Source organism: Mustela nigripes, chromosome 8 (assembly GCF_022355385.1).
Source record: "Mustela nigripes isolate SB6536 chromosome 8, MUSNIG.SB6536, whole genome shotgun sequence".
NCBI lineage: Eukaryota > Metazoa > Chordata > Mammalia > Carnivora > Mustelidae > Mustela > Mustela nigripes.
Genome location: NC_081564.1, coordinates 54784817 through 54855804, shown reverse-complemented (window position 1 = coordinate 54855804; position 70988 = coordinate 54784817). Strand labels below are relative to the sequence as shown.

General features: G+C 41.8%; 3 protein-coding genes and 1 pseudogene across 14 annotated transcripts in view; 2 read left to right on the top strand and 2 right to left on the bottom strand.

Annotated features, from left to right (window-relative positions):
• ZNF24 (zinc finger protein 24) overlaps window positions 1-5360 on the top strand; it is a 10923-nt gene extending 5563 nt beyond the window's left edge. For both annotated transcript variants that reach the window (XM_059409470.1, XM_059409469.1), the window contains exon 4: window positions 1-5360. This exon is cut by the window's left edge and continues 242 nt beyond it. In XM_059409470.1, the coding sequence (XP_059265453.1) occupies window positions 1-297 (297 nt within the window). In that variant the 3' untranslated portion in view covers window positions 298-5360.
• A 7010-nt stretch (window positions 5361-12370) lies between these two features.
• Window positions 12371-14739, bottom strand: LOC132023571 (small ribosomal subunit protein uS2-like; annotated as a pseudogene).
• Window positions 14740-16211: 1472 nt separating this feature from the next.
• Window positions 16212-60980, bottom strand: ZNF397 (zinc finger protein 397). 3 transcript variants are annotated; one of them, XM_059409458.1, is made up of 5 exons: window positions 60882-60980; window positions 58994-59488; window positions 58603-58726; window positions 55343-56383; window positions 16212-19001 (listed from the first exon to the last, which is right to left on the bottom strand). In XM_059409458.1, exons 2-5 carry the CDS (start codon window positions 59408-59410, stop codon window positions 17251-17253), a joined length of 3333 nt encoding a protein of 1110 aa, XP_059265441.1. In that variant the 5' UTR covers window positions 59411-59488; window positions 60882-60980; the 3' UTR covers window positions 16212-17250. The 3 variants fall into 3 exon arrangements, with proteins under 3 accessions (XP_059265441.1, XP_059265439.1, XP_059265440.1); XM_059409457.1 differs by lacking the exon at window positions 16212-19001 and adding an exon at window positions 60248-60309 and having other exon boundaries at window positions 52771-56383; window positions 60882-60950; XM_059409456.1 differs by lacking the exons at window positions 55343-56383; window positions 58603-58726; window positions 58994-59488; window positions 60882-60980 and adding exons at window positions 28183-28401; window positions 29051-29216 and having other exon boundaries at window positions 16212-19259.
• Window positions 36979-49338, top strand: ZSCAN30 (zinc finger and SCAN domain containing 30). Of its 9 annotated transcripts, none has more exons than XM_059409459.1 (6): window positions 36979-38265; window positions 39434-39537; window positions 41352-41433; window positions 43498-44008; window positions 44503-44641; window positions 47630-49338. In XM_059409459.1, the coding sequence occupies exons 4-6, from the start codon at window positions 43601-43603 to the stop codon at window positions 48559-48561; spliced, it is 1479 nt and encodes a 492-aa protein (XP_059265442.1). In that variant the 5' UTR covers window positions 36979-38265; window positions 39434-39537; window positions 41352-41433; window positions 43498-43600; the 3' UTR covers window positions 48562-49338. The 9 variants fall into 9 exon arrangements, with proteins under 9 accessions (XP_059265442.1, XP_059265449.1, XP_059265445.1 ...); XM_059409466.1 differs by having other exon boundaries at window positions 39431-39537; XM_059409462.1 differs by having other exon boundaries at window positions 38896-39537.
• Window positions 60981-70988: the final 10008 nt, after the last annotated feature.

Genomic DNA, 70988 nt, shown 5'->3' with positions numbered 1-70988 from the left:
AGAATCCACAGTGGGGAGAAACCCTATGGATGTGTTGAATGTGGGAAAGCATTCAGCAGAAGTTCTATCCTTGTGCAGCATCAGAGAGTCCATACTGGAGAAAAACCTTACAAATGTCTTGAATGTGGAAAAGCCTTTAGCCAGAATTCTGGGCTCATTAATCATCAGAGAATCCATACTGGGGAGAAACCTTATGAATGCGTTCAGTGTGGGAAATCTTATAGTCAAAGCTCAAATCTTTTTAGACATCAGCGAAGACACAATGCAGAAAAACTTCTGAATGTTGTGAAAGTATAAGAAATTACAAAAAAAAATCAGCACTCAGGTCTTTTTCTTCAGAAATGAAGACAAAATTAAAAACATGAAATGATAAATAATAGTTTTATTTCCCTATATAGACTGTTAGAAAATCCACTGGGAAATGTAGAAAATCTTCACCCACCATTATTTTATCTTGAAAGAAATGATGTCATACCTGCCTAGAAACTGAAATTTTCAACTTAATTCAGGTGTTAATGCTTAAATCTTCCATGTGATATTTATATTATTACTTTTCCAAATAATGAACTACCTGATTCTTTGTCCCTTTAAAGTTTCCTTTTTAGACATACATTATTTCTTTGTTGATCATTAAAATGTTCTTTGCAAGGATACATTCCCTTCTACATTAAAAGGCAACATAGGAATCATAAAATCTGAAAACCGAAACCATTTTTAAAAGATTTACCCTTCTGTTTCCTTTTACCTAATTTGAATATGCATTTCAGAAAATAGAAGATAAAGGATGACCAAAAGCCTCAAAGTAAAATGAGCCTTAAAACTCAGATAAGAAGTGATGGTGATAAAAGATCAAAAAGTGAATGGGACACCTAGATTGGGCAAGACAAATACTTTGATCCAAGAATTGAAGTATATCAAGAATTTATCTCAATGTAATTATCTGCCTGCAGGGAAACTCAAACACCGCTTATCCTGTCTAATTTGATGGCATCCCACTAATGAGAATCATGGTCTCCTGTGTTACCAGTAGAAAGTGGACTGTGAACAGTAAACACTTGTAAAACTATGAGAGTAGACATTCTAACACCAGGGAAGAATTTGTAGTGAACGGCAGTGTTGAAGGGCAAATGTAAACAGGAGGGTAATGGTCTGTCTTGGCTTTTAGAAAACAAGAGACTTGAAGATCTAATTTATTATTTTTCCTTCTTTTGGTTAAGGACATAAAAATCTATGACAGGTGGGCAACAAGTATCAGGTTTGCTGTTTTATTCTTTTGGTACAAAAGGGTTGCACACCAGGCTAACAAAACAGCCATGCATTTATTATTAAACATTTTCTACCGACAAGGCACTGTGCTAGGTACTGTAACCCTACCCTAGGTAGGTAGATATTTCTACCACTGTAAATCATTGGGGATTTGGTCTAAAGCTGTTTCATGTGGGTTAGTTGCTTCCCTCTGTCTGAGCAGTCCTGGGGGAGGTCATCTCTGAGATTCACAGAGCCATAGTTCTCTTACCAGGGTGTGTATTTGGGGGAAAAGAAGACTCCGCTCATAGAGCTATTCAGCTCTCCAGCAATCTTCAGAGGTGAGTCCAAGAAACTTTTAACACAGTTTGGAGGTTTGTGGGTCTTTTTTAAAAAAAACTAATCAATCTCTAATAGCATTGAGGTTGTACTTACATGTTAAGTTGAATGGATTGTTCTATTTAAAAATAGGTTATTAACAACTAGTTTATTAACTATCAGAATTGATTGAACTATTTTTTTTTTTAATTTTAAGTCTTAACACGTTTTAAAAAATGTATAAAAAGTAATACATTGTAGTAGTAGGATTATATACTCCTTGGCTGAGAATCCCAAGTACTGTGGTTTTACTGTTTAGTGGAAAACTCTGGAAGTTAAAATAGAGAATATGAGGAAAGACTTCTTTATAGTGGGCATTAATTGTGTGGAAAATGACCCATGTGAATAAAAAGATTTCACGGTTCCAGAGATTTTGGTTACATCTGGTGCTTGGATCAAATTTGAAAATGGAAGGTGAGATTTGCATGAGCCTGTTAAAAAGCATAGTAATAAATGCAAGGCCAGCTGGTGGAAAAGTGAGGCAGAATGGAGCTTGTTTATAGATTTCCTGATAACAATTAATTATAAGAAATGTGCTTTATAGATTAAGATTTATTGAAGTATAAATATGTAGTAATGATATAATGTATTTTAAGTTATACAAGAAAATGTAGGGACTTTTGTTTGGGTCTTTTTCTCTTTGTGGCTGAGAGGAAACAAGTCAATGTCCAATAAAGCTATAAACTCCTCCGCTCTAAGATAAAACGATCTTGAGTTGATTTATTTATTTATAACTGGCTTCTTTCCAAGTAGGTTTTGAAGTGGCATATTTTTACTACTTCTGCTGAAATGACAGAGTTCTTGTATCAGAGTAGGTAAGAAGGGAGCAACCTCTCAATAGCTAGAATTTCACCCTTTTTTTAGATCTTACATCTTTCCTGTATACAAAGAAGCTTCCCTGTGGTACATTTGTCACAAATGCCAAAGATGTTTGGTATAATGTCAGAGCTTAGAAAAAGTGGTGTTAGACTTGGCAAATACGAGTTTATCTTGTCAGCTCTGATACCTGTGCGTTGTTTAGAAGGGATTCTGAAGCTAAGGCAAGGCTCTGTGGGGAAACTGGGCTGGACCCAAAAAGACTGGATTTTAGGGTATATGGGAAAAGAAATGGTAGTCTGTGTAATCACCATCTTCTATTAGGCTAAGTCCCTAGACCAATTGATTTAAAGTAACTCTTCAGTGATGTATTATTTCATCCAGACATTAATTTATACCCCCGCAGATAGTCATAGTTAGCAATCTGGGGGCTGCCCAGCTTCTGATTAAGTAGTGAGCTGTCCATTGCCAAGCAGTGCCATCTGTTTGGTTAGTAAAAGAGCAGTCATTGTTCACGGCACGCAGACCGCTGATAACTGCCCAGTAGTTACTGAGCATTTGCTCATTACTGCTAAAGTTTCTTTTGGTTTTCTTGGAGGTTAAATCCCCAAAATTTGATTTAGCAATGTGCATATCACATTTAGTAAATTGAAGGGAGGGTTGTATGCATTGAGATAATCTGCACACCAGGCCTCAGATCAGTCACTATACCTATCTCACTTAGATTGGTAGGCAAGGAAAGAAAGATTCCGAGATTGTGTGATTTGCATGTGGCCAATTAGAGCTAAAACTCAAATCTAGTTTGTAATTTACCCCTGTGAACTTAACAGGGGTATCTATCTTTTCACGGTGTAGTGAGTGATGGCTGTTCAACCTTGATTTCTAAATGTCAGTACAGAAGTGTTAAATGGAAAAAGGACATTCCTCTTCACACTCTTCCTCAGAAGTAATACTTACTTGGTTTGCTGTTCTTCCAGACTTAGGAATATACATATTTAAGCAAAATGTGTTAATAGTTGACACTGAGGTTGCTGCGCATGGGCACTGTTGGAAGCGCTTTACCATGGATTAGCTCTTAGTCCTCACAGCAACCATATGAGGTAGGTACATATCCCTGTTTTCCATGTACTGCACTGAAAATTGCCTCCCCTCCCTCTCACCTCGATGTAGACATTGTTCTTTATGGCTGCACACTGCTCTATTGCATGAATATACAGTAATTTATTTAACCCCTTATTGATGGAAAGGAAGTTCTTTCCAATTTTTTATTATAAAGGGATAGGTACCATCCTTATCCATCTATTTTGCTGCCTGTGTGGATACTATTTCTGTAGGATAAATAGCAGGAAATAGATTTATCAGGTCAGAGAATGTGCACATTTAAAGTGTTGAGAACTAGCACCAAAAAGATGGTACCAATTTGCAACTCCCATCAGTAGAGTGCCTGTTTGCCCCCACTCCCACCAACCCTGAATCCTGAATGTTTTTCCCACTCTGGTAGGTGAAATTCGTCTTTTTATTAATAAGGAGGAACATCTTTTTATGTTTATTGGCCATTTCCATTTCCTGTTGAGAGCTGTTTGCCATTTTTCTTTTTTTAATTATGAAAGTATAAATGACTACCATCTCATTTTACTAAATACACAAGTATAAGAGCAGAGAGGCCCTTCTCTCCAGCACTTCCAGTCACATTCCACCGTCCACAGTTTGACATAAATCCATCTAGCTGCCTTTCCATACATTTCCATATGAATATACATAACAATAAATGCTATTTTTACATAAAATCATAGATATGTATTGTTCACCTTCCTTTTTCTGGTTTTTCCTTTAGTCTCAAAAATCCTGAGGTCTTTACATTTCTTTAATGGTTGATTAGGATGCAATACTATGAAAATCCCATTATTCAACTATTCCCTTAACTTTTTCTCTTGCTATTTACACTGCCAAAGGAAACATTTTTTCATATATTTCTGTGCACATGTGTGAATTTCTTTAGGATGGAGTTGTATGAGGTGGATAGTTGGGTCCAAGGATATGCTTTCTGATAGACCCATCTTAGCCTTCCCAAAGGTCTTCATAACTTTCTGTTTTTACCCTTTGTATGGAAAGTGCTCATTTCCCCACATAGCCTTACCTACGCTTGGTAATTGCTATCTAATGGGCAAAAAAGAAAAAAAAATCATCTTGTATTTCCTGATTAATGGTGAGGTTGAGGTTATTTTCATGTTTATTATTGGCCACTTTTATCATGGATTGTTTGTTCATGTCCTTTACCTATAATAGCTTTTCTGTTGGGTTATGTGTGGATCTATGTTGTTGGGTGTTTTGGGGTTTTTGTTCTTGTTCAGCATCTCTTTCCCCATTGTCTGGTAACAGAATCCTTATTTATTGTGGGGAACCCATTCCCTGTGGCTTAGATGAGTAGGTGACCCGGTTTGGCCTTCCTGAGTCCTGCAGCTTCTTAGCCACAGTGATTAAAAGAATGGGCATGTAACTCAAGCCAGGCTAAAGAGAGCTCTCAACAGAACTTCTGCTGGAACTATTGGAAAGAAGGCTCTACAGAGATTCCGTGAGGACTGTGTAAGGACTGTGTAAGCCTGAATTTATACCATGTGGAGAGAGTCTGAGGAGAAACTCAGAGGCTAGCAGAAAGAAATGAGAACTCAGTTCTGATGTCATTTTTCTGGAGGCCCTAGATCCAGCTGTGCCTAAAGCCTGCCCTACCTCCGAACTTTAAAGTTTTGTGAGCCAATAAAGTCCCTTTCTTGTTTAAAATAACTGAATTGGGTTTCTGTCCTGATTAATATAGGTTCTTTGTATTTTCTTACTGAATTGTAGAAAAACTTTGTAATTCTAAACTCTAGAATTAACACTTTATGCACTGTATAGGTTAATAAAATTAGCATGGCCTTCCATGACTTGGCCTCTGTCAGCTTCTGCCACTTGTTACTCCACCCTGTCTGTACACACACATAACATTTTACATTCCAACAATAACAAAGCATTGGCATTGGAACATCTGCGGAAGAGAAGCTTTTTGCACAACTGTGTCTGACATTTCTCTTCCATCCTTCATATAGATTCATTCATTAATCTAGGACTCAGGACTGGGGATTATGCTGCCAAGTCTATGCTGTATCCACCTCCAACCATTGCTCTTTGAATATTCACCTCAAACTTCGCCTGTATGTGACCCTTGAAGCTCCTCCCCATGGCCATCATTTTACCCTCCCCTCCCCAAATACGATTCTCTGGGGCCCTAATTTTATTATCAGACCTGGGGATTTGAAGTTGCTAACATCCAAAACTTACGAGTTCACGTCTATTGCTTCTGTGTGTGGAAACTACACATAGCAGTAGAAAAAGGAAATGCATATTCATATGCCATGTGAATGAATGATGAGAAAATATTGGGGGGGAAAGGGAAATTTGAGGAAAGATGGGAATAAGTATAAGAAGGCAAGCCATGAGACTGGAGGAGAGACATTCCATGCGTGGGAACAGCAAGTGCAAAAAGCTTGATGTGGGAGCAATGCCTGATTTGTTCAGGAAACAGCAAGGGGGCAGAGTCACTGACGAAGAATAAACATGAGGTAAAATAAGGGGTTAGCCTGCAAATAAATAAGGGAAAGGGGACCAGATCGTGCAAGACCTGGTTAGTCATTGGTAGGGTTATGATAGGAGACCATTTTTGGGCAAAGAAGTAGCATAACTAAGTGCTAAGAATAGAACAAAGTGTCCAGCTCCATATATAAATTCTTAAATAATTTTTTTATTTTATTTTATTTTATTTTTGTCAGAGAGAGTGAGCCCAGGCAGACAGAGTGGCAGGCAGAGGCAGAGGGAGAAGCAGGCTTCCTGCTGAGCAAGGAGCCCGATGTGGGACTCGATCCCAGGACGCTGGGATCATGACCTGAGCCGAAGGCAGCCGCTTAACCAACTGAGCCACCCAGGCGCCCCTTTGCATATTTTCTTTATGAAGGTAATAATAGAGTTTAGAAGTGAAAATCACCCAAAAAGTGACCCATGAGTCTACAATCTTAGTAACATCCCATTAACATTTTAAGTTTCTCTATACACATATATAAATGTTCTGTCTATACCTATCCCTATCTGTACCTATTGCACTGATATTTACAACAGGGGGAAAAAGAGAGGGGTAAGGTGCCCATATCTTGGTTTGTTAATGCCTTCTTTCCTCTTAATTTTGGATCATCTGTGCTTCTGCCTGAATCCTCCACTGGCTTTAAGCTGTCCTCTCATACTTACTCAAAGACATGTTTCCAACATTCTCCATCTTGCATTATCAATTTTCCTCTCTTGGATTTTTTATGATGCAAATTTTGTTTTGTTTTTAAATCATGAACACAAAAAAATCCATTGGGCCAAGATGACCAGATCTAACTTGCCTGAACAAATGTAAAATATATACCATAAAGAATCAGAGATGGGAGCCCTGAGAGATGGGAAACAAGTGAAGCAACCTTGGGTTGTCTCAGTTTACTACCTGGAGATAGGTAAATAATTTTTTTTATTATTACTACCTGTGCTAGGCCTCAGCACAGGTAAGGAGAACTCAAGCGGAGCCTGGCACACTCCCTAAGTTCAGAAGATAGAGCAAGGGATTCTGGGAGGCCACAGTGGTGGCTTTTGCCAGGCGATGTACCAGATAGGAAAGAACTAAACAGGGAACACTAGAGAGCTGCAGAATGCACCCCCCCCCCCTCCAGCTGAGTACTGAAGAGCACATTTGTATAGGGAAACTACCTGAGGTAGGGAAAAAAACATCCATAAGGATGAGAGAGAAAAATCACTGGAGCTCACCAAGGGTACCTGTTAGAAAATCTCAATTCATAGGATATCAGAACACTGGTTCTCAAGTGCAGTTTTGCCTGCCACTACCGCCCGCCCTCCCCGACATTTGGCAACATCTGGAGATGTTTTTTGATTGTTACAACCAGACAAGATGAGTTCTACTAGCGTCTTGTGGGTAGAGGCCAGAGATGCTGCTAAATAGCCTACAATGCATAACAAATTATCCAGCCCTAAATATCAATCTTGCTGATGGTGAGAAACTCTGGATTTGAACAGTAGGAAGGGTCCTGCCTCCTTAGCAGAGAAAAACTGAACCCTAGACTCATATTCCCTAAAAGATACTTCAGAGTAAGACCTGAGAGGATAAAACTGTACCCAAATAATTTAAATACATCCCAGAACAAAACCCAAGAATATATATAAAAAGAGAAACTCCAGCGCCTGCTAAGGCACAATGCATAATGTCTGGCATCCAATCAGAAATTATAAATCAAGCAATGAACCAGGAAAATATAACCCATAATAAGAAAAATCACTCAATTACCCCAGAAATGACAAAGAATTAACAGACAAGCACATTAAGACAATTATAACTACATTCCATAAGATCAAGAAGCTAGTGGAAACACTGAACATGTTTGGTAGAGACATGAAAGGTATAAAAAAGCAACCAAACTAAACTTCTAAAGACAACTACAATGTCTGAGACTTTAAAAAATAAAAAGCAAAACCAACAAACAGATGGGATTAATTGTAGTTAAGGCATAATAGAAGAGATGAAGAAAAAAATATATATATAAGACATACCAATAGAAACTCTTCAAAATGAAAAATAGAGGAAAATATTGAGAAAGAATGCATAGAGCATCAACTTGCTGTGTGTGGTACAATATCAAGTGCCTGATATGTGTAATCATAGTCTGAGTCCTCAAAAGCAAGAGAAGTATAGAGTAATATTTGAAAAAATAATCTATGGATTGCAGTACTTATGGGGAAATTTATAGCAATAAAACAGGAAAAAAAAGTTGTGGGGCACCTGGGTGGCTCAGTTGGTTAAGTGCCCAACTTGATTTCAGCTTAGGTCATGATCTCAGGGTCCTGAATCCAGTCCTGCATCAGCCTCTGCGCTTTGTGTGGCGCCTGCTTGGGATTCTCTCTCCCTCTGCCCCCTGCCCCCACTACTGTGCACTTGCTCACTCTATCCAAAAAAAAGAAAAAGTCTTAAGGTGAGCTACCTCACCTTCCATCCTAAGAAACCAAAATAAGAACAAATTAAACCCAAAGTACAGAGAAGAAAGGAAATAGCAAAGATCAGATTGGAAATAAAAAAATAACACAAAAGCTAGAAAAAATTTCTATATTCTTTTCAAACCAGGAGTTAACTTATAAAAAAGATTAATAAAATTAATAAACTTCTAACCAGATTGTTGGGGAGTGGGAGGGGGAATGTGGGAAAAGAAAGAGAAAATAAATATTATGTCAGGAATGAGAGATGTGACATTATGTTAAACAAAATCTTATCCCCATAAAGAGTTGTAGTATAGTTTGCTCACCTCCATATTGCTGATTCCAATACTCATTTACTAGATATCTATTGATTACACCATCAGCAGTATTTTGCATAATTGACATATTTACATTTGGCTTCAAGAACAACATGTTTGGTTTTTCTCTAACCTCATGGGGCATTTCTCCTCAGTCTCAATGCAGCTCTCTCTTCATCTCTCTGGACTTCTATATGCTGTGGCGCCTGAGGGCTCAGGGTTCAAGTCTCTTTCCTTTTCTATCTATATTCTCTTCCTGGGTGATCTCATCTGGTCTGGTCTTCTTAAATTTTACCTATGACTGCAAAGTCTGTGTCTCAGCCTAGACCTCTTCTCTGAACCACAGGCTCATATACCCCAGCAATAGCCACTCCACCTGCTTTAGCTCGAGTTCCTAAGGAAATAGGACCGAAGATAAAAACAAAACCAAAAATGACAAAAACAAAACCTTATTGGTAAGACTTTTTTGGGGTGATGCAATCCCAGAAAAGGTTGAGGAGGGTAAATGGGAGGTGAAGGAAGGAAGGAAAGCACATACAAGCGGGTGTTGCTGGGGCATCTCATAGCTTCCCAACAGCTGTTTGCCTAGTCTCACTGTGTGTTCTGAGCACCAGCGGGGTGGGGGAGCTCACCATGGCAGCAGAGGAGGGAAAAGATGTTTCTGCAGACTCTCCTGCCCTCAGGTCTGTTTCTACCACTGAATGAGAATTCCTCCACACTACCAGGTGGTACCATTCAGTTTCACACAAGAGGAGCTGCAGGCCAGAGGTCAAGTACAAGTCAGTAGCTCCTTGGACCTGCAGTTCTGTGGCCCTGCAACTGCAGGGGTGGATGGTGCAGGCAGTAGTCTTAGAGGGTTATGGGTATCCGAGCACAACACCCACTCTGCAAATAGGAAGCATCTTGTAAAGTGTTTGGAGCAATGACTAATTCAGCATCTTAAACCTAACGTACCCCAATGTCAAACCTTTAGTTTCTCCCACACCTGTTCTTCTCATAGTCTCCTTTATCTTAGAGAGTGGCAGTTTTGTCCTTCCAGTTGCTCTGGCCAATAGTCTCCCTGCTTTCCTGCTTGCCCTACTTCACTCAGTTCACAGCACAGCAGTCAGCTCATACAGAAGCTCATAGAGAATGCAGACCATGTCACTTTGGCTTAAAATCCTCTTCTTTTTTCTCCATTTAATGTCAAAGAGGCACTGCATCTGCCACTTACTCTTAAACTATTTGGAAAAAAACTCTACAGATGATAGATAAATAGGTAGATAGATAGGTATCTGGTTAGACAAAACAGGTAGAGAATTACAAAGAAATTATAACAAAATGCCAACACCTGGGGAATCTGGGTGAAGGATGTATAGGAATTCTTTGTACTATTCTTGCAATTTTCTATAAGTTTGAAATTATGCCAAAAGTCAAAGTTAAGGAAAACATAATGGCCCAGTAAGGGTGAATTACTAAAGGAAAATCAGGGTGGGTGCTATTATTGAGAAAGCTTGGGGTGGGGCCGGGGTGGGGGGAATACTGAGAAAGCAACTATAAATATCCACCATAGCCATAATTTAACGTGATGTTGTAAAGCTGTGCTTACAGACATATAAAATGTTATTAACAATGGAGAAAATTCAGTTTACCATTACCAGTATTATTTTTGGAAAAATAATACATACATACACACACACACACACACACACACACACTATATATAGAATGGCACATATCAAATTTCCAGGTTCACAAAATAGACTTCTTGATATAGTGACTTTTATCTTTATTCTTTTACATATTTTACATATTTTTTGCTATTTACAGTAAGTTAGCAGTATATTTATAATCAGCAAAAAAATCAAAATCAATAAAATTAAGAAGGAAAGTTCTCATTTAGGTCAGGAGTCAGCAAACGTGGCCCTTCTGTAAAGGGCCAGATAACAGATATTTTCAGCTTTGTAGGCCCCACAGTTTCAGTTGCAACTCTGCAACTCCGCCATTGTAGCAGGAAGCAGCCATAGATAACACATGAACAAATGGGCATGGCTGGGTTTCATTAAAACATATTTACAAAAACAGGTGGCAGTACCTAGTACTTTGCTGACCTGTTATTTAGATGGGTAGGTACCCTTTTCCCTAAAGAATGGCTTACAGCAGGGTGCCTGGGTGGCTCAGTTGGTTAGAAGTCTGCTTTGCCTCAGATTATGATCCCAGGGTCCTTGGATTGAGCTCTGCAGAGACCCTGCTTCTCTCTCTCCCCTGCTTGTTCCCTCTAGCTCTATCACTCAAGTGGATAAATAAAATCTGAAAAAAAAAAAAAAAAAGATGGCTTACAGGCAAGAAATATTCCCCTTCCTATGGAACTTCGTATGGGGCCTCCTGGACCAACTGATGGTCTGAGAATTCCACTGGCTCCATGCTCTATCACTGAATAAGTAGGTTAAATGAAATTCAGTGAAAATATCTAACTCAAACCACATTTATAAACAAGTAACAAACCCTTTGCCTAGAGAAGCGGAATGTGGTAAGTATGCATTGTATGATATTGTAGATGGATTTGGTCTGTCAGAGAACTGGATCCCAACTGTCTGAAAAAAAATACTCCTTTTAATATGCCCTGGGGGCTCAGCAGCACCTCCCTGACTGCTCGAGTGATCAAAGGCATGAAGGGAGTGCGAAAATCTAGAAAAAGCCGGGGTCCTCCTGTTCTCATTCCAGGAATGAAATCTTGCTCTGTAAAGAGCATAATCTACAGCTTCCATAAAATTAGCTGGGTAATGTACCATCTTTTGCTATTGTAAGGGCCTATTTAGGCAGAGCAATTCCATCTGGTTAAACAGTGATTTTGTTGTTTACGCAGTAAAAAACTTAAACTGACCCTGCCACCACCACCACCCTGCCCCCTCCCCCCAGGGGAACTTACTTAAAAGCAAGTCCGGGAAACTAGTAAAATATGGTTGACAGTCCCAGGTAACAGAGCCCAAGCACGAGAGCGGGTCATGCCAGGTGGAGACATCCAATCGTGGAGTGCGCATACTGTCTCCCTAGCTACCAAGGAGTGTGGGCCCTGCCTTTTGGGCGCCTTTTGGGTGCCAATTCTGACCACGGTGATAGGCTAGTTCAAATATCTACTATAGAGTAAATTGTAATTCAATTGGCCACCCGTGTGTGACTTAGCATGACTATGCAACTTTCTCTGTGTGTTATAATCTTATTGGCCACCTGTGTGTGGCCAGGCTCAACCACATAGCCTTTGCCTTTTAAAAGGTAGTCTGTAAGGCAGGGAGGGGTCGCCCTCTCTGTAAGAGGTGGCCCCGAACAGTTTGATTCTCGATGCTTGGTGCGAAATAAAGTTTTTTTTTTTTTAACATTTTTTTTTAAAGATTTTATTTATTTATTTGACAGACAGAGATCACTAGTAGGCAGAGAGGCAGGCAGAGAGAGAGAGAGAGAGAGAGAGAAGCAGGCTTCCTGCGGAGCAGAGAGCCCGATGCGGGGCTTGATCCCAGGACCCTGAGATCATGACCCGAGCGGAAGGCAGCAGCCCAAACCACTGAGCCACCCAGGCGCCCCCGAAATAAAGTTTTACTTGACCTTCGCTTTGTATCAATCTCGCTCCTTTGATTACGGACCCATCTCTATTACCTTAAAGACTGTGGAAGATTGGTTTACTTCTTCCTTTAACATCTGGAAGTATTCCTCACTGTGGTATCTGGCCTGGAATATTCTTTATAAGAAAAATTTAAATTACAATTTCCTTAGTAGACCCCAAATTGTTTAAATTTTATATTTCTTCTTGAACTAATATGGGATAACATTTCAAAATTTTTGGTGAAATTATTAGTCGTATCCTTTATATTCTCTCTGTAACAGCTGTAGATGTGCATTGATGGCCACGTTTGTGCTCCTTACACTGACAGACGGTACTTCTCTCTCTCTTTCTCTCTCTCTCTTTTTTTTTTCTTGATCAGTTTTGCTGGGGCATTCTCAATTTTATATCTTTCAAAAGCTGAACCAAAATATTTGTTTTCCGTTTCATTAATTCACGCTCTACAATTTCTTTCATTTTTTCCTTTTCTTTTCTTTTCTTTTTTTTTAAGAAACCGTGTATTGTCTGTCGACCACATTTCCATTTTCTGTTTAATGGTCTGTGGAAGAACAGCTTAAAGCCACTCAAGAGTTAGTCATTCCTCTCCATTCAGGGACCTGAGCAGGGATCTGCTGACAAGGCACGGAGGTCACCCGCATGCCTTCAGAGCGGTCTGTGACCTCAGGCTGAGGAGTGGTAAATCCAGGAGCCGGAGCCGTCCGTTCACTCTGAAATTCCTCTGTGGTCACAGCCTTTTCAGCAGCGGTCGGCTCTGCCCTACAATCTCTTCAGAATCTCTGTGGAAGGAGAGGTCTGGGAGGACCTCCTCTAGCTGTACCCAGGACCTGGTGCCACGCATGCGCAGACCTCCCTGGGTGGCACCCTCCACATCAGACCCACTGAGTGAGCTCCCTTGCCTATGGGATGGCGATGTCCACGTACAGCAGATGGGTTGCTCTACCATGGCTGTGGTGGGCAGGTCAACACCAGACACGTCTGTGAGAGGCCAGTGGTCAGCCCTGGCAGCAGTAACCACCAGAAGTCTTTGTTCCTGGAACACTCCCTGGATCTGGTTAATGAAGGCTCTCGAAGTGAAGCGGCCAGCCATAGTGGGGGGTCCAAGGATGGCAGCAAACTTCCGCACAACTCGTTGGCCAGTATTCCTGAAGGTCATGACCCTGACATCAGTTGGGTTTCTATGGCAACAATGGCCTGAGCTGCCAACAGAGGCTACTCCTAGGTTCTCCAAATTTATGCTAAAGATGCCATCACTTTTCCTTTTGTAGATGTACTATTCCGCTTAGAAGTCAAGTTGGTACCACCTGAGTGGGTTCCCGCTGCGAGGAATTTGAGAACACCGTCTTCCTTCATTTGGAGAACATCAAATATTCTGGACATTGTGAAAATTTCCCTTTAAGCTACGATGGGAACCCCGAACAGCACTGTATGAACCTCTCTCTACATTCTTTCTTTAGATCTACTTACTATTCTTTTTCTAACTTCTCGCAATGGATATTTAAATCAGTGAATTGTAGCCCTGTCTTTCCTAATATAGGCACTGAATGCCATAAATGCCATAAATTTCTCTTTAATCAGGGCTTTATTTCCCACAATTTTTACTGTTATCCAGACAAAGATACCTTCCAAATTTCCACTATGCTTACTTCTTTTACCTATAGGTGATTTAAATTGTCTTGATTTCTAAACATTTGGGAATTTATTTTTTAGTGTGTGTGTGTTACTGATTTCTAGCTAATTTTATTGTTGTCTGAAAACATATGCTAAGTCTTCCTGTCCAATGTGGTAGCCACTAACCAGATGTGACTATTTAAATTAATTAGAATTAAATAAAATGTTGTTCATCAGTCACATTAGCCACATTTTAAGGGCTCAGTAGCCACATGTGGCTAGTGACTATTAACTATGTGATTACTGAACGCTACTGACAAGAACCTATTAAGTTCTATTAGACAGCACTATACTAAATTATTTCAGTCTAATGAATTTGCTGAGGTTTGCTTTACAAACCAGCACATGGTCAGCTATGGTAAATGTTCTTTGTACACCCAAAAGGAGTTTTCTGCCAGTGTTGGTTGCACTGTTTTCTGTATGTTAAGTAGGTCATTTTATTAACATATCCTGTATGTCCACATGTACTATATTCTTAAACATTTTTTTTTCTGCTTGTTTACTGAGAGAGCTGTGGGGAAGTCTTCCACTAGGATTGTAGATTCATCTTTCTCATTTTAGTTTTGCTGTCAATTATAGCTTTATATACTTCGAAGCAAAATTATTAGATGTATCTACTTTGGAATATTTATATTTTCTTGGTAAACTGACTCTTTTATCAATAAAAATGTCCACTTTTATCTATAGTAAGCCTTCGGTTTTAAGGTCTACTTCTTGTCTAATATTGGTACAGTGATTAACAGCTTTCTTTTGGTTAGTGTTTTAACGGAGTATCTTTTTCCATACTTTAATTTTGAATTCCCTGGATCCTTGCTCTTACAGTGGGTCTTGCTTGAGCAAGTACCCTATAAACTATAAGAAATGCAAGAATTTTTCTCAAAGTTCATTTATATGTAACGTAATTACTGATGTAATACAACTACTGATCTACCATGTTCCTTCTCAACACTTGTTATTGTCAGACTTTTAAAAATCATATTTATATATATGTAGTGTTACTTTTGTAACTTGTTTCTAAAACCTAGTGAGCAAGTGGATTTAGAAAACTTGGGAAAGTGGAGGGTGCAGGATGGCTGTACAGCAAGGTGCTTAGTCAGGATAGGGAATTCAGGAAGATGTCATGGGGGTGTATAGGAAGCAGTTGGTAGAAATGTGCAGTAAGCAGTTGGCTCTTAAAATTTATCCTCAGGAGAGAGGGTAAACTTGATACAAATTTCATCATCCTATTTCTTCACTTTTTAAATCCCCCAAAGAATAAAGATAATTAATTATACCTTTTCCTATTCTCTTCTCAACTTACTGTCATGTTAATGCCTCTTAGCTCTTCTGCTTATGACCCTCATGCTTTTATTTGCAGACTTCAAAAGTTTTTCTTTCTGCTCCTTCCCCATTTGATTTTACTCTTCCCAAGGCAGTAAGATGATCATACCATTCCTTGGTTCAAAATTCTCAATGGCTTTCCACTATCTTGAGAACAAATACAGAAATATGAAACTCAATCCTGTTATAACTAGTACTCTTCCATTTTACGTGATACTAAATGCCAGAAAGTTGAAGTGCCTGCTCATTTAGCATCATACTCCTTAGCAGTCTTTTCTCGTACTTCATTTTGACTTCCACCTTATTCTTACCCTCTTAAGTACATGTTTTAGTCATTATTTGCAAAAACACTTGAGTGTAAGGGCAGGAACCCTTCCTATCCCCTTGAGTAGTACTCAGTAGTGCCTGACACTGAATGTGTATTGAATGAATTAATGACTAAGCACATACTCCACATCATTTCTTACACCCTCTTGCTTCTGTGACTTTGTTGACTACTCCCTTCCTGACTCTATGCCTCTAATCCCATCCTTCAAAACTCAAATCTCTGGAGCTCCCCAAACTTTCTTTCCAATTAGAATTGAACCCTACTTCCTCTTATAAGCATCTTATCTACCTCTACGATTGTATTGAGCCATGTGTTTTCTTTATACATCAGACTTTATCACATATGCTTTGTATATTCTCTGTGTATACCACAAAACCTTAAAAAAATGCCTTGCACAATGTAGATAACAATAACTATTAAAGTGATATAGTAACTGGATGATTATAGGGAATATTCAGCGTATAGCAGTGGAATCTTAACAAATGGTTAATACTAGAAAAACAATTTTAAATTTTTATTCTTAAATAAGTTTCTATTTTTCAGTTAAAAACTTTGCATATAGTAGCCTATTACCATATGTATATCAGAAATCAAAACCAGTCTGATAAATGTTGCCACTTGAAAAAAATCAACATCTTTATTTTTAGACAGAATATGGTATACAAATTAGTCGTGTGGGCACTACTTCAGCTCTCATTTTTGTTTATCTATATATGACATAGTGCTAGACTCTGACATATGGAATTTTAAAAAATTGTCTCATATTTAAGAAACTGTGATTAAATGGTAATATGGAAGAAATGATTTCAAACCACTGGTCTATGGGCTGCATTACTGAAAGCAAAATAAGTCCATATTTTCTGTCCCTATTGCAGGAACCTCAAAATTCCTACTCTTTAGGAAAACCGAAACTAGGGCAAAGAAAAAAATTTTTCTGAGAAAATAGGGCTCTGGAATTATGTAGTTAACAAGTTTAATACCAGAATATCATTGCATGTTCACACACGGGGAATTTAAGACAGATTAAGTAATGTGAGCATAAGGTAGGACTCTCTGTTGTCAGGTGGTAAGTGGCATGCCGATTATGAGTGAATGCTAATTAAGATGTAGAAGGGGTTTAAGTTTTCCCCACATTCTCTAATGTAACTTCTCTGATATGTAATAATTAGGGCTCACTCAAGGTTTGAGATAATGACACTAATACATTTCCTTCTGAGCTGACTGCACACCCCATCACAATGATCTTTACAGTATCTGATAAGGTTCTGCATTAATATTGTTATTCATTTCTTATAATGATAAAACTCTCCCCTTGTAGATTATATTTGAATAAAAGACCAGAGGCTTGTTTTGTTTTTTCATTATAACAGACAGAAAATTTCTTTCCATTGTTGCTGACATTCAGTAATATTTATTCATATTGAAGGTTTTCTCAATTACTCATGGAACTCAGAATCTTTCTTAAGTTTAGTAATGTCTGAGCTCTCAGTTAAACTTTCATTGTAGAACTTAGTGTTTTCTGTCCAGTGTGTTTCCTTTTAATGTAGCACAAGAGTTGAGCACTGATTAAAACCATTTTCATAATCAATAGCATTCCTAACATTTTTTTCTGGTATAGTGTCTCTGGTATGAAATAAAATCTGTGAATACTCTGAAGGTTTTCCCACATTTATCACACTTAGCCTGTCTTCCTCAGAATGGACTGTCTCATGATTAATAAGCTCAGAGAGCTGGCTAAAATTTCTGTTGCACTGGACACACATGTGGGGTCTCTCCCCAGTGTGGATTCCCTGGTGTTCAGTAAGCTCAGAGCATGTGCCGAAGGCTTTCCCACATGCATCACATTTACATGGCTTTTCACCAGCGTGGATTCTTTGATGGTTAATGAGATCAGAGCGCCGACTAAAGTTTTTACCACACTGATCACATGAATATGGTTTTTCTCCAGTGTGGATCCTCTGATGTAGGATAAGAGCTGAGCACTGACTAAAAGCCTTTCCACACTCAGGACATTGATAGGGTTTTTCCCCAGTGTGGATTCTCTGGTGTTTGATAAGGTCTGAGTTCTGGCTGAAACTTTTGCTGCACTGTGTGCATGGGTATGGTTTTTCTCCAGTGTGAATTCTCTGATGAAGAATAAGGTCAGAACTCTGGCTGAAGGCTTTCTCACAATGATCACAATGATAGGGCTTTTCCCCAGAGTGCACTCTCTGATGTTTGGTGAGGTCTGAGCTTTGACTGAAACTTTTATTGCACTGGTTACATGCATACGGCTTCTCTCCAGTGTGTATTCTTTGATGTTTAACGAGGTCTGAACGACGACTAAAACTTTTAGTACAATCACTGCATGGATAGGGTTTCTCTCCAGTGTGGATTCTCTGATGGAGAATAAGATTTGAGCTCTGACTAAAGGTTTTCCCACACTCATCGCATTCATAGGGCTTCTCCCCTGTATGAATTCTATGATGTTTAACAAGGTCTGATCTTCGACTAAACATTTTGCTGCACTGGCTACATGGGTAAGGTTTCTCTCCAGTGTGAATTCTCTGATGATTCATGAGATCTGAAAGTCTACTGAAGGTTTTGCTACACTGATTACATGGATAGGGTTTCTCTCCAGTGTGAATTCTCTGATGCAGAATAAGTACTGAGCTCTGATTAAAAGCTTTACCACATTCATTACATTTATAGGGTTTCTCTCCAGTGTGGATCCTTCGATGTTTAATAAGATCTGAGTTTTGACTGAAACTTTTGTTACACTGATTACATGGATATGGTTTCTCCCCAGTGTGAATTCTCTGATGCAGAATAAGATCTGAGCTCTGACTGAAGGCTTTTCCACACACATCACATTTATATGGTTTCTCCCCAGTGTGGATTCTTTGATGTTTTATAACATCAGAACTCTGACTAAAATGTTTGTTACACTGGTTACATGTATAAGGCTTCTCTCCAGTATGGATTCTCTGATGCTTAACCAGATCTGAGCGCTGGCTAAAACTTTTACTACAGTGACTGCACTGATAGGGTTTTTCTCCTGTATGGATTCTCTGATGGATGATGAGATCAGAACTCTGACTGAAGGCTTTCCCACATTCATCACATTTATAAGGTTTTTCACCAGTGTGGACTCTTTGATGTTTAATAAGGTCTGAGCTCCGACTGAAACTTTTAATGCACCAAGTACAAGGATAGGGTTTCTCTCCAGTATGAATTCTCTGATGCAGAACCAGAGCTGAGCTCACACTAAAAGCCTTTCCACACTTATCACATTCATAGGGTTTCTCCCAATGGGTTCTTCGATGCCTAATAAGGCCTGTACTCCACGCAAAGCTTTGCCCACATTCATCACAGTTATGCTGTCTTCTTTTAAAGAAATTTTGATCCTTCTCATTTAATTTATCCCCCAATTCACAAAATCCTCTGCATTCAGAATCCTGGAGGACATCATCTCTGGGGCTGCCAGACTCCTCAGGCAATGGTTCAATTTTTGTTGTAATTTCCTCCTCTGAAGTCACCTCTCCAATCTTGGTCTTAGTCTCACCACCTAGAACAATAAAAAATCCAAATGGAATGTATTCTTCATACTGTATATCACAATATGAGAGTGCTCTAAAACACTGAAAATTATCCTCTGAAAGAGCAATTAGGAAGAATCAATAAGTAATGGATCATAAGAACCATGTATTGAAATGGTTTACCAGATATGTCCTGCATATGTTTGTCACAGGAGATCTGGGAATACTGAAACCCAGTCAGAGTAATTATTAAAGTTTTGATTAAATTAAAACTAATACACAAGCAACTTATTAACATAAGTAAGGTAAGCAATATGAAAGAGTTCTTGAGGGATAGCGGAGAAGGAGAGAGAGAAGGCAGCAGTGGCAGCCTGGCTGTCACTGGGAAGAACACCAACCAGCCTGATCAGAGGCTACTATTGGGGGTTAAGGCAAGCTCTGTTTAGTATTACTAGCCAATGCAACAAGACATGAAAAATAGGGGTGCCTGGGTGGCTCAGTGGGTTAAGCCGCTGCCTTCGGCTCAGGTCATGATCTCAGGGTCCTGGGATCGAGCCCCGCTTCGGGCTCTCTGCTCAGCGGGGAGCCTGCTTCCCCCTCTCTCTCTGCCTGCCTCTTTGCCTACTTGTGATCTCTATCTGTCAAATAAATAAATAAAATCTTAAAAAAAAAAGACATGAAAAATAAATGAGAGATACAAACAAGAAAAAAGTCAAACTGTCTTCACTTGTAGACTATACAATCATGTATGTAGAAAATTCTAGGGGCGCCTGGGTGGCTCAGTGGGTTAGGCCGCTGCCTTCGGCTCAGGTCCTGATTCAGGGTCCTGGGATCAAGTCCCGCATCCTCTCTCTGCTCAGCAGGGAGCCTGCTTCCTCCTCCCTTTCTGCCTGCCTCTCTGCCTACTTGTGATCTCTCTCTGTCAAATAAATAAAATATTAAAAAAAAAAAAAAAGAAAATTCTAAAGTATCTCAAAAAAGTTATTAGAGGGGCACCTGGGTGGCTCAGTGGGTTAAAGCCTCTGCCTTCAGCTCAGGTCATGATCCTGGGGCCCTGGGATTGAGCCCCACATAGGGCTCTCTGCTCAGTGGGGGGCCTGCTTTCCCCACTCTCTCTGCCTGCCTCTGCCTACTTGTGATCGTGGTCTGTCAAATAAATAAATAAATAAATAAATAAAATCTTAAAAAAAAAAAAAAGTTATTAGAATTCATACATGAGTTTATTAGAATAACATACAAAACCCAACTGTATTTTAGTATACTACCCATGAAAAATTAGAGCCTAAAATTAAAAACATTTTTAATTACACCAAAAATAAAATATTTAAAAACAATTCAACAAAATACGTGTATATGTTTATAATGAACACTACAAAACACTGCTAAGAGAAGTTAAAGAAGACATAATAAACAGAAATATATGTCATCACTTATGGAGAGGAAGATTTAATATTGTTAAGATGGTGGATTTCTTTCCAAACTTTGCTATAGGTTCAATGCAACTCCAATCAAAGCTCAGCAGTATTTTTTCATAGAAATTGACAAACTGATTCTAAACTTTATGTAGAAAGGCATAGAAGAGTCTAAACAATTTTGGAAAAGAAGAACAAAATTAAAGAAGTTACACTACCAGATTTCAAGCTTTATTATAAGGCTATAGTAATCAAAGCAGTATGGGACTGCATAAGGACAAGCATATCCCCTAATGGAAAAAGACTGAGTCCATAAATAGATCCAAACATTTATGTAAAACTGATTGTCAACAAAGTTGCTAAGAAAATCAATGGTGAAAGGATAGTCTTTTTCAAACAAAAGACATTGTTATATCTTTTCAGCTGTAACAGTAACATAAATTAACCATCTTTTCTTATGCTATATACAAAAATTAATTAGAAATTTAATATAAACATAAACATAAAAACTAAAACTATAACACTTCTAGAAGAAAGCAAAGCACAGATGACAAAAGTTAAGGCACAGAACTGTGAGAAAATAAATTGCAGTTTAAGCCACACAGTTTGTGATACTTTGCTATGGGAGCCCTAGCAGACAAATAAAGCATGTTTTTGAACTATACACATTTATGGAATTATATCACATATATTCTATGATTTGTTTTTTTGTTTTTTTTTTTTTGCTCAACATTATGTTTGGAAAATTCATCCATATTCAATCGTGTAACTGCAGTCTACTTATGTTCACTACCATAGTGTGACATATACCTCAATTTATTTAGCCATTCTCCTTCAATGGACAGTAATATTTTTTATTTCAAACAATGCTCATATGAATCTGCTGGTACATTTATCTTTATGCATATATTCAAGTGTTTCTCCAGGTTACATAAACTTAGGACCAGAATTGCTAGGTCTTATTTTTGAGTTTGAGTTCACACTGCTCTATACGCTAACCAATATTAAGTCTATCCTTTTTTTAACTCACTGCAATCAGGCTTTTTATCTCCTTAACTCCATCAAAACTGCACTTATCAGAATCCCTAATAAGCTCTATCTTAACAAATCTGATGGTCAATTCTCAATCTTCTTCTGTATTTATCTGACATAATTGATTACTCTCTTCTTAAAACATTTTTCTTCTAACTTACCTTTCCCCTACTCTCCATAACACAGTATACTTTAATTTTTTTTTAATTTATTCATTTGTCAGAGAGAGAGAAAGATAGCAAGAAGGCACACAAGCAGGGGGAGTGGCAGGGAGAGGGAGAAGCAGGCTCCTGGCTGAGCAAGGAGCCTGATGCAGGACTCCATCCCAGGAACATGGAATCATGACACGAGCCAAAAGGCAGATGTTTAACTGACTGAGCTACCCAGGCATCTCCAGAGTAATCTTTTTTTTTTTTTTTTTAAAGATTTTATTTATTTATTTGACAGACAGAGAGAGATCACAAGTAGGCAGAGAGGCAGGCAGAGAGAGAGGAGGAAGCAGGCTCCCTGCTGAGCAGAGAGCCCGATGTGGGGCTCGATCCCAGGACCCTGGGATCATGACCTGAGCTGAAGGCAGCGGCTTAACCCACTGAGCTACCGAGGTGCCCCCAGAGTAATCTTTATATGTTATTATCATGCACAAAATGTTCCAGTGGTTTCCTATTACACTGGGAATAAATTCTGTGTCCTTACTATGGCTCAGAAGGTTCCATCCCGTCCTTTCTCTCTCTGCTCTCATTTCATTCCCGTTTCCTGTCTACCCCAAACTGACACTGTTCCTGCTACATTAAAGGGCCTCTGGCATTTGCTGGTCCCTGTGCCTAAAACACTCTTCTCTCAGATAGCCATGTGGCTTGTTTTCTCACTTCCCTTATATCTCTAACCAACTGTTACTACCTCAGAAAGACACAATACTTGGAGAGCTCTGCATTTTTGAAACAACAGATATCACAGTCGAATGTGCTGAAACGACCAATATTAGTACCCTGACTCAAAATTTTAAAAAAGGCTTTGCATGGGTCCCGGTTGCAATGTAAGCTGTCCTATCACATGACTTTATTAACCCAGATAACCAATAGTAAGAAATGTCTGCAGTAGTCAGGGATGCTGTATTAAGGCTTCTGCAAGCCTCCAGAAGAGAACTACACCGGAGTAAGGCCATATTCTCTTCTGCCATCAATTTTCTAAGTGAAAAACAGATGCTGGCCTGCTCTTGGGCACTAATAAGACTTAATGCTTCACCACAGAACACTAAATGACTATTACAAGCTGATCAATGTGAGCTACCCAGTTGACCCACCAAATCCTAAAACTAGACATACAGACCAGCGTTCCATTATAAAAGCAAGGATGGAAGACAAATTCCATGAGCTAGTGATGTGGGTGTCCTTATTGCTCCACGAATCCCCTCCTTATTAGCCAATATTCATGGCCTAATGGGAGTTCCCTCTTATCAGTTAACAGAGGAGGAAAATGTACAGAACTGAGTTATAGATGGGTCTGCTCAGTGTGTGGACACTAGCAGAAAACGAATCTTTCACTTACACCTTGACTCTGAAGTGACCTGAAACATACTGGTAAAGGCAAATCCTCCCATTAGACAGAATTTCAGGTATATACCTGGCTGTCCACTTTCATGGAAGGCAACAGAGCCTAAGATACACATCTGTATTGATTCATGGATAATGACTAATGGGTTATTGGTTAGTTAGGTAGCTAAAAGAACAAGCCTGGAAGATCAGATATAAGGATTATAGAAGAAAATTATAACAGACCTCCTACGATGGGCAAAGAATGAATGTATTTGTGTTCTGTGTGAATACTCACCAAAGGGCATCCACTTGAAAGAAGCCTCTCAATCAGATGGACATGGTGATCCACGTTGTGAATATCAGTCAGCTTTTTTACTAATGTTTGCCCAATGGATTCATGTACAAAGTAGTCATGGAAGCTATGTGTGGGCTCAACAATATGGGTGTCTACTTACAAGGCTGATATGCCTATTATCACAGCTATATAGCCAGGCAGCCAACTGCTGGGACCAACCCTGAGCCCCTAACATGGTACAATTCTCCGGAGAGGAACGAGCCCACAACTAGGGGGCCGATTCATCAGTCGTGGCTCCTTCTATCATGAAGAGGGCAAAAATTTGTTTTCAAAGGACTAAATATATAGTCCAAATACAAATGTGCACTGACCTAAGAGAATGCTTTATTTATTACCATGGGATTCTATACAATAATACCTCCAGAGGAGTAGTTTTACAGGGAAAAAGGTACAGCAATAAGCTCACACACATGTAATTCATGGGTCTTACCACACGGCCCATCATCCAGAAGTAAGTGGATTCCAATAATAGTGGAATGATTTACTGAAGGCTCAGTTACGGTACCAGGCTAGGCAACAACACCCTAATCTTGGGGTGCTGTCCTACAGGATGCAATATGTGCCTTAAACCAGAGGAGAATAAACAGTGTTGTCTTATCTATGGCCAGAGTACCTGCGCATAGGAGCCAAGGGTAGAGGAGTAGTAAAATGTCTCCTTTCACTATATAACTAATAATCCATTCATATCATGGATTGTATTATATTTATATTCTTAAAGATTTATTTGAGAGAGCACATGAGTGTGCATGCACATGTGGGTGGGGGCAGACAGAGAGGGAAATAAGCAGACTCCCCACTGAGCAGGGAACCTGATGTGAGGCTTAACCCCATGACCCTAAGATTACAACCTGAAATGAAATTAAGAGTCGGACAATCAACTAAATGAGCCACCCAGGTGCCCCCATATAATTTTTAATTCCTATCCCCATTATCTTGGGCTTGGTGAGTTTGGGGTTCTGGTTCTCAAAGAAGAAATATGTCTACCATGGAACAAAGTCATGATTTTGTTAAATCTGAAGCTGAGACTGTCTCCTGGCCATTTGGGTTCCTCATGCTGCTGAACCAACTGGCAAGAGAAAGGGTTGCTCTGCTGGCTGGGATGACTGATACCAATTGATACTGGGGGTTGGCTGCTGCTACATAACAAGGGCAAGGAAAAAGAGGCGTGGAAATCAGGTAATTCAATGCGGGTGCTTCTTAGTTCTCTCCTGTCTAAAGGCCCAATCAATGGTACACTGAAATAACATGGAAGAGACAAGATCATCAAAGACTCAGATCATCCAGGAAGAAAGGTTTATGTTATTAAACTAGGTAAAGAAGTCTGCCACTGAGATCCTGACAGAGGGTAGAGACAACGTAGAATGAGTGATGAAAAAAAAGTTATGATTATCAGTTTTAGCTTTATGAATAGTAAAACCTGCAGCAGTGATTTTAAGTTAATTATGTCTTCACCCCCTTTACCTCACTACCTAATATGAGGAGCATCAATGGCAGTGAAGTTTCACGTTTTGGTGGGGGGGGGTATAATTTAATTACAAGTCAACCTGTGAAGCAGAAGCTTAAGAGACTGTTTTTCTCTGTGTTAGGAACATGATAAACCAAAAAAAGGACAAAAGTAAACATTATAGGTTAAAAGGGATGGACTGTAATGGGATATTCTCCTTTTGCCCCTCTAGGTCTACTGTTCATGTTTCTCTGTGCTCCAAGAGGCTGATACTAATTTATGGACTGCAGCACTTGGGATTCTGTGTCCTCTGGCTTGCAATTAGATTTGGCCCAAAGTAGGAGGAGAACTGTAGAATGACCAACTATCCTGGTTTGTCCAAAACAGATGGGGATCTTGGGATATAGGACTTTCAGTGCTAAACCCCAGGGGAAACCAGGATGAGTTCTTCACTCTACATCCTGACTCCCTTCTTGCTGGGCCAGGAGTTGCAAGTGACTGTGCTTCTTTTAGCAAAGGCTATTGCTCCTACTGGGGAGTTCTACCCTACAGCTATACTCTCCAGGATTTGGTAATCAGTCTCTCCCTTTGTAACACTAGGCCTAAGGGTAGTAACTGCTTATTTTTTTGGTCCCAAAGCTGTACTCTAACCCTTATTAATTTCTGTAATCCTGCCCATCTTCTTCATGAAATGTTGAATTACCAATTTGAATGAACCATCTGTTTCCTGCTAGAATCCTGACTGATATATCCTGGTTTATTTTCTTTGTAACCATTACCACTATCTGATGTTCTACCATATATTTATTTATTTCCTATTTCCCCCACCAGACTGTAAGCTCCTTGAGGGCAAAGGCTTTTCTGTTCAGTTCACTGCTATATGCCCAGCACTTAGAACAGTATAAGAGTAGCCCCTCAATAACTAACCATATTATATGGTCAGCAATAATTAATAAGCTATATTCTGATTAACTAATAAACATTTATCAACAATAAATATTTGTTGAATAGGTGATTACTTATTAGAAGGACACATTGTTAGTAGTGACTATCTTTTTTATTTTTAAAGATTATTTATTTATTTAACAGGCAGAGATTACAAGTAAGCAGAGAGGCAGGCAGAGAGAGAGAGAAGAGGAAGCAGGCTCCCCGCTGAGCAGAGAGTCCGATGCGGGGCTTGATCCCAGGACCCTGGGACCATGACCTGAGCCGAAGGCAGAGGCTTTAACCCACTGAGCCACCCAGGCACCCCTATTTTTTTGAAGATTTTATTTATTTATTTGTCAGAGACAGAGAGAGAGCAAGCACAAGCAGGCAGAGGCAGAGAGAGAAGCAAGCTCCCCGCTGAGCACAAGGAGCCCAATGTGGGACTTGATCCCGGGACTCTAGGGTCATGACCTGAGCCAAACGTAGTTGCTTAGCCAACTGAGCCCCCCAGGCATTCCAGTGACTATCTTTAGATGGTGGAGCTGTATGTTATTTAAATTCCCTGTTTTGTGTCTTTCTGTATTTTATAAATGTACTTTAGTATAATTATATTATTCTATAGTAAAAAAATGTTCTTTCACACACACTCTAAGAGACACAAACACATGCAATATGTAAATTTATATAAAACTGCAAGAAGGAGACCCAATTCTGTAGTAATTCTCATGAAAAATGAGAGCTAGATGCCTTACAATAGATTCTTAAGGAAAGACAAGTTCTAAATATAGAAGAGAGAAACAAAACAAAATAAAAATACTCAAAACTATAAAGAGGCAGAAGATCTGGAATATAAAAAAAAAAAAAGACAGTAAAATTTCACAAGCAAAATGAGAGGACCAAAATCAGAAAATAGCAAAATATGATGTGAAAATGAGACCCTGCAGAACACCTGAATAAGAATGGGATTAAAGAGGGGCCTGGGTGGCTCAGTGGGTTAAAGCCTCTGCCTTCAGCTCAGGTCATGATCTCAGGGTCCTGGGATCGAGCCCCAAATTGGGCTCTCTGCTCAGCAGGGAGCCTGCTTCCCTTCCTCTCTCTCTGCCTGCCTGTCTCCTTACTTGTGATCTCTGTCTGTCAAACTGATAAATAAAATCTTAAAAAAAAAAAAAGAATGGGATTAAAATTATCTAACTAAAAATAACAGTGCCTACCACTTATAAAGAATTTACTAACAGTCTGGTCTGTGTGCAGAACTTTATATAATGTAATATTATTAGTGCTTGTGGTGTTTGTTATAGTAGTAAGGGATCCCAACAAACCCTATCTCCAAATAACTACATCCTTGTGTAGTTCTTTTCCACAATGACTCTGGAACGTCAATATAACACAAACATAAGTTAGAAAAGTGCTTATGCATCCCAAGGCTTTCCCTCTCTCCGTATGGAAAACTGGCTGCCCCATGAGAAAGAGTGGGCTGGACAGCTGCAGGTGGGTGACTCCAGCCATGACCAGCACCAACAGCCAGACATATATGGCTGATACTCAGACCCTGGCCCTAGTTGAGCCACTAGATGACTGCACAAGTGATCCCAGACGAAACCAGGAGAAAAAACTGCCGGCTGAAACCAGCCCAAGTTGAGGACCTACAGAACCATAAGAAAATAGCATGGTTTAAAAATGTCTGATGTTTAAGGTCACTAAATTTTGGAGTCCTTTATTATGGAGCAATAGACACAACCCTCAAAATAACCTCCAAGGTATGAGTTACTAAATACTTATAAAATGAGGAAGCAGAAAGCAGAATCGTTTCAAAAAAAAAAAGAAAAAAAAGAAAGAAAACACAAGTAATTTACTGAAGCTAGTACATGACAAAGCTAGTATTTGAATCCAGGGTGTCAGACTCCAACCAAACTTTTAATTAGCCCAATCCGTACTTGAAAAAGATGACTTGAAAAGATTTTAAAGGGAAAATATCAAACACTGACAGACCGGTGAGAAAGTGATTATAAGGGGGAAAATGGGCAACTGGGAACTTAAGGAGAGGAGGGAACTCCATGAGAATCTGACTGCCAGAATTCACAATAAAGCTATGTGACTGGGCTTGTAGCACTCAAGACATGATACCGCCTAATATAGTGAGGGATAGGGAACGAAGAATACCGATAGCCTGGAAGACACTAACACAGCACCATTAACAACCCTCCCCACCACCTGAACCGCCTAAGAAAGGTAGAATGCACTGCTTCTCACCTGACAGAAGGTGGTGTTCTTGAGACTCATAATTGAAGTGGATCTCCATGGGCTGTAACTGGACGCTTGGCACCTCGGGGAGCAACTGGAGAATTACCATTTCCTCAGTAAGCTTTTCTTGTCCGCATAGGAGTCTGAAACCTGGAGGCAACAGGGTACCACTGGGCTTGGAAGGCAATCATCGTGGAGACCGGAGATATAATTTCGGAGAAACATCCTCTAGATATAAGAGAAGTGAAGGAGAAAACAAAATCTCATTTAATTTCCAAGTGGTTTTCTCCGAGAATGTATTAGGCTTCCTCCCTCGTGATGAGGCTCGGACATAAACCATTTTGGACGTGCAGTCTCCATTCCAAGACTAGGGACCTTCAAACATAACTGGCGATTAAGGCTCCTGAAATAAGAATGTAACTGGGAAGAGAAGGCAGGGGAGGATATTGTAAAATTCTGTTTCGGCGGTTAACGCTCTATTCGCTGCCTCTCCTATACCGCCCCGGCACTACTGGTCACCATCGTTATCCCTTTCCCTCCTTCCCTTTTCCCAGCGCTCGCACATTCAGGCTGCTTTTCCCCCGCACGCTCTGCGGGTCTGCGAGGATGCACCCCCCTTCCTGATTCCACATGTCCCCAGAGTTTCCGGTGTTCATTCGGTTGAACCCAAGGCCGCGGAGGCGCTGCCCCGGTACCCAAAGCACATTAGGCCGAGGACCCACCGCCCCAGGAGCAGCGCCTGGGGGCGACCCGCGCGGCCGGGGACTCTCTACGGACTCGAGAAACCCCACAGGGTTTACTGGCGGTGCCGCAAGGCAGCCCAGGAGGTGAGATCACCCGAGGTCCCCTGGCTCCCATGACCTTACATCACCCATACCTCGACGTGTCCTTCAGGTCCCTGTCAAGCCCCACGCGCTGCGAAACCGCCATCGCCGCGTCCACTCTAGGAAACTGGGAGGATTGTTCAGCTCTATGGCGCGGGGGGCGCCCGCCCGGGCGCAGGCGCAAGGGGTCGGCGGCAGGCTGGGGCGGGTTGAAGAGATTTAACCCCTGAACACCCGCGTAGCTGATCCAGTCCCGCTGTAGCGAGCGACCTGGTCAGCCAGCGACCGGTCCCTTGCTGCCGTACCTGCCGGTTCTTGACGTGAATGTCGAAACATCTTTCGGGAAAGCTCTCTGAGGCAGGGTAGGTTTTCTGACTACATAATGAGTTCTTCCTTAATATCTCTCTGTTTTAAAATCCCCACGCCACCTCCTATTCATACTCGCTGGTGTGCTTCCATTCTAACTTTCTTCCTGTCGTCTCTGGTTTTTTCCCCTAGAACAGTGGTGTGCCTCCAAATCACCCGGAAGCCTTATTAAAAATTTTTACTGGGCCCCACCCCTAGAGTGAACCTAGAACTCAGGATCATAGGTACTGCTGCTGTTGGCTCTGGACCACACTTTGAGAACCATTGCCCTACGAATTAATTACTGACTTGCCGGGAAGCTGGATTTTGATGTACTTTGCCATCACGGAAGGCCATAGGGGTCTTTTTTAAACAGTTTGCTTAAGAGGAAATTAAAAACAAAAAAACAGAAAAACAAAGAAAACCATGGAGACATATGAAAATGAAAACACAACAGCCCCAAAATCTTTAGGATGCATCAAAAGCTGTTCTAAGAGGGAGGTTTATAAAATACCAGCCTACTTCAAGAAGCAAGAAAAATCACAAATAAACCAACCAAAAAATACACCTGAAGGAGCTAGAAAAAGAACAAACAAAACTCAAAACCAGTAGAAGGAAGGACGTTGATAAAGACAAGATCAGAAATGAATAAAATAGAAACTAAACAATTTGCTTGCCAGTGCAATCCTCATTGTGGCTAAAAGATCCTGCAGGGTGAGAAGGATCTGAAATTTGGAGGAGCAGGGTGCACATTGGGGTAGGAAAGAATATTGTTGTGTCCTTGGATATTTCTTGGGAAGTACAGGGTGAGTAAGGAGAAGGATTGAGACATATAAGATGTTGGGGAGAGGTACAGGTTTGAGAAAGTGGTGGCTGGCTGAAATGATGGTTGAGGTGGAAGTAGAGAGCTTTGTGTCCCAGCCCAAGACACTCTTCTGATATATGAAATCTTAGAGATGTATAAATGAGACTCTGATATTCCTTGTATGGAATATCAAGAATGGAGTGGGTCCAGCCTCCCAAGAATGAAGTGAAGATACGTTAGAAAGAAGGCAAAACAGCTTCACTGTGATATAACAGACATACAATAATAAGCAAATATTAGAGTATATAATTTGATAAGTTTTGCATATGCACATAATTGTGAAACCATCACCACAATCAAAATAATGAATGCATCCAACAAGTTCAGAAATTTTCTGTACCTTTTGTATCTCCTCCCTCTTCCCAAAGCTCCCAACCACTGTTCTGCTTTGTGTTACTAAAAGTTAGTTTGTATGTTTTAGAGACTTATTTAAATGGAATCATACAGAATGCAGTCTTTTTTTCATCAGACTTCTTTCACTAGGCATTATTTTTATTATTATTTTTAAATTATTATTTATTTATTTATTCGACAGAGATCACAAGCAGGCGGGGGGTGGGGGGGAAGCAGACTCCCTGCTGAGCAGAGAGCCCAATGCGGGGCTCCATCCCAGGACCCTGGGATCATGACTTGAGCCAAAGGCAGAGGCTTTAACCCACTGAGCCACCCAGGCGCCCCCACTGAGCATTATTATTTTGAGATTTATCTGTATCACGGTTGTCTATCAACGGTCCGTTGCCTTTTTTTTTTTCTGAATAATATTTCATTAGCTATATATATCACAATTTGTTTAACCACTCACGAGTTGATGGGAGTTTGGGTTATTTGCAGGTTTTTTACTATTACAAATCAAGCTGCTATGAACATTGTTGTCCAAGACTTTATATGGACATGTACTTTTTTCTCTTTCATGGTAGTTGTATGTTTAACGTTTTGAGAAACTGCAACACTATTTGTCAGAGTGGTTGAACCATTTCGCATTCCCACCAACAGTATATGAGAATGCGATAGCTGATATACTACTTTAAACAGGTGTTGAGTAAAAGAGAATGAGAAATGTAACCAGAGGTTAATTCTTATGTACAAAGGTGAGGCTTTTGTTCACTTTTTACCTGGAAGTGATGATGTGACTGTGGATTTTCTGAGTGTTTAACCAAGGAAATCAAACTTTTTTTCAGATTGTGCTAGATTTGTGGCTTTGTGGAGTTTTACCGAAGATGTTGCATTCTCCAAGCTGAGAAGCCAGCTTGGCATCTGTTTGATCAGTCGGCCAGAACAACCGGAGACCCAGCTGTGGTCCACACCAGCTGACACTGAAGGTGTTCCTCTCCGTAAGGTAAAGGAATTCAAAGGTTTCCAGAGAGATCAGGAGTGATAATACGGGCATGGGAAAAGATAAGAGATTCTCCAGAATGAAAGTGATAGGTCACCCGCCAATATTCTACCTGATTTTCATTTCTTATTCCATTTCCTCTTGGGGGAAACTAGGCCAAACTAACAAATGTCTGATTTATACATAGATTCTACAGCAGTGGTTCTTCATCTTTTGGGGGGTAATGTAACTACTTTGAGAATATGATAAAAACTACAGATCTCTGGGGCACCTGGGTGGCTCAGTGGGTTAAGCCTCTTCCTTCGGCTCAGGTCATGATCTCAGGGTCCTGGGATTGAGCCCTGCATTAGGATCTCTGCTCAGCGGGGAGCCTGCTTCCCCCTCTCTCTCTCTGCCTGCCGCTCTGCCTACTTGCAGTCTCTCTCTCTTTGTCAAATAAATAAATAAAATCTTAAGAAACAAACAAAAAACAGGGGCACCTGGGTGGCTCAGCTGGTTAAGCGACTGCCTTCAGTTCAGGTCATGATCCTGGGGTCCCAGGATCGAGTCCCACATTGACTCCTTGCTCAGCAGGGAGTCTGCTTCTCTCTCTGACACTCTCCCCCCTCATGTTCTCTCTCTCAAGTAAATAAAATCTTAAAGAAAAAAACAAAAAACTATAGACCTCTTCCTCACAAAGTTGGACTTAAAGACCTACTTCTTATCCTGTATTGCTTATCATGTATTATATTGTATTAGAAATTAATTTCCCTTGATAGTTAAACTTCACAAAGAATGAACTTCAATCTAAAAATCAATTCCCAGGGACGCCTGGGTGGCTCAGTTGGTTGGACGACTGCCTTCGGCTCAGGTCATGATCCCGGAGTCCCGGGATCGAGTCCCGCATCGGGCTCCCAGCTCCATGGGGAGTCTGCTTCTTCCTCTGACCTTCTCCTTGCTCATGCTCTCTCTCTCACTGTCTCTCTCTCAAATGAATAAATAAAGTCTTTAAAAAAAAAAAAATCAATTCCCAGGTCCAGGTAAAAAAGGGAAATAAATCCAAAGTGTGAAGCCAAATGAAAAATTTAACATTCCTTTTGATCAAATAAATATTTATATGTAGGCTGCTGCTGTTTAATTTTGAATGGCATGTCTAAATTATGGACAACACAATAACTTTGAAATATTAATATGCATGTCCAGTTGACTGTGTCTTTTTAAAAATAGAACAAATGCTGGGACGCCTGGGTGGCTCAGTCTATTAAGCTGCTGCTTACCGCTCAGATCATAATGCTGGAGTCCTGGGATCTGCTCAGCAAGAAGTCTGCCTCTCCCTCTGCCCCTCGCTCCTGCTTGTGTTCTCTCCCTCACTCACTTGCTCACTGTTTCTCTCTCTCAAATAAATAAATAAAATCTTAAAAAAAAAAAAAGAAGAAGAAGAACAAGTGCTAAAAACTGAGATTCAGAAAGCAAAATAATGGCCAATAGTATCAGTTCCTAAGGTTAACTTTGACAGAGATGAGTAGGCTTATATTCCAAACACCAGAATTCTTCAAGACCTTTAGAGTTGAATTCAAATCATTTGAATTCAAATTATTTCTTTTATATTCAATCAGTGAGGTCATTGGCATCAGTTTGAAAAGTCTTCAACTTCAAAACCAAGTCACAGTCATTTAAACTCTTGGTCTGTACTTAACACATTGTTGTGGGTTGAATTGTGTTCCTCCCAAAAGATAATGTTCAAGTCCTAACCTGTGGTACCTATGAATGTGACTTTATTTGGAAATAGGATCTTTGCAGATATAATCAAGTTAAGATGAGATCATACTTGATTAAGGTAGGCCCTAACCCAACAACTGGTGTCTTTATAAGAAGAGGTAAATTCAGACACAAAGGAGACTCAGGGAGAGGAAAGGACACCATGTGAATGTGGAGGTAGTCATTAAAGTGATGCATCTACAAGGCAAAGATCACCAAAGATTGCCAGCAATTACTGGAAGTTAAGAGACAGGTGTGAACTTCAGGGTCTTCAGAGAGAGGATGGTTCTGCCAGCATCTTGATTTTTGGATTTGTAACTTCCAAACTGTGAGCGAATACATTTCTGTTGTATTAAGCCACTCTGTAGTACCAAAAGTGAGGAGCTGCTTTAACAAATACCTAAAAATGCTGATGTGGGTTTGGAGTTGAGTAATGACTAGAATTTGGAAGGGTTTTCAGGCTCATGACAGAAAATATCTGGTTGCCTTGAAGAGACTGTTGGTAAAGGTATGGATGTTAAAGGTGACTCTGGCAAGGGCTTGGAAGAAAGTGAAGAGGAAAATAGAGAACTTTTCTGTCATCTTAGAGAATACATATATTGTCATGAAAAGAATGTTGCCAGGACTAACGAGCATTAAATATATTGGTGAGGTCTCAGACTGAAATGAAGAAAACATTATTGAAAGCTGGAGAAAAGGTGATACTTGTAAAGTAGCAAAAACTTGGCTGAATCATTTCTCAGTCTATCCTTGCTCTGGAGACAAGGCCATGGAGCTGGACAACATTTTGGTGGATAGATTGGGTGTATAATTCATGGATCCAACCAACTACCTCAACGGAAACCAGTGATAAAGTGCAGTGATTCAGGAAGGATCTGAGAAGAACCCCTGCATATAATTGTGTGGATCTCCTTGATATCCACAGACACCAGCATGGTTCTTGAGACTCTTATATCACCAGAAACACTGCCAGTATGGACTGAACTGGACAGAGAGAACAAAATGAAGGAATCTTTCTGGGAAATTGCATGCAGGAAATGGGGTGACCAGTAGGCTGGTCCACTTGAGGGCTGAGAGACCAGGGCCACCTCAGCTGAGAGGGACTGATGGGGCTTCCATTGGCCCAGGGGACATATTGAGCCACAGAATAATTTGGGAACTCTACAAATATTTGGAAGTTAAATAGCCCATATCGAAATAACCCATGGTTCAAAGAAGAAATCACAAAGGAAATTAGAAAATATTTTAAACTGAATGAAAATGAAACACAATGGGGTGTGGTGAAAAAAAAATAATGAATACTGTTTTTCTGAAAATAAATAAATTTTAAAAAAAAGAAAATGAAGCACAACATAAACAATTTTATTAGATGCAACCAAAGCAGTGCTTAGGGGAACACTTATAGCTTTAAAATGCCTAAATTAGAAAAGAAAATCTCTTATCAGTAACCCAAGTTTCCACCTTAAGAAGCCTGAAAATGGGCAGCAAACTTAAAAACAAAAAAGCAGAAGGAAAGGAGTAATAATGATTAGAGTAGTTATGAATGAAATGGAAAACAGAAAAACAATAAAGAAATATCAATGAAACCAAAATTTTGTTCTTTGAAAATATGAACAAAAATTGACAGACCTTTAATATGCAGAGAAAGAGGGGACATCACTACCAACTCTATAATAATTTAAAAGAATATAAGGGAATACTATGAATAACTTCATGCCAACATATTACACACCATGAGCGTCATGGACAAATTCTTTGAAAAATACAAATTTACTAAAAGTAACTGATGGACAGACACCTGGGTAACTCAGTCAGTTAGCCATCTGTCTTCGGCTCAGGTCATGATCCAGGGTCCTGGGATCAAGTCCTGCCTTGGGCTCCTTGGCTCAGTGGGGAGCCTGCTTCTCCCTCTACCTGCCTCTCCCCCTGCTTGTGCTTTCTCTCTGTCCCTGACAAATAAATAAATAAATAAATAAAATCTTTTTTTAAAAAGTGACTGAAAAATAAATAGAAAATATGAATAAATGTATGAAAAGTAAAGAAGTTGAATTAGTAATGAAAAGTTTTCTAACAAAGAAAATCGCAGGCTCAGAATTCTGTTGAACAGTTAAAGAATACCAGTCTTAAAAAAAAAAGAAAACCAGTCTTTCACAATCTCTCCCAGAAAACAGAAGGGCCAGTAGTAATTAATTTGATGCCAAGGCAGACAAAGACATCACAGAAAAAGACAGCTACTGACCAGTATTTCTAACAATATAGATGCGGGGCATCTCGGTGGCTCAGTGGGTTAAGCCTCTGCCTTCAGCTCAGGTCATGGTTCCAGGGTCCTGGGATCGAGCCCCGCATCGGGCTCCCTGCTTAGTGGAGAGCCTGCTTTCCCCCTCTCTCTGCCTGCCTCTCTGCCTAGTTGTGATCTCTCTCTGTCAAATAAATAAATAAATATTAAAAACAAAACAAACAAACAAAAAACAATATACATGCAAAAGTCCTCAATGAAATATTAGCAAATTAACTTCATTAATATAGGGGTGCCTGGGTGGCTCAGTTAGGTGCCTGCCTTTGGCTCAGGTTAGGATCTCAGCTTCTTGGGATGGAGCTCTGTGTTAGGCTCCCTGCTTGGTGAGGAGCCTGCTTCTTCCTCTCCCTTAGCCCCTCCCTGTTGCTTGTGGATACTCTCTATCTCAAATAAATAAATAAAATATTTTAAAAAATTAACTTCATTGATATGTAAAAAAATTATATATTATAACTCAATGGAATTTATCCTAGTAAGTTGGTTTAATATTCAAAAATAAATTACTAATATTTGAAAATAAATTAATGTGGTCAGAGATATAAATAGAGATATAAATATCTCTTTCAATAATGTTTAACAATAATAGAATGAATGAGTATTGGTTTAATCATACCATGTAACATTATTAGAAATGAAATATATACAGTGTACATTTACACAAAACAGTATGAACAGATTTCACAATGATGAATTCATCCAGACTTTAAAAAAATACATATCGAATTCCATTTCTATACAATTCAGAAAGAGGCAAGACCAACTGTATCATGTCAAAGTTCAATGTAGTGGCGATCTTTCAGGGCTAGAGGAGGGTGGTGACTTGAGAGCACAAGGAGACTTCTGATGATGGATAATATTCTGTTTCATCATCTGAGGGCTGGTAACATGAGTATGTTCAAAAAATAGTATGTGCACTTATTTACTTGTAAAATCAGCATTACTAAGCAATTCTATTTGGCTCTTCTGTATTCACAGCATCAAAACACAGACCAAAATGCACCATTTTTTATTAAAACGCTTCATTTTATTTTCTGAGACTCCATCTACCTATCCTGTCTCATTCTCTCCCCATCAGGTCTGTATTCCTCTTTTCTTCTATCTTCAATTTTTCTTCCTACTCACATTTTACCTTTTTTTCCCTACAAATATAATTAGGTGCCTAGTATTTTTATTTTATTTATTTTTTTAAGATTTTATTTATTGACAGACCGCAAGTAGGCAGAGAGGCAGGCAGAGAGAGAGAAGGGAGGAAGCAGGCTCCCTGCTGAGCAGAGAGCCTGATGTGGGGCTCAATCCCGACACCCTGGGACCATGACCCCAGCCCAGCCAAAGGCAGAGGCTTAACCCACTGAGCCACCCAGGCGCCCCAAGGTGCCTAGTATTTTTTTAAAACAAACACCTTTCAATCCTGTTGCCTAGTCCAACCAAATGTCCTTTCTTTTTCCTTCTTGCACGATTGCATTTCTCAGAAGGAATTACCACCTGTTTTCCGTATCTGATCCTAACACTTCTTACCCCGGGCAAGTAACATTCCACAGATAACTTCTCTCAAGCCCTTCCTGTATCCCTCCCCTTAATTCCAGCGTCACCAAAGCTCTGGCCTCCTCCCCTTCTCTGCCCGACTGCTGGTCACCTGTTCTCTCTCCTGAAACACTCTGTTGGCTTTTATGATTGAACCATCTGGGCTTTCCTCCTTCTAGAAGTCTCTCTTTTCTATCTGTTCTTGCTCATCCCACCCCCAAACATAGCTATTTTATAATTTCCTGTTTATTTTCCATACGTTTTCCTTTGGATCTCATCCCCTTCTCCATTTTCAGTCATACTTTCAGATATTACTAAAATTCTAAGTTCACATTTCTAAACGTCTTTTTTTCTTCTCCGTTTTGCCCTTCAATCCAATCCACGCAGTATGTCAGATAGTGCCCCGAAGTACCATTCCTGCCATGTCACCTGAAAATGGCCTGCACTGATTACTAAAAGCATTTCTAATTCCCGAGGCTGGCCTTTGAAACTCTCCAAACCTGACCCACCGCATCCCTCAGCCTAGGTTCTAGCCCACGAAGAGGGGCTAGTTCAGGCCAATGTCCTGAACTTCCCACTGCTGCGCTCTCCCTCAGACCACTCCTCTAAGTCAACAGTGGTCTGGTAAGACTCAGCCTGAGTAGCGCCTTCTTCGATCGAATTATTCTGACTGTCCCGCTACGTGTTCAAGCCCTTGTCCACGACGGCAAGGTCGATCCTCCGCCTGGCCCCCTCGCCAAACCTGGGCTGGGCCCTTCCCCTCAACCTCCACGCACTCCTCTAGTTAGCTTCTAGAACTGCCACTGGGGATAGCGTGTTTGTGGTGTACGAACGCAGTTTTGTCCTCCTCTTCCCCAGATTTGCAGAGGCAGGGTTCTATTTTTATCTCCTCGGAGTTCCACCAGGCGCGTGCTCTCTACACATTTCTTTTGTCCTCCTTCCGTCGCCTGTCAACCATTTTGAATCGGGGCTGTCCCCACCAGGTCCCACTGGAGACACACTCCCCTCAGCTTCGCGTCTCTCCTCCCACGCCTCGGCGCCGGGCGCCTGCCACAGAGCCGCAGTCCTCCCGGCTTCCTAGAGGGGCGCGCCCGCCCGCACTTCCGGCGCCCGCGTCCCTAGGCTGTTCTGTCGCTTCCTGGGGTCGGTGCGGCAGCTTGCCGAGCGAAGGGTGAGTGAGGCGGTCTGGCGGCGCGGCCGCGCGTGCTTCCCAGGTCGCCCCCGTCCGACTTCAGACCTCCCCGCCGCTTTGCCTCGGCCGTTGCTGCCGCAGGCAGAGCCTGTGGCGATACCAGGTGGCCACCCCTCCTGGATGCTTCTGTCCGCCCGTCCGTCCGTCAGTCGGTTCATTTCTTCATGCATTTGTCTGTCTGTCTGCTCACCCACCGCCCTAGCGTCCTTTGACTTCCCAAGCACTTACCCGGCGCCTCCTGTGTCCCAGGCATAGGCCGCGCAGTCGGAGAAGAACTGAGGCAGACTTTCTTCCCACTTAACGCGGCCAGAACTCGCTCTTGAGTCAGGTCTCAGCTGTTCGTCTTAACTTCCCCAGTCTAGCTAGGTTCGACCCTCACGGCCCTTTCCACTTTCCCCTGTATAGTTCTTACCAAGACTAAGTTATGTAATTGTGTGTCCTTTCTGTTTAACGTCTGCCTCCCTATGAAAATCTTAAATTGTATAATGGCAAGGACACCAACTGACTTACAACTCTCTGCTCGGTGCCTCGCGCAGGGCCTGCACAAAGTAGGCATTCTGTAAATATTGTTAAAGAAATGTGTGGGAAAACACAGGACCTCCTCCACAGGGCCACTGGTGTGGTGCGGAAGGCAGTTCAGCAGACTACATATCTAAGAGCGTGGACTGTGGAGTCAGACCGATTTGTTTGAGAGCAGTCCAGACTACATCACTTCCACACCATGGGACCTGAGAGAAATTTTGTTTCTGTTCAGTAAAACAGTAGAACCTCGACCATAAAGTGCTGTGAAGAGGAAGTGAACAGGTAGACTGTGCTTGATTGTACAATAAAAGCTCAGAGTTCTCTGTTACAACTAAGTAAGAGAACGGTGCAGGTATATTAAATAACAGCCATACTGCCGGAAGCAGTTTTGTCCAAAAAGTGTCCTGGAGGTTCTTGGGGTGCTTGGGTTAAGAGCTAGCTGGGGCCAGGTTCTCACCTCCCAGAGGGAAGGGCCATATTTAAGCTCAGTGCTTCCAGCCCTCCACAATGGGTTCCCTAGACAGCTCTGTAAACATGGATTACTTAGAAACACAGTTCTGGTCCCAAGCAGTCGCCTATGGCTCCCACTGATAAGGCTGCTTTCTCATATTTACACTATGAGAAGGTGGAAGGAGCTCTTCCCTGAAGCAGCAGCACCTCCCCAGGATTCTCTTTTGTGGGGTGATGGAAGAATCACAGGACCAGTGATCATTTTACTCAGCCTAGCTGGTAAGTTTCCCCAATAAAGCCTATTCTATAACCCATGCCTTGTGATGTGGAATTTTGCCTTTCCCTTGCACCATGTCTGTCATGCATTGAGAACCTGTTCTGGGCCCAGTGTCTTAAATATGAGTTTTATTATTATGTATGGTGAGGCCAACAGATCAGGAGAGGATTGCCATTCAAAAGATAGTTTGTTACTCATAGTTCTCAAGAGGAGCAAGAGGAAGAGGCATGCCATGTCCCACATGGTCATATGGCAAAAATCACAGGTTCAGTCAGGAGACCAGGTGAGGGGAAGTTGGGCGGGAGCCTTTTCTGTGGTTTCCGTGGGATGGTTTGGGTGAGGCAGGGTCAGCAGGCTTAGGATTGACTAGTTTGAATAGCTTAAGTGATAAACTAGGTAATAGGTAAACTCTCTGGCTTGTTCCTAAGTTTTTGGCATCTGGCCCTGGTTGCTTAGGGCAGGGGAATGGTGGCCCTGGATGTGAAAGCCCGGTGCAGGAAGTGATGGGGTGTGGGTTCTGGTTGGTGGTTTGCGTATGAAAAGCACACTTGAGTTTATTATCTGTAGAAATCTGCTAGCCCTGAGAAGAACCATCCCTCCAGTGTAAGCAAGGCCCAGATGTCAAAACCCCAGAATAAAAAGCTATGCTTAATACACCAAGCACTACTCTACCTGTCTTATGTTACTTCCAATTCCTGTAATAACAGTGCAATGAAAGTACTATTAACTCCATTTTTAGGAGAGGAAATGGAATCTTAGAAAGGTTTGGTTGGTGACTACTGTCACACAGCTATTAAGGTAGTAAGAGGCTATACTATGATTCCAAACTGTTGGGTCACTTGACTCCAAAGGTGGTGTTCCTCCTGTGAGCTAAGTCATTTTTCTGCAGTCTAAGAAGTGCCATGGAAACATCTTTCAGTCCTTATTAGGCATTTGACATGTTGACCACTTCCTCTTTGAAACTCTTTTTTTCCACTATAATGGTATTCATTCATATATATATGGCACCTACTCTCTGCTGTGCATTGGCTTGGGTGGTAGGGAATGGTGAGCAAAAATGCTGATGTAACTTAGAGCTGAATCATGGAGAAGACATGTATTAATGCAATAGTCTCACTAAAATATATAAACTGACAAAATGAGAGCAGGGCTCTGAGAGAAAGGAACATAATTTTCTTTAACTGTGTCTCTTATGACTCCTTGACTGACCCAGCCCCACCTGCACATCAGAGTCAAAGAACGTTTTACAAATATAAAACCAGAGGTTCTGACTCAGGCTGGGGTGCAGCTCAGGCATCTGTAACATGAAATTTTGCTCCCCTGCATTTGCTTTTTAAAAACTGGTCAGAGGAACAGGGTCAGATTTGCAATTTTGTAAAGGTTGCTCTGGTTCTAGTATGAGCAGACAGTGTGTTATTGTATAGTGTGACAGGACAGTTAAAGGGAAGAAGATGGTAGTGGCAGAGATGGGGAAGGGCAGATTCTGGAGACAGGCAATAAGTCATTAGGACTTAATTTGCATTAAATACAGGAAGGAGGTGTTAGGGATGCTTTCCGTTTTCTAGAAATGCAGCCAGGTGGATGTTCCTAATTCCTGAGGGGACCACTGGGAGAGGAGCAGAATTGGAGTGGGAGGAATCATCAGTTGGTCATAGATGTGCTGTTTTAGGTCCTTTCGTGAAATTCAAGAGGCATTATGGGAGTGAGGAACAGTAAATAGGGCTTGTGCTCAGATAAGAAGTTCGGAGTAGAGATGCCTGTGAGACAGTGAAGACAGTGCCAGACTTAAGGGCTAACCTATGGAACTCTGATGTAGAAGAGGTGGGCCCGTGAAAGATGGAAGAAGGAAGAGACAAGCTTTATGATGGAAAATTTCCCTTCGGCCGCATAACATAGAGGTAAGTTGGTGAGGCATAATATTTATAATAGAAATTTAGTATCACAAACATTGAAGTTAAAGGGCAAGACCCATGACATAGACCAGTGATCATTAGGCAAAGCACACATATCCATGTGATGTAGCCCTTGGTAAATGCTGTATACACAGTGATACATAGATCTGATGATGCTTTGTTATGGGATTTCTTAAATGGCAATAACCACATAATAAGAACTAAAGAAATGTATTTAGTATTTTTCAAATACTAAAAAATTAGGAGGAAAATATCCCAGGTTTCTCTGTGATTATATATGTATGCCAAGAAACAGTTTAGGAAATGCTCCTTTGTAGTATCTCACACGTAATTTTGTCATAAATAACTCAGGAAATGATACCACCATCCTTTCAGTCACCAGTGGCAGGGGAAAACCTATCCTTGACTCCTCTTCCAAACCCTTATCCAGTGTGTCCCCAATTCCTGTCAAATCTCTCATCTTTATCTTTGGCTCCCATAGCTTAGGCCCTCTCGCCCAAGTGGTTGCCATAGACCCTTCCTGTGCCTTCTCCATACCCCTTCCTGAGTGGGCAGATGGACCCTCCAGCCATTCTAATGGCTGTGGGGCTCAATGCAAACTCTGCAATACAATCTTCCAGACCCTTGGCTGCCTCTCCCTCTGTGGGTGCCTCCTTTCTCACTATTCCTGAACTATGCCCCAGGCTCTGGCCTATTTGTTGTTGTTGTTTGTGTTTTTTGTTTTTTTGGTTTTTGGCTTAAAAAAAAAAACACACACACACATGGGTTCATATCAGAAACATTTGGAGGCACTTATTGAAGTCTCCCACAGAGAATCTGACTCAGGAAGTCTGTTGTGGGGTCCCTGCTCCATGGCTGATTCTGAGCCAGAGAGGACAACCATGAGTCTGGCCTCCCTAAACCACCCGCACCCCGCTCAGTGCAGTCCTTCCACTGTTGTCTTTCCCTGAATAACCTGATGTGACATCTTCACCTGCTCATTCTTATCAGACTCTTGCTGACGTGTCTTCTCCCGGCAGGCATCTCTCCCTGGTCTTAGTTGTCTCTGTGTCTGCTACCATGCCTGCTTCCCTCTATTCTTGGATTTATCACACTGCATTTGCAGGTTTACTCTAAGGAGTCTTTGAGGACAGAACTTTTAATCCTGAGAATCCTGTTCAGTAAACTGCCTAGTATGTAATTCAAGTATTTGTTGAAATAATGAGTGAAGGAATTTATTCTCTTTTCTTGGTACTGTCTTAGAACTTGTGACTTAAAGGCAGGAATTCTTGTACATTTCCTCTGGCCATTCTCCATGACACTTTCCTAACATTTTCACCATCATTTAAAATGTGTAGTATCAACCAAGATGATCCTGGGCTAACCCATTCTGTAATAAAAAACAAGTGCTTTGGAATTGGGCAACCCTAGGTTCGTGTCTCGACTTTGCTATTTACCAGGTTGAGGCCGTGGGTAAATTAAATTACTTAACTTTTAAAAATCTCAGTTTCCTCATCAGTAAAATGGGGATGATAATACCTCATAGTAGTATTGTCAAGCCCCAGTAAAATAGTATTTGTAAAGTGCCTGGCCCATAGTAGGTGTTTATTAAGTGCAAATTCCCTTTTGGGGAGACTCATGGCATAATAAAACTCAGTACTTTCATTGCAGAGTTTGGTTCTGCTGCTTACAGCCTGTGTATCTTTGGTTAACTTATGTATCTCAGGAGCTTCATTTGGAAATAGACATAATTATGATCTTTTGGAATTATTAGGGAAATTGATGATTCTGCAGTGTTTTTCCTGCTTTCCATGATCCAGAAGTATGATTTATTATCCCTGATACTGACCCTAACATTATTTCTAAAGGTTCAGTTGATTTCAGTGATTCTTAAATTTTCTATTTCCTGAAAAAAAATCCTAAATCATCTAAAATGTATTGTTTATCTGGTAGCTCCCTTTTAGTCATTTTTCTTTATAGAGCTATACTCTATGGCAACTTGTCTTTGAAAACCTGCATTTTTATTCTAAGCCAATTTTTTCCCCCTAACATTAGCATTGTCTATCTCAGGAGTCCCCTGAAGAATCAGAATTCAGAAGGAATCTCTTAGACAAGGGAATCCATTCCCTTCCTGACTCAACTGGGCAGCATTTTAAGAAGGTCTCTGCCCAGAATGTCAGGAAAAGCTGCAGGCCTGGCCTCCCATGCTCCAAAAGAACAAGAAGGACTTATAATTGTGAAGGTTGAAGAAGAGAATTATGTTTGGGGGCAGGACCTTGGCCTTCAGGGAAACACCTGTAGCTTGGAGACCTTCCGCCAGCGTTTTAGGCAGTTTGGCTACTCTGATTCTGCTGGGCCCCGGGAGGCCCTGAGCCAGCTCCGGGAGCTTTGCCATCAGTGGCTGAGGCCGGAGGTGAACACCAAGGAGCAGATCCTGGAGCTGCTGGTGCTGGAGCAGTTCCTGGCCATCCTGCCTGATGAGCTGCAGGCCTGGCTACGAGAGCACCGGCCTGAAAATGGAGAGGAGGCCGTCACTCTGCTGGAGGAGCTGGAGAAGGAGCTTGATGAGCCAAGACAACAGGTAAGTAGGTGATGTGTTTGCTTGTTTTATCAATTTTTTTTTTTTTTTTTTTTTTAAAGATTTTATTTATTTATTTGACAGAGAGAGATCACAAGTAGGCAGAGAGGCAGGCAGAGAGAGAGAGGAGGAAACAGGCTCCCTGCTGAGCAGAGAGCCCGATGTGGGACTCGATCCCAGGACCCTGAGATCATGACCTGAGCCGAAGGCAGCGGCTTAACCCACTGAGCCACCCAGGCGCCCCTGTTTTATCAATTTTAAGTTAATGGGGAAGCCATTATGAGTGGACTTGACGTCACCGCTATCAGAGTTATGAAATTCCTGTCTTTTGGGTTATTATTTGTGCACTGCGATCAAGGCACTGGGGCTTTTAATCCTGTTGTTTTCTGTCTAGTCATCTGAATTGAGTTTCTGGCTCTAACTGCCTTGCCCATTGTTCTAGGGTTTTTTCCTTCTGTATCCTCAGAATCATAGTGCTGGTACTTGATTACTCCTAGGACACGGTTCATGGCCAAGGAATGATCTGGAAGGAAATGATTTCCAAAGGAGCACTGAAGTCTCTGAGTATACAGCTCCAGCCTTTGGAGAACCAGTGCAAGAGTGAGACTCAGGAGTGCCAGACTTCCCATGAGAGAGGTGAGGAATTGCAGTTTATTTGGGGCTGGGGATGATGGTACGGATATCAGCTGTGACATAGTGCATTTTCTTGACAGTCACTTGTGCTGTCATTAAGTATGGTGGAATGGCCCCCTCCTTGCCTTGAAATATTTTTCCATTGGCTGTGCCTAGAATCTAAAATTCCAATATAATTTCTAACTTTGGGTTAAGAATTAAGGTCTTCAATAAAATTCTCCAATACCCATAATAGTCAAAGACCAATATACTGTGTTTTTCAGTATTATGGACCACTGGCAAGGCAATACCCAAGAGGGAGATGAATTATGTATTAGTAGCTGAAATACATAGTAATTTAGACAAGGAAGTTCAATATTAAGAATTATGGACTATAATGGGGTTAATTACTGAGTGGTTAAAAAAGAAGAAAGAAACAACTCTAAAGAATACAGGAATAACACATGTAGGGAATCTTCAGGGCTGAGGCCAAACACCCAAGGAAGGCACAAATCTGTAAGAGAGTATCATATCTTCCTAGACGGCATCTCACCGCCTCTGATTCAATCTGCTTCCCATCTCTCTGGTCATCTTAGCACATTTCTCTCGACATTTTTCAGTTTCTCCACATTCATTTGATATACAGGGATCAAACAAAACAAAACAAAACAAAACAAACAAAAAAACAAAACAAAACCCAAACCTCTAGTGAGGAACTGATTAATTTAAAATACACAATAGGTTCATTTCCCAGCTCTTATCTGTTGTACTCCATATGCTTTTGTTCCTTCCCAGTAGCACATTACTGTTGTGGACTGATAGATCTCGTTGTGCTCATCTCTTTTTAGTCTTAGGGGTCTTGGTTAGCCCTGCCTCTGAAGAATTAATGTAGAGCATGTCACATCTTTCACCCAGATTGTGAGATTTAAATCACTGGGAGGATCTACCTTGCAAGGATTTTAAGAGTCACCATGTCATTTTTACAACCTTATATCCTGGCTTATAATTTTCCCATAGGTACTTCACTATCCTAACAATAGATCTTCCTAACAATAGATCTCCTAGATCTTTCCAGAAGAAGAACCTGAGATACGGAGATCTGGGTGCATGGGATTTATTTAATTATTTTTTTAAAAAAGATTTTTTTATTTATTTGACAGAGAGAAAGAGATCACAAGTAGGCAGAGAGGCTGGCAGAGAGAGAGGAAGAGGCAGGCTCCCTGCTGAGCAGAGAGTCCTGTGCAGGGCTCAATCACAGGACCCTGGCATCATGACCTAAGCTGAAGGCAGAGGCTTAACCCACTGAGCCACCCAGGCGCCCCAAGGATGCATGTGATTTAAAGGAAGCAGTGCTCTTGAGGAGAAATCTGTAAAGGAGTGAGAGAAGCAGGGTTAGGAAGGGAAGAGATCAAGCCATGATGTGGTCTTGGGTAAAGTCTAGCCTTGGCTTAATATCCTAATCCCTGCCCCACTCCCCTTGAGCATAATGGCACTGCTGAATTGTCCCTTCTTACGGTGTGGGTGGGGTGGGGGAGAGGCAGTAAGGGTATAAATAACATCCTGGGCCAGATGGTTCTCTTCAGCCAGGGCAACTTTCCAGAGAAGTCAGCAGCTGTGCGTATTAGGAACCAACACTCCCAGCAGCTGGGGTTGGCACCAAGTTCATAAAGCAGGTCTGGATGGGCAGTGCAGCATACATCTACATAATTTTAAGGCTAAAAGCACGTTTGTTAATGTGCATTTAAAGGCACATCCCTAGGGAAAAGGCTTTTAGACCACACAGGTCTCTGTCAATACTAGGGGACATAGGGAAAAACTGCAGACCTTGATGTTGAGCATCTTTGAATCCTGGCTCTTCCAGTTATGAACTCTGGTCTTACAAAGGTGCTGTTGCCTCTCTGAGCCTTCGTTTCCTGATCTGTAAAATGCAATCAGGTTTAAAGGACTACTGGGAGGATGAAAGTAAATGAACAGTTTTTTAGGTTTTCCTTTTCAAAATAATTCTGGTTTCCTCAGCCATCATCTAGTCGTCTCCTTCTGAGTTACCAGAAATCTAGAAACAAGAGGGGCTGGTTGTGAGAGCTGAAAGTTTGGCTCCAGGTGGTTGCATCTGTCTCTTTGTTTCCATCTGCCTTTGACCATTTGCACATGAGACAGTGAGCATATAAGACTCCCACCTGACCCCAGAATGAGTCAGGAAACCACAACATTCCTTTTCTTATTCTCTGAGTGTCTTATTCTGTTTGCTTATAATTGTTTGATCTAGAACTTGCAATTGCTGTAATGCATTCTTGTTCCTGCTTAAGTAAGTCTGCTCAGTTTACCCTGAAAGAATTTCCTAGTCCTATATTCTGCTCTCCTACTTTTCTAGGAGCACCATTTATTCAGGTTTCTTAGACTTCTTTTTTTCTCCTGAATACTCCCTATTCTCTTTTCCTTTCCCTCATTACCAAAAAACGCATCTTCTCCTCTAACCCAGGATTGTCTCCTAGCTTCTTGGTCTCTCACTGCTACTTCTCTTTACCACCATCTCTTCTAACTAATGTCTTACCCTGATCACCATCCCTCCTCTCCACTGCTGACTCTCATTTTATGTCTCCCTTACTCTCTGAGGGTGCCATCTCTCACTGCTCTAGGCCACTTCTCTAAATTCTAGATTGGGAAGCTAGTTTGTTTTTTTTTTTTAAAGATTTTATTTATTAATTTGAGAGAGAGAGACAGAAATAGAGACAGAGAGCATGAGTGGGGAGAAGAGGGAGAAGCAGGCTCCCCACTAAGCAGGGAGCCTGATGCAGGGCTTGATCCCAGGACCCTAAGATCCTGACCTGAGCTGAAGGCAGACACTTTACCAACTGAGCCACCCAGGTGCCCTGGGAAGCTAGTTCTTAAGAGTTTTCCTCCTTTTTAGGAAATCCCCATTTCATTTGGGTAACTTTCAATTCCAGTTATAATAGATTTCTTTCTTCCAGTATGGGGATCCAATGACACTAGTATTTCTGTTCACATTTTTAGATGGCAAGCTGGCAAGTGACAAGGTATTAACAACAAAACAAGAAATTATTGAATGTGTAGCGTCAGCGGCCATGATATCCCCAGGAAGACTTCCTGGGGAAACTCCTTCACAACAGGTAGTTGGAGAAGCTTTGGGAGGTCTGGACAACTTTGAGAAACCAAAAGGAACTGCTGCAAGGAGCAAAATGAGTCCACTTCCTTCCCAGGAAAGATATCTTAGTCTGGCAACCTTCAACAAGAAAATCTCTACTGAAGAGTGTGTCCTTGAATGTAACCAGAGTGAAAGGGCTCTCAGTATGAACTCAAATGTCTTCACACGACAGAGAGTTCATGCTGCAGGAAAGGTCTACGAGTGCTTGGACTGTGGGAAAGCCTTTTGCCAGAGCTCGAAGCTGATTAGACATCAGAGAATTCACACTGGAGAGAGGCCTTATGGATGTCAAGAGTGTGGCAAAGCTTTCAGTTTGAGCTCGGACCTTGTTAGACATCAGAGGATTCATAGTGGTGAAAAGCCCTATGAATGTTGTGAATGTGGTAAAGCTTTCAGGGGTAGCTCGGAGCTCATTAGACATCGGAGAATTCACACCGGAGAAAAACCGTATGAATGTGGTGAATGTGGGAAAGCCTTCAGCCGGAGCTCAGCCCTCATTCAGCACAAGAAAATTCACACTGGAGACAAAGGCTATGAGTGTATTGAATGTGGTAAGGCTTTTGGTAGAAGCTCTGTCCTTATTGAACATCAAAGAATTCACACTGGAGAAAAACCTTATGAATGTAATGAATGTGGAAAATCCTTCAATCAGAGCTCAGCCCTCACGCAGCACCAGCGAATCCACACTGGGGAGAAGCCTTATGAATGTAGCGAGTGTCAGAAAACATTTAGGCACAGGTCAGGCCTTATGCAACACCAGAGAACTCACACAAGAGTTTAACTCTTGAGTAAGGACTGTACAATTGTGTAATACCAAGGATTTGGTGAGGTTCCCACCAAAGTGAGAAGTCTCCTGAGAGCAGAGTTTCTGTCCTTCCCTTCTAAGTCAGTACATGCTGTACAAGGAGATCCACACAAAGATGGTTGTTGATGTGCTGAATGGGCACCTTCACAGTAAAGCCAGGTCTGGGGCAAAGATCCTGAAAGAGCTCCTTCTAAGATGGGCTGAGAGGTGGTTCCTCCAATGGCAAGGATCTCTGTGCAGCAAGAAGAGCGTGCATTTGGCAGCTGGAGGCATGGGCAGAGAGTCATTCGGTTCTCTAAAGTATTCAATTGTGAGGCTGTGAAATGTTCAATCATGCCCTGGATCAGTTTATAGTTCATTCTGTGCCCTTGCCAGCTCTCTTCTTTTTTTTTTTTTTTTTTTTTAAAGATTTTATTTATTTATTTGACAGACAGAGATCACAAGCAGGCAGAGAGGCAGGCAGAGAGAGAGGAGGAAGCAGGCTCCCTGCTGAGCAGAGAGCCCAACGTGGGGCTCGATCCCAGGACCCTGGGATCATGACCTGAGCCGAAAGCAGAGGCTTTAACCCACTGAGCCACCCAGGCGCCCCGCCAGCTCTCTTCTCGACCCTGAGCTTCCTGAGGTCATTTTGTTTATTGTGTATCTGCTGTGTGCCAGACATCAGGGCAGACATAGCATTGCCCTCCCAGAGTTGAGAACTAATAAAATACAGATATAGATATAGATATAGATATCTATCTACATATATATATATATATATATATATATGGCAAGTAATTACAGAGTGGTAAGTGGTAAGTGCTTTGGTGGAATAATCTAGGATTCTGTCAAAACACATGGCAGGGGCACCTAACCTGGTCTGCAAGTTATTGAAGTCTTCCTCAATGTGATGAAATCTCTGTTGGGAAATAAAAGGTTGGTATAAGCCGGGTCAAGGCTAGAGGGAAAAAAACATTACAGACAGGTTATGACACATACGAAGGCATGGAGAGAGGATCTAGAGATGTCTCTTCACAAGGACTCCTCTAGCAGGAATGTGTTCATGTAGACCCTGGTTTGGAAGCCAGGACATGTGTTGGTTCCTCACTTCCTGTTCATAATCAGTGAGTTGGGTAGCCTATCCCAGACCCAGAGTTACCTAAAGACCTTGAGGGACTCAGGAGAGTTAGTGTGATGATAGACTTTGCTGCATTGTATGGAAAAAGGCATGTAGGTACACCAAAGAAAGAAAAAATGTTGGAGGCTAGAGGGACAATGTCGGTGTCCCATAACCCTAGGGCTCAGGAAATGGGAAGCTGACAGGAGCCTGGGAGTGGGAGGTATGCCTTCCCAGGATCCACTATTCCTCATTTCCTGTCATCTCCTTACATCAGGCTGGAAGATACTAAGCTACTTGAAGGCAATGAGTACTTATTGAATTATGTCCTTAGATTTCTTAAAACTCTGTTTCTCTGTTAATTTTTATTTTGGCAGTTTTAATTAGCCCACCATTAACTGCTGAAGGCAATTCATATGTAAGAGAAGGTTTGATTTCTCTTCTAAGATATCCTGATTTCCCTTCCAGATACTATCTCTTTTGAAGACTTGGTGATCAAAGATGTTTTGGGTAATAGGGAGGTGAAATTGGGCTGAGGGGGGGCAGAATTTGTATCCACAGGTTGGACGATTTTCATTGAGTGAGTCAGTCGGAATTCTGGAGAGACCCTTCAAATGGATGGAGTTGCTTTTCCTCTAGGTGACAATCAGATGATTTCATGTTTTTAATTTTACTTAATAGGTTTTTTCTAGTTTGTGAATTAATTGTAAATGTTGATAATATAGAAAATGAGAGGGGTGCCTGGGTGGCTCAGTGGGTTAAAGCCATTGCCTTCGGCTCAGGTAATGATCTCAGGGTCATGGGATCAAGCCCTCATTCAGGCTTTCTGCTCAGCAAGGAGTCTGCTCCCCCTGCCTTCTCTGCCTGCCTCTCTGCCTACTTGTGATCTCTGTCAAATAAATAAATAAATAAAATCTTAAAAAAAAAAAAAAAAAAGCTTTTAAAAAAAATATAGAAAATGGGAAAGTAGAAGTCACCCTCAACCCCACCACCCATGAAAATACTGTTAGTATTTTGCAGTTCTATAATTTTTTTTTTCTTTCCTCAGTCCTAGTATTTTTTGGTAAAAATCATGTTTGGTAAATCATTTTTAGTAACTGATTTTAACATTTATACTTTCAATATATACTTAAACTGTTTAGTATTAGAATGTAATACAAGATGTATTGTAATAAAATTGGAATCTTAAGGTTTGTTTTGAAATGACTTGTTCAGGAATAGGAAGCCTAGTAACACAAGAGGAGGTGTGCTGGGAGAAAGGGGGAGGGAATTGTGGCAAGAAATCAGGGAATGGGTGTGCTTAGCTTTTGTTTTCTTGTCCAGGTGTCTGGAAACATGCCTAGTCCCTTGCGCTGCAGTTCACCAAGTGAAGACATAAAATTTAGGGGCAGCTGGTTGAGAAACCATGGGAAAGAGAACAAGTAGCCTCTTTAAACACACATACACATTGTGTCCCCTCCTTTAGGAGCAGGAGCCTCAGAGACTGCCATAGACCTTCCCTTCTCTCTCAGCAGGTCAACAGAAACATGTGCAGAAAAACCCTAAAACCCTTTAGATTTGTGATCATTTGCACCAGCCAACAAGAGTGTTGCAGATGGTAAAGTTACTGAGTAGCAGTATGTGTTTCTGATCCCTCAGGAAGCAGGGAGCAGATGGTATCAATGGGGTCTGGCCATAGAGCTCACCCTTCCTCTTTGCAGAAATGCTCTCCAGGTCAGTTTCTACTGCATGGGAAATATTCTAATTGGCAGTTCCCTGACTTGGAAGATTCACTTAATGGGGCAACAGAAGCAGAGGATTTCATAGGAGAGTTTGGAGACCCCACGGTCAGATTTACTTAAATTTCCAGTCTCCAGCTGAACAGAATTGCAGTCTATGGAAATGAGGAGGGAGAAGGAGAGAGGTAGTAAAGTGTTATTAAGCAACCTGCCTATATTGCACATTTTTTTTTTTAAAGACTTATTTATTTGACAGGGGGAGAGAGAGAATCATAAGTAGGCAGAGAGGCAGGCAGAGGAGGGGGAAGCAGGCTCCCTGCTGAGCAGAGAGCCTGATGTGGGGCTCGATCCCAGGCCCTGAGTTCATGACCTGAGCTGAAGGTAGAGCCTTAACCACTAAGCCACCCAGGCACCCCAAATTGCACATCTTTTATTTATTTATTTTAGATTTTTATTTATTTGACAGAGATCACCAGCAGGCAGAGAGGCAGGCAGAGAGAGGAGAAAGCAGGTTCTCCACGGAGCAGAGAGCCTGATGCGGGGCTCGATCCCAGGACCCTGGGACCATGACCCGAGCCGAATGCAGAGACTTTAACTCACGGAGCCACCCAGATGCCCCAATTGCACATCTTTTAAAATCACCTTTGACATCTACCTTATATTGATGCCTGCTCTCTTTCATAAACACATAGTACTTTGAAGTTTTACCTCTGAAAGTTCATCTACTTCAGCTCCTTTAAACTGAGAGTTGAAGTGTGACTTGCTGTTGGCTGCAGAATTATGGAAAAGCACTAACATGAACAAAGGACTCTACTTCAAGGTTATTGCTTTTCTCAACTATAGATATCCTTCATGCAAATAACTTGTGTTTGCACAGAGATTTATAATTTGTAGGACTTTTCTGTACACTAGTGTGAGATGGTTGTGTCTGCACTGTCACTTAACAATGAAGTCGTCATGGATCAGGGACTCCTGTGTGGTTCAGTGGGTTAAAGCCTCTACCTTAGCTCCAGTCAGGACCTAGCCCCGCATTGGGCTCTATGCTCGGCGGGGAGCCTGCTTCCCCCTTTCTCTCTGCCTACCTGTGATCTCTGTCAAATAAATAAATATAATCTTAAAAAAAAAAAAAAAAGTAATGGATCAGAGTTAAGTTAGACAACCTCCTAGGACTTGGGACAGAGATGCTACAGAAAGCATGTGCTTTCCTTAGTATTTCTTGACTATCCTGGGTACTCATTCCTTTTAACCTTTTTTTCCTCAAAGTTTAGAAGTATTTATTGTAGGCAAGTTTGGAAGACAGAAAATCACAAGAAGAAATTCGATCACCTATAATTCTGTCACCCAGAGATAGCCAGTGTAGCACTCTGAGAGTACAGATTTCCAGGATTTTTAATGCATAAATATATTTTTACATGGAGTCATACTGTACGTTTTATTTTTACTTAAGATATGCTGTCATTTCTTTTTACATCAATCAACATCACTTTTTTTTTTTTTTTTAACAGCTTTTAAGAGTTTGTATACATTCATGATGTTTTCTGAAGCATACATTTCCAGGTAGAATTTTAAAGTCAAAAGGCAATGGTTAAGGCTTCTGGTACAGATTGCCAGAGATCCTATCTATTCACAGCTTACCAGCAGCACTGGAATCCCAACTTCCCTGAATCTTTATGAGGGGGAAAAAAGTACCATCTCAATTCTTGCTTTAATATACATTTTTAATTCTACCAAAGACTGCCTGCTTCTCACCCACTGGCACTTGTTCTTTTGTGATTTGCTTACTGAAGTACTATTTTTTCTACTCGGACTTCATGAGGATATACTACAGAGAGATGGCTCCACAGAAGGATTTTTTCCTTTTGCCTGGGGTCAAAGTCTGACCTCACCACTTTTTAGTTGTATGATATTGACTAAGCCATGATTCTAAGCCTTCATTTTCTCATCTGCAAAATATGTGCTGTCAGAGAAACAACAAATATATACAAAGCCCTCAGCAAAGTACCTGTTATATGTTTCTTTGCAGGTTAAGAACTATCTGTAAAGAATCTCTCCCTTTTGTAACATGTGTTCTATCAATTCCTACTTAACAATTGTCCTACCCTTTTCAGTTTGTTTATCCTGGGAGAGAAAACTGAGAGTTGAATATTAGGAACTCTTGTCATGTTACTTTGTTATCCTATCCCTTTCTTTTCTTACCTTCTTTCTGGAAGCAGGGGGATTTAGCCCACTGGCCGTTCTTACTGGTTAGTTTCTGTTATCTATGTATGTTCCAACAGGAGCATTCTCTACTTATCCTCCTGAAAACTTGTCTTTTGCTAAGCTCAGGATTCTAAATTCCCATAGATTTCTATTTTTGGCAAGGTGTTTGAACTCTGACCAGTTGGGTATTTCTTATTAATAGGTTCTTCTGTTGCTAACCTATATCCCTTCTCGCATCACACTGAGAAGCACCAGACTAGGGATACTTTTCCTGCTGGGTCCCCCAGAAGACAGTAGTCTCTGGATGGACCAGGACTGATACCTTTTGTTGCCCCTTCCCTTCAGCATTCTTTAAAATTCGTAAGACTGAAATACTGCAAAATGACAATGACATAAGGCAAAACTGAACACATATGAGGTGCCTGGAGGCTCAGACCCAGGGACTGATACTGTTTAGCACCTGAGCCCAAGGGAGTGCACCAGAACTGTGGGGGTACAGCCCCAGAAACAGATGTGGTAGTCATAGCCGCTTCTGACCCAGAGACTTGCGAGTGAACAGGAAGCGGACAACAGCTCTGATAGCCTCAAGAACCAAAGGAGCTCTTCCGTTCAGGAAAGAGAAGATTTAGAATTCTAACAGGTACTTAACGTTGAGGCTAGGCTGGGCTCTTTCTAACCACCCTGCCTTCCCCAAACATACAGAAGGTCTAGCGGAGCCTACAGGCAAGAAACTAGTTATTAACCCTTTCCCTTGGCTCACACCAGACCATGACAAAACTCCACTCTACCCTGTGGCCCAAGGACTCAGGATTTTGTCTAATAACAGGTGCTTCTCTGCTGGCTCCTACTTTGCTACATCCACGTTTCTTACACACCTGACTCCACTTCAAAAGGAACTCAACAGCAACACTCCACACAAAATGGCCTTTTCTCAGATGTGCCAGACATTCTTCCTGACCTTTGTCTGTTCCCTCTGCTGGGAATATTGTTCTCTAGCCTGCCTGCCTACTTCCCTGGCTAACTCCTGTACATTCTTCAGTTTGTTTTTCTCAGAAACTTTCCCTGATCCAAGGCTGGCTCAGGTACTCAATGTCACAGAGCCCTGCTCATGCCATGATGCGTTCACCTTGCCCATTCAACCACAGAGACCGTCTGATTCCCCGTTGTATTCCTCGTGCCTGGCAAAAGACAGGACTTCGAAAAGTGAACAGCTGGATAAGTTAATATGTATTCTTTCCACAACCTCATTTCTGGACTGCCCTGGGCTCAACACATCATCTATGTACTGCTTCCCTATCGCTCTTGCTGCCCTGTCACTGTTCTTAATTGGCCAGTAAAATTCTGTATTCCTGAGACAAATGTCCCTCATACTGTCCACACCATATCCCAAATCTGGCATGTGGACAGTCAGACGTGGTTGACAGCCCGGGTTGCTGTACCCCCTCATGGAAAATGAGGTTTCAGTTATGTTCCCATTTTTCTTATTTCCTGAGTATTCCTAATGGTAAGAGGAAAGCTGGAAGCAGTGATTCTTCCATCTGCTGCTCTGATTAGTCCTAGGAAAAGCTTTCAAGGAACAATTTGCAGTAGCATTGGGAAGTGCTGTTCAGTTAAGTTGGCAAGACTCCAGACCTGGGTGTTTACTGCCCCGGAGTCTTGTTCCAAAAGTAAACCCTTTCCACTAACAAAGATAAAAATTTGACCAAAATATTTACAACATCCACTGTACTGCCAAGTTACTTGACAGTGTGCACCCTCTGATGGCGCAGGAGGACTGATCTGTGCCTGAAAGCCTTCCCACATTCATTACATATGTAAGCTTCATCCCCAGAATGGATTCTCTGATGCTGAACAAGGGCGGAGCTCCTTTTGAAGGTTTTGCCACATTCATTACACTGATAGGGTTCCTCTCCGCTATGAATTCTCTGATGTCTGATGAGGTTTGAGCTCAAACTGAAAGCTTTTCCACACTCACTACATTCATAGGGTTTCTCTCCACTATGGATCCTCTGATGGGTTATCAGCTCTGAGCTCTGCCTGAAAGCTTTTCCACATTCATGGCATTCATAAGGTCTCTCTCCCGTATGAATTCGCTGGTGTCTAATAAGCTTTGAGCTTTGGCTAAACGTTTTCCCACACTCGTTACACTCATAGGGTTTCTCGCCAGTGTGAATTCTTTGATGTATAATGAGATAGGAACTTTGACTGAACGCTTTGCCACATTCGTTACATTTACAAGCTTTCTCCCCAGTATGAATTTTACGATGTCTAATGAGGGCTGAGCTCTGGTTGAAGGCTTTCCCACACTCGCTACATTCATATGCTTTCTCACCACTGTGAATTCTCTGATGAATGATAAGGTATGACCTCAGACTAAAAGCCTTCCCACACTGGTTACACTTATAAGGCTTTTCTCCAGTATGGATTCTCTGATGTTGTGTTAGAGAGGAATGCTGTTTGAAGCTGTGCCCACATACATCACATCTATAAGGTCTCTCTTCTGTAGGAACTTTCTGGTAAGTTATAGAGTTTGTACTTAGAATCAAGCTGCTTTGAGGCGCAGGATGGTCTCTCTTTCCCAGAGATTTATGTGTGAAGATTACTTGACTAAAACTGCCCCCTTGGGTAGGGAATCTTCTTAATTTCTCCCCTGTAGGACTTTCTTGTTGCCACTCTAAATTACTGTCATGTTCACTAACTCCTCCAGATGAAGGCTCCTGAGGACGTCCTTGTGATTTTTCTCCTGAAATGTCCTTCTTGGTCACAGATTCGTGGTTCTCACGATCTGAAATGAGAGCAGCCAAAACAGACTGTTTTATTTCTCTAGTCACTCTCAGTACCCACTTTTCACGTGAGAGAAAACAGAGGCTTCTATCCCAAGAGGTTGAGGTCCACACCCATCTTTCTTTAACTATCCGTAGGTCCCTCCTCCTTTCTAGTTTGAAGGCCTATACCTACAGTCTGAAGTTTATTCTTTCCTGCTCCCTCTGAAATTTCACTTGATCTCTACCACCTAGGTTTCAGTTACTACGTATGTGATAAGCTAATGTCTCCCCAGATCCCCAACTCTATTCTATTAAGCTCTAGACTCTCATCTCCAATGCTAATTGGGATATTACTTGTGAATACCCCACAAGCACTAAAATGGCCCAGACAAAACACACATTTTCCCCCCTTGTTTCCCACTTCCATTTACACAATAGCACCACCATTAACCAAGTTTTTCTAGACGAATACCTGAGTATCATCCCCAACTCCTTTCCTACAGTCTCCACTTGTAACCATGACCAGCTACTGCAATGCAATTTGAAATGCTGGTGAACAGGAGGCAACTTTGATCTTCCTTCTCACCAGAATATATCTTGACTTACTCACTGGGGCCATTTAGATTACAACAGTCTCTAACAGGATGCCACTCTTGCCTTCCTCAAATCCATCCACTCTGCAGCTAAGTTCTAAAACACAAGTTCAGTCAACTACTCTCTTGTCCAAAACCTTTCAACTGTGCTCCACTGTCCTATCCAAACTAATTAGGATGATCTCCCAAGTTTTCACAACCTGGGTCTCATTTCCCTCTCTAGTTGTGTTTTGCCATCTCTCCCCTATGAATTCTCTTTTCAGTTAAACTGAATTACCTGCAGTTCCCAGGATGGGTTGTATTCTCTCACCTTCAGGACTTTGTGGCCTTGCTTGTGTGATACTGTAATACAGTATATATGAATTTGGTCTGCACCCTCAGTTCCTGGCATAGAGCTTTTAAAAGCCCTTATAATCTCCTAAGTGGTAGAGGTTAAGAGGCGTATCGTTTGTTATTCATAATAAGCCCCTACAACCAGTACCTCAGTTTATGCTTATGAGGTAACTCAGGGGGCTGGCTGCCAAAGGAATGAACTATGTGATTAGGAAGTTGAACTTTCTGCCCCACCTTTAGACCTCCATGGAAAGGGACTGGAGGTTTAACCATCAATGGCCAATGATTTAATCAACCATGTCTATGTAATGAAACTTGTATAAAAACCTTAAACAAAAGGCTTAGAGAGCTTCCAGGATGGTAGATGCATCCAAGAGCCACAAGAGTGGTGAACCTCTAACTTCACAGGGGCAGTAGCAAGCTGGATCTTGCCCTGCGTACCTCTCCATCTGGCTGTAAGCTTGCATCCTTTATAAACTGGTAAGAGTAAGCAAGGTGTTTCTCTGAGTTCTGTGAGCTATTATAGCAAATTATGAAACCCGGAGAGGTGGTCATGGAATGTCAAATTTGCAGCCCAATCAGACAGAAGTGTGGGTGAGGTGGGGATTCATGACATGCGTTTGGCTTCTGAATTGGGGGATGGGGAGGGAAGCAGTCTGGTGGGACCAAAACCTTAACCTGTGGGGTCTGCATTAATTCTAGAAAATTAGGCTCAGAATTAGAATTGCTTAAGATGAGGGAAAACCCCACATATCCAATGTGAGAAGTGCTTTGAGTAGAAAAGTTTTTTTCCTTTAGGATGGAACACTCCCTCCACTTATTTACCAGTTTTCTCCTTAGTCACAGTTCAGATCTTAGTTTAGGTGTTTCCTCCTCCAAAAAGTACTCCTTGAACCTCTAAGGTTGGGTTCGGTGTGTTCATATGTGCCCCCATAGTACCTATGGCCTACTTTTATTCTGTAATTTATTATACTATATTGCCACTGTCTTTTTGCTTGTCCACCACCCCATCTAGATGCAAGGTCTTGAAGACAGAGACCCAGTGCCTCCCACAGTACCAGACATATGTTAGCACCCTATTAAAGTTACATAATCAAGGAATAAGTTAAGAAATGACAGGGAAACTGAAACAAGAAGGGCTCACTGAACTTCATGAGGGTTGCTGAATACAAAGTTGCTGAAAAAGGTACATCTGGTCTAGAGTAAGACAGGTGAGAAGTTCACATGCGGCATCTTTGTAAAATGCAATTAATTCTGTACGCTCAAAACTAGAGGCCTGATAGCGGTTCCCAGAAGAGTTTCTACTTTCTTACCACTTTTGGGGGAAAGGCAAGGTTCCCAGGGTTTCAGCTGTGTCTTTAAAGGCTGGAGTTGGATGTTTGTTAACTCCTGGGATGTTCCAAGACCTGTCAAATCTTTCCATGGCACCGCTGGTCCCTGAAATCAGGAAAAAAGTGGTTAGCTTTCTGAGAAACTCCCTAGGGAAAATGCTTAGTAAAAATTTCGAAGAGGGCAACAAAGACAACTCCAGGAATGAGTGATAGGAAAAAGAACTATTTAAGGACAGAGATAGGTATAACCACAGTAGTCACTGCAGGGTATGGTTTGGTGGAGACAACTTTCTCTTCCACTGCTGTGAGGATGCCACATGCTCTAGTCTGTACATTTCTCTTCCCCCAACATATCACATCTCTCTGTTCCCACCTGCTGCTGCCCTGCATCATCAAATTCCCTCTCCAAATCCTCCAACAGGGTCACAGCTTCCTCGCCGCTTTTTGGACTATGTTGCTGAACCCAGATCTGCAGCTCCTCAGGCAGGATGCTCAGAAACTGCTCCAGCACCAGCAGCTCCAGGATCTGCTCCTTGGTGTGCAACTCTGGCATGAGCCACTGATAGCAAAGCTCCTGGAGTCGGCCCAGAGCTTCCCGGGGTCCAGGTGTCTCCTGGTAGCAAAACTTTCTGAATTGTTGGCGGAACAATTCTTGGCAGGATCTGGTGCTCCCACCTTGCTTACATTTCTGGCCCCAGGAAAGGCTTTCTTCTACTTTCACTAGTATTAGTTCTTGATCCTGAGGACTCTGAGGTACCAAGGTTGAAATTGTTCTGGATTCCACAGCCATTCTGGCCTAAACAGTGGAGCAAAAAGCTCACTACAACTGGGTACAGTATTTCAGTTTCTTTGAGTAATCTCTTTGTTCCTGAAAGATATAAAAGCACTGTTAACTTATAGCAGTGAGAAAAAAAAAATCTTGTAAGAACTTAAAACAAAGGTCAGTCATCCCAGTAATGTATTGAGAGGGAAGAAGTTTGAGACTGTAAAATAATCAAGTGACAAACTAAAGATCACTCGCCCATTTATCATCCATTTAGAATTTTTACCACTAATAATAGAAGAAATTATTTTAGAAGCAAAAGAATGCAGTATTACCATGAATCACATAACACAAAATCTCCTTTTCAATTCCTTCAATCCTGATGGTTATCAAGGAGAAAAATCGGTCTTTAATTTGTAGAACTTCCTCTTTAATAAAGTATAAGCCTCAGACTTCTAAGGGTAACAATATCTAGCTAGGATTTAATAATGTTGACTTTCAAATATTTATTTTTATGGGTGCCTGGGTGGCTCAGTGGGTTAAGCCTCTGCCTTCAGCTCAGGTCATGCTCTCAGGGTCCTGGGATCAAGCCCAGAATTGGGCTCCCTGCTCAGCAGAGAGCCTGCTTCTCCCTCTCCCTCTGCTTGTGCTTTCTCTGCCAAATAAATAAAATCTTTAAAAAATAATAATTTATTTTTAGTTACCTTCTATCTATGGCAGATAATGACGGCTTCCATTTGCAGGAGTAACAACATTTTTAAAACTTTATATTAAATATGAGTTGACTTAAATAAAAACTTTCACCTGCCACTTGATCAAATTTAGTTTTCAATGCATTTCTTCAACAAACGCTGAGGCACTTACCATGGGCTCTGTCGTGAGCCAGGCATAAGAATACTAAGGTCTTTGCTTTTGAGTAAACGGATCTACAGAGGAATTAACCAAGTGTTTGTTAAATGCGTACTGTGTACTCAAAAACACGTCCGTTATCGTAGAGACACAAAAGCAGCAAAAAGGTCAATCTCCATTCTCAAGCTTAGCATATAGGGGAATAAACATTTTTTAGAGTGAAATATGGCAACAAATAATTACGTATTCAATTTTGTGATATAGCTCACACAGGACCTGATTCGAGGACGGGTGAGTATCGACCGGAGGGTATGTCCTTGAAACTGCGGGACACATCAATACCATCTGACCCTAACACGACAGTTAACTTTAGAGATTAGAACAGTTAGGCTAGGCATTTTCATAGCCCGGCTAAACGACAGCATTTGCGAAGTCACGGCGGGGAGGAGTAACTGCCCTTTCCCCTGGAAAGTAAGGGCTTGAGCTGGCCTCCGCGGGCTCCCAGAACGCTCGGAAACACCGCCCGGACAAGGGGCCGCGCGACCCAGGGATGGCCAGGCCCGGGGAGCAAGGCCCCTTCGCCTCGCGCCCGCCGTCCGGGCCACGCGCCCTCCCCGCCCTCCCTCCGCTTGGGGCCCGCGTCCCTCACCGCGAAGCCCAGCAGCGGCCAGGGCGCCAGCCGCCGACTCAGAGCGGCGAGCCACAAAGACCGGAAGTGCGCTCTCGCGGCCTTCCGCTCGCGCGTCCCCCGGAGCCTCCACGCGCCCCACCCCGTGCTCCTAAGCAGCCAATCGGCGCCGCGGGTCCTTTGTTCCCACCGCCTTCCGTCTCCGGCGCCCCGCCCCGCGGAGCGCAGAGGCCCACGCGGGGGAGAGCTGGGATGGAGGCGTCCTTGGGAGAGGTCACTGCGAGCCGGAGGGCTCCGCTCCTCGTCTCGGCTGCCTGCTACCCAGACACCCACCGCCACCCACCTCCCGTGCACCACTCCCTATCGTCTCATCTGCAGTTTTCCAGAAAAGTATTAAGATTTGCGTGTAACTCTTGTGCGTTTCCATCACCTCCGGCAAAAGCAAACGCATGAACAGGCTGAACAAAAAATGACACCCGCTCCTGTTGCCCTTTTGGTGCATACCGTTTCAGCCTTACGAGAGCTCTGCGCGTAGCTCTGTTTTGCCCGCTCTCCAGCCGTAGACACTGCCCAAAGTCAGGGCCCGTCGAAGTCCCCGTAAGCTCAAGAAGACTTTGTTGTCCCAGGCTGCGACTCTAAAGAGGGGTATTCCCATTTTTCACTGGAACCCAGTTGGCATTAAGACTAAGTGATTACATTTAGTAGGTGAAAATGATGTTTCATGTTGTTTTAACTTGCATTTCATTTAGATCAGAGACCTTGAGATTAAGGTATTTTCTTTGATGTCTTTGCACCATTTATGATATTTTAAGGAAATGGCTTTTCCCATTTTTTAAAATTGAGGTGGAACTATTTTCCTTTTTTTTTTTTTAAAGGTTTTATTTATTTATTTGACAGAGAGAAATCACAAGTAGATGGAGAGGCAGGTAGAGAGAGAAGCAGGCTCCTTGCTGAGCAGAGAGCCCGATGCAGGACTCGATCCTAGGACCCTGAGATCATGACCTGAGCCGAAGGCAGCGGCTTAACCCACTGAACCACCCAGGCGTCCCACTATTTTCCTTTTATATGTTCCATACGTATTTTTACTTGCAAGGCTATCAGCTCACTTGTTAAAAATACTTCCTTTAATTTTCTTTAAAATGTTGGTACAAGGTGGTGTGTATACATGGAAACATCTTTTGTAAGCTAAGGCTATTGAGACATATTTGGGAAAAAATAATTAGCTTTCAGAGTGCTTAAATCTTAATCATTGTGAACCAGCTATGGTAATTTTACAGATCAAGAGAACAAATAATATTATCGTGTGTTTCAGTTATCCGTGTCTGCATAAATCAAGCAGCAGATGTTTTATTGTTCCCAGTTCTGTGGTCAGGAATTCAGGCAGGGCTTAGTAGGGGTGCCTGGCTCCTGCTCGCTGAGGTGTAAACTAGCAGAGCTTAACTGGAACTAGAAGGTGCAAGAATGCTTCCCTCACATTGCTGTGGTCTTGGTGCTGCCTATTGGCTACGACTACTTGATTCTCCTCTGTAAAGCTTCTCTCCCTGTAGTCTCTTCATCATTCAGGAGGTTAGCTGAAGCTTTCTTATAGGGTGCATGGGTTCCAATGGAGTGAAGGAGAAAGGGAACAGGCTAGTTCTCTTAAGGCCTAGGTTTGGAATTGGCATTATATTAATTCTGCTGTACTCTGTTGGCAGAAGGGCAGGGCTCCTGGGAAGGGGAAATAGACTCCAGCCTTTAATAGGAAGAACAGCTTAAACATAGAAGGAAATTTAGACAATTATCCTTGCATCCAGTTTACTTCAACTTTTTATACCAAGAGCGCTACTACTTAGGAGTGGAACCGTTGAAAGAAAGAAGGAATGCTTTCAATTACAGTAATAGAAAACCTTACTAAATATCCAGATGTAAGCCTTTTAATATTTATTTATTTAGCCACAGAACAGAATCATTTTATTAGAACCCTGCTGTTTGCTTGTTTGTTTTAAATTAATATATATTCTTTGGTTCAGGGGTACAGATCTTTGGATCACCAGTCTTACACAATTCCCAGCACTCACCATAGCACACACCCTCCCCAATATCCATCCCCCAGCCACCCTATCCCTCCCACCCCCCATACCCCAGGGCAGCCCTAAATTTGTTTGTTTCCTGTTATTAAGAGTCTCTAATGGTTTGTCTCCCTTCTCAGTCCCATCTTATTTCATTTTCCCCTCCCTTCCCCCCATGAGTCCCTGCCCTGCCTCTCAAATTGCTCATATCAGAGAGATCATATTAAGCCTTTTTATTATCCCACATAGCTACATGTGTGGAGATAAGGCCATCCCTAGGGTTGTGAAGGATGATATTGTGATAATATTGTGAAGGATCCAGGTCCTTTCCATCTTTCTGCTCTGCCATTTTTAGGTTTGTTGGCCTGTTTTCCAATGTGGCTTCCCTCGTGGTCCTAAAATGACTTAGTTTCAGATTACAGATGATACCCACAAGCAAAAAAAAGGAACCCCCTTATGTTCTGCCCATTTTTAAGACTAAGAAAAGCCTTGGCCCTCAGCTGATTTCTTCTCACATCTTAATTACAATTACTTCAACTGTCTATGCCTATCACCAACAAAGAGTTGTGAGACGTCCATAATGGGCTCAGGCCAATTAAGATTCATATCCTAGGTGAGAGGAGCAAGTCAACCTCTCCTGAAAGACAATCTGGGGGAGGTAAACAAAATTAAGATTATGTTAAAAAGGCAAAAATGTTAAGGGCAGTGTAGGAGTGCTGACAACACTGATTCCATGTTTGGCCCGCCATCTCTTTCATGCCCTCACAATGACCTCCCCTCCAGGCTATAGGCTTCAGGCCCTGTGGAGGTTAATGCATCCCCGGACCTGAATGCAGGAAGCCTTGTTCTGATCTCCCCTAACGTGACACACAGAAGGCACCACTTTAGATAACTAGTAAAGATGACTGGCCCACAGAAGATTCCACTTGAGATAACTACCCTGTGACCTCACCACGAGACTGGCTGTCTAGAAGGTGGGTATTAAGGTCTGGATTCAGCTGGGGAATGGCTGCCTCCTGCGCTGGATCCTGTCTGCCTGATTCTCCCTGTAAGTTCCCGTGAGTAAGACTGTAAAGAGTTATGGTGTCACTTGTGTTGTTTTTCTGGGGCTCCTGGGTGGTGCAGTCAGTTAACCATTGGACTCTTGGTTTCGGCTTAGGTCATGTTCTCAGGGTTGTGAGATTGAGCTCTGTGTCAGGCTCCCCATGTTCTGTGCCGTCTGCTTGAGATTCTCTCTCTTTTTCTCTAAAATAAATATATTTCTCAAAGTGCCTTCTCAGTTTGGAGGATACTTTACAAACTCTCCTCGGCCTCCTAAAGGCTGAAAAAGAGGATAGGTTGATGAATGCTGAGTGTGTTATAGTAGCATTTACTTCATGTAGGTAACATGATTTACCTCTGTATAGGTACTAGGAAGAAAAAGATTCCTGTCACTCCTTGTAATAGGAGGTGTATTTAAAATATAAACCAGTTTCTTAGTTGCAGGAGATGTAAGCTGGGGATTTATGGGTAGGACTTGGTTAAAGTTTCTGGTGGGAGAGTAATTTGTTACTCTTAAGAAAGAGCCTTAGACAACATTTTCCAGTTACATGATGTCTTAGTCTGTTTGAGCTGATAATAACGAAAATACCGTAAACTCGGTGACTTATAAACAACAGAAATTAATTTCTCATGGTTCCACAAGATGGAAAATCCGTGATCGAGTTGTGTAGGTTCAACTTCCAGTGAGGACCTTCATGAGCTTCATAAAGTTGTGATGGGTGAGTAAGGCTATCTATTCAGTATATTTTAACTGTTTGAATTACTGTATCACATTCAACAGTGCTCTCCTTCAACTTCATTGGGCAAGATAAAAGTCTGAAAGATTGAAAGTCTCTTCACTGTAAACCACTGTTCTGTCACAAATGACAGAGAAAATGGTTTCTTGCTGCTTCAGGGAAGTGGATGGAAGTAAGTGGATGCCTGGTAAGAAAAGTGAGGGATTCAAATGAAATACAAGTGAAGTTTTTTCACTTGAGTTACAACTATGAATCCTGGAGCATAAACTCCATCGGGCTTTGGTTTCCCACATTGTCTCTCTAGTAGAGCCCAGCACACGCCATACAAAAGGGAGGAGCGGGTCTATTCAAGTATTTAGACAAGGAGCCGCTGAGGCGGCCCTAATGCCTTAGCAGCTTATGTAAGCAAACGAAAACCTGAGTTAGTATGGATGCCTTTAAAAGCCTCAGAATTAAGAACTAGAGGCTTAAGAATAGCTAATCACAAACAGCCAACTAAGCCTTCTCAAATTAGGCAACAAGTTGTAGCCAATCAAAGAAATTTCTTTGATTTGCTTCTCCATTTTTGCTGTTCGGCCTTTCCCTCAGCCCTGGCTGGTGAAGCGCCCCACGCCATTGCCAGTTTGGTGCTGCCTGCTGTTCCTTGAAGTTTGTTCAAAAAAACTTCAAAATGGGGGCTTCTGGGGGACTTAATTGGTTAAATGTCTGACTCTTGGTTAGGCTCAGGTCGTGATGTCCGGGTCATGGGATCGAGCCATGCATTGGGTACCATGCTCAGCAGGGATTCTGCTTGGAGATAGTCTCTATCCTTTTCCTCTGCTCCTCCTGCTTGTGGTTGTGCCCTCTCTTTCTCAAATAAATCTCAAAAAAACCAAAACCAACAAAAATCTTCAAAATTTTTGGATGTGAGGGTAATCTGGCTGTCTCCCCGATGATGGAGAGGGTTGATTTGCTGATCTGGGAGAGGGTTGATTTGCTGATCTGGCTGGCTAGGCGCATGTCCTGTTTCTCCCTCACCCCTACCTGTGTGTCCGTCCGAAGTTGTGCAGTTCGTTAAAGAGGATGACCCTCCCTGATAACAGAGGACTCTTCCTGGGTCAAGGGTATACAAGTAGCTACTCCCTCCCCTGCTGGAACCTCTAAACAAGTTCTCAAGGTCCATTAGTAGGAGAATTAGGGTGGTCAAGCTTCAAGGATTCCAGACCCTTCCAAATGAGGCACTGCACGGGGCAGTCTGCTTTTCTTTAAAAACAAAACAAATGAAAAAAACCCCACAAAACTTCAAAATTTTCATGTACCTCCATTTACATTTTAGTAGTGCTAAAACTAGTGATTGTAGGTATTTGAAGGGTTCAAAGATGGCAAGTGTTCAGAAAGAAAAAAATACATTTTTAAAGATTTTATTTATTTGACAGAAATCACAAGTAGGCAGAGAGGCAGGCAGAGAGACGGGGGGAAGCAGGCTCTGTGCTGAGCAGAGAGCCCAATGCAGTCTTCAATCTCAGGACCCTGAGATCATGACCTGAGCTGAAGGCAGAGGCTTAATGCACTGAGCCATCCAGGCATCCCAGAAAGAAAAATTTTGAATAACAGACTTTTTTAAACCCAGGATTTATTTTAATCGGGTATAGTAAGAGGCCAGACATGGTGATAACTGCCTTGGGGGGAAAAAGTTTATTACAGTTCCCTAGAGGGTGGAGACACTGCATGCCACACAAGGCCACGTGGGGTTACAGGGAGAATCAGACACAGAGAGAACTGGAACTAAATTTATTTTTCCTTTTTTTAAAAAATACTGCTGGGTAGCTGAGTGGGGATGCTCCCTATAGAGGAGAAGGCAAAACGCCTGGATGAGGCTTGCAGTTGGAGGGTTTGTAATAGATTTCCTGAATGCCTGATGATGGAGATGTTTGTAAAACAAAAGAAAACCTTGGACTGTTAGCATGACCTTGCATTTCCAAAATGCTATATCTTCAGCTACAAAATATCAGAAATACGGACTCCACCAGCATATTGTTACTGTTACTCTGATGTCACCCCTTCAGCTTTGTATTATTTAGAGACCCATAATAGACATTGTAAGGGAATGGGACAGTGCTCACTTGTAGTATGCAAAACAGTAAACAAAGACCTTATTTACCAAGTTGTTTCTTTTTGCATCATTGTAAAAGAAAGCCCTTGAAGTTGCTGGTGATGCGGTTGTTTACTTACCATGCCTAGCAGAGTTAAAGCTACAGGTACACTCTTCCTGTCCTACTTTTCCCCCTTTCATTTCAGCATAACCGCAATCACTGGTCTCCTCCTGGTTCTTAATCCTGTCCGTCACTTCAGAAAGATCTTTCCTTAGGATTCTGTTCTGCCTTGAACAGAGTAATTATTGAGTGATTCAATGAAGATAAATTCTAAGATAAGTTTGGTGTTGGGGGGTGCCTTTCTAAATGCATAGAGTATGAGTAATAAAACCAACAATTCAGCTAAAAGCTGAGTGAAACATTTCCTGATGGTTTCGTGAGGGGGAAACAAGAGGCTGGAGAGAAAGCTTTAAAAAAAAAAAAGCTGTAGGACTTGGGTACTAAAGACCTTCACCTCATTTCGTTATAACTGTTGTTTGTGGTAAGGTGGAAATGTTTAAAAATCTCATCTGATTGCCTTGAGCTTGTAGTATTTGTCTAAATTCTTTTATTGTAGCAATCATTTAGAAGGAAATCTAGGTTTTATTTGAATTTTTCTACAGAAGAGTGAATGTATTGAATACCCATTGGGTTTCTCTCTGACCCTGCCTAATGATAAATTTAATTAAAAAAAAAGATTTATTAGAGCATTTGTGTACACACACGCGCGCGCGCGGGCGCTGACGGGGGCGGGGGGCGGGGTCAGAGGTGGGGGAGCATAGGGAGAGAGAGAGAGAAGCTGACTCCCCGCTGGGTAGAAGGTTCTCCCTGGAGCTCTATCCCAGGACCCTAGGATCATGACCTGAAAAGGCAGGTCTCCCAACCAACTGAGCCCCTGAGAAATTAATTTTTGCTCTTGTCAGGCATTATGGTGGTAAGTGACTAATAAGTTTATATACTACCCAGTATTTAGGCCTTCTGAGGGCCATATATGTTATTTTAAATTATATTAAATTATATTTAAATTATTATTTTTCAGAAGGTACAACCTAATTTGCTTACCTTTTCTGGATTTATTTTGCTTTTAAAAATTACGTTATGTTTTAGTGGTTGGGATTATACTGCTTCAGGTAATCACACTTCCCTTTATAAATGGTGACTTCTTTTGGTTATTAAAAAGATCCAGTTGAATAGCTATTTGGATTTGCCTGATGGTAAGAATTATTTAGGGTCTTTTTAAGGCTAAACGTTTCTAAGCCTTCCGTTAGAAACACCTAAGGAGGGTTCTTAGAATTTGTTTTTGACAAACCCCCCAGACAAACACTACCAAAATCCCTCTTACTTTTGTCCTTCTTTATAGGCCATCTGCATTCCTATTCTAAGATGCCAACCAGGGCCTGTCAGGAGAGACTTAAGTGAACTATGGAAACAGTAAAATCTTCCCCCACCCACCCCATACCGCAGAAGCATTGATTTCATTAAAAAAAAAATACACCAATGGGAGAGTGGGTGGCTCAGTTGGTTAAGCATCTGCCTTCAGCTCAGGTCATGATCCCAGGGTCTTGGGATTGAGCCCTGGGGACTCTGCCTGCTCAGCAGAGAGTCTGCTTCTCCCTCTTCTTCTGCCGCACTCTCTCTGCTGTGTCTCAAATAAATCTTTTCTTTTCCTTTTTTTTGATTTTATTTATTTGAGAGAGAGGGAGAGCGTGCATGTGAGAGAGCACACAAGTGGGAAGGAGAGGGAGAAGCAGGCTCCCTGCGAGCAGGAGCCCAATTCAGCGCTGGGGACTGGATCCCAGGACCCTGGGATCATGAACTGAGCTGAAGGCAGGCGCTTAACAGACTGAGCCATCCAGGCACCCCCCCTGTCTCCAATAAATCTTAAATAAGAAGAGAAAAGCTATGCACCATAGCCCAGTGAGGTCATGTTGGAGAGGGAAATCCTCAGCTTCCCAGAAGCCTGATGTTAAATTAATACTGAGTGAAAGCATTTGGCGGGGGTGGGGAGAGGGAGGGGTAGGGTGGTGACTTGGTGGTGGTGAAGATGTCCAGCTGCTTTTACCTTTAAATGGGAAATTGAGGCGCTTGACCACGGAAAAGCCAGTGTGACCAGATCTAGCTTGCTTGGCTTTTGGGTCTTTGTATTTACCATCTGATTGGTTGGGTGGCAAACTGAATAGTGTGTTTTGACAAATCCCTTCAAAGTTGCCTTTTGAAAGGAAAATTAGGGCAGCTGAATGTTAGTTTGCTCTTCTCCAGAAAGATATGATCAAACACAGGAGAAAATGTTTTGATTGATGGCTTCTTTACATACTAACCTTTAGGACATATTTACCTTTGAAAAGGATTTTGTTGCTTTCTTATCAGGGGATACCGAGAACTGCTTGACAGAGGTTTGAATCAGAGTTGAATGTCCCATAACCAGTGACCTGCTTGCTTCTAGGGTCCAAGCAGGAACAGAAACTCTATTTTCAGGTTTTCAGAAATTTTTATTATTTTTAAAAAAGATTTTATTTTTAAGTAACCTCTACTTGAGTGGGGTTCAAACTCACAACCCCAAGATCAAGAGTCACACGCTCCACCAGCTGAGCCAGCTAGGTATCCCTTAGTTTGTTTTTAGTTAATGAATTAAGGACTACTAGGTTTAAGATTGATTCAAGAATGCTATTTAATTCTATGAAAACTAGATAAAGGATAAAATACTGTTTTCTTTGACTCTTGAGTATCTGTTTTTATCCTTTGATTTGCATGTTCTAGATTTATTTCACAGGGGCATGGAGGTTTATTGCTCTCTGCCTTGATGCTTATGCTTTAAGGACAGTATAAAAATCACTAAACAAAAATACATGTTGGACATTGCTGTTGGGGAAATGGAAGTATTCTTTTCAGTGAATGGTTGCTCTTTAAGAACCAAAGTCGAGAGTGCTTAATGCTTGCTCTTTAAGAACCAAAGATACCATATTTTTGCACTTTTTAAATGTACGGCACATTACCATTCCCTTTGAAAAAGAGTGTATTGAAAAATTTTAAAGCTGTAATTTATACTAATATATGATTTTTGGAAATTATGGAACTATGGAGATAAAGATACATACTTAATCCTTACTCCGCCTGACACAAACGTTTCTTTATATCATTCCTCTAAAGTTGAACTTTTGGAGGCAGTGACTTTGTAATTGCCAGCACCTTGCAATGGCCTCTTATCAATCCTTATGTATTCTGAACAATAACATTTGTCTCTGTTGACAGCCTATCCCTCCCCTCCCCCCCGGCCTATCCACACTTGGCCTAGCTAGCTCCTCTTTACTACCTACCTTTTTCTTTTTCTTTTTTTTTTTTTTTAAGATTTTATTTATTTGAGATAGGGCATGTGTTCATGGGCGTGGGGGTGTGTTGCAGTGGGAGAGGGAAAAGCAGGCTCCCCACTGAGCAGGGAGTCCATTGCAGGGCTCGATCCCAGCATCTCAGCATCATGACCTGAGCTGAAGGCAGATGCTTAACCAGTTGAGTCACCCAGGCCTCCCACTACCTCCTCCCTTTATACCTAGTTCTTTATACCACTGCCAAGCTCATGTTCAACACTCTTCTCTTCATAAGCATGACTTCTCTAGGAGAGTGACTGAACTCTATTTGTGTGTAAGTGATGCCTAAATTTGTTTTTCCATCCCTGACTTGTCTACTGAAGGAAAGTGGCTTGTTTCCTCCTTTCCCTTCTGATACCCAGTGTGTGGGTTTTCCACATCCAGTGGTTGTCTAGTCCCACACCTGGGTGTGCCACTGTTCATTCAGCTCCGCCACCAGGCCCTGCAGGTTAGGGGCTCAGTCCCATGACCGTCTCCTCACTTCAGACACCAGTCACAAGGAGCAGATACCCAGCTTGCCCACACTTCTCTCTGACCTGACCACAAATTGGAGGTTCCTGCAGCCCCCATAAGGTTTGGGCGTTTGTTAGGCTAGCTCATAGAAATCGGGGAATACCTGACTTACTATTGTTGGTTTCTTACAAAGGATGCAAATGAACAGCCAGATGAGGAGTTAGGGCGAATTCGGGAAGAGTTCAAGTGTAAGAGCTTCTGCCCCCAAGAACTGGGGTTGTGTCCCCAACCTGCAAGCTCTCTTCATTGGTGTAGGATTTCTGTGGAGGTCCCATTTTGTAGTTACAATTGACGAAGTCATTGGCCACTGACGATT

What these genes read in the sequence shown, in the direction of transcription:
- ZSCAN30 (XM_059409468.1), top strand. Translation starts at nt 43,601, where the DNA reads ATGTCAGGAAAAGCTGCAGGCCTGGCCTCCCATGCTCCAAAAGAACAA. An exon ending in TTGATGAGCCAAGACAACAG is followed by an intron (nt 44,009 to 44,502) that starts GTAAGTAGGTGA and finishes GATTACTCCTAG; the next exon opens with GACACGGTTCATGGCCAAGG. An exon ending in CCAGACTTCCCATGAGAGAG is followed by an intron (nt 44,642 to 47,629) that starts GTGAGGAATTGC and finishes TCACATTTTTAG; the next exon opens with ATGGCAAGCTGGCAAGTGAC.
- ZNF397 (XM_059409458.1), bottom strand. Translation starts at nt 59,410, where the DNA reads ATGGCTGTGGAATCCAGAACAATTTCAACCTTGGTACCTCAGAGTCCT. An exon ending in TTGCCTTTCCCCCAAAAGTG is followed by an intron (nt 56,384 to 58,602) that starts GTAAGAAAGTAG and finishes CTCTCATTTCAG; the next exon opens with ATCGTGAGAACCACGAATCT. An exon ending in CCATCAGAGGGTGCACACTG is followed by an intron (nt 19,002 to 55,342) that starts TCAAGTAACTTG and finishes GAAGAACCCATT; the next exon opens with GGGAGAAACCCTATGAATGT.